Source organism: Lucilia sericata, unplaced genomic scaffold (assembly GCF_015586225.1).
Source record: "Lucilia sericata isolate MDLA Ls3-8-SP2 unplaced genomic scaffold, ASM1558622v1 Contig000419F_arrow, whole genome shotgun sequence".
Classification (NCBI taxonomy): domain Eukaryota; kingdom Metazoa; phylum Arthropoda; class Insecta; order Diptera; family Calliphoridae; genus Lucilia; species Lucilia sericata.
The window spans coordinates 220,996-293,084 of NW_023994436.1; the positions used below are offsets into that span (position 1 = coordinate 220,996).

The 72,089-nt window shown below is 32.7% G+C and overlaps 4 protein-coding genes across 8 annotated transcripts; 1 reads left to right on the forward strand and 3 right to left on the reverse strand.

Annotated features, from left to right (window-relative positions):
- Positions 1–17,759: 17,759 nt before the first annotated feature.
- On the reverse strand, positions 17,760–18,305 carry LOC119604709 (39S ribosomal protein L33, mitochondrial). Its single transcript, XM_037957494.1, has 3 exons — positions 18,135–18,305; positions 17,955–18,058; positions 17,760–17,895 (listed from the first exon to the last, which is right to left on the reverse strand). The coding sequence occupies exons 1-3, from the start codon at positions 18,173–18,175 to the stop codon at positions 17,846–17,848; spliced, it is 195 nt and encodes a 64-aa protein (XP_037813422.1). The 5' UTR covers positions 18,176–18,305; the 3' UTR covers positions 17,760–17,845.
- An 806-nt stretch (positions 18,306–19,111) lies between these two features.
- On the reverse strand, positions 19,112–22,099 carry LOC119604703 (bifunctional lysine-specific demethylase and histidyl-hydroxylase NO66). Of its 3 annotated transcripts, none has more exons than XM_037957484.1 (4): positions 21,964–22,099; positions 20,612–21,897; positions 20,122–20,480; positions 19,112–20,059 (listed from the first exon to the last, which is right to left on the reverse strand). In XM_037957484.1, the coding sequence occupies exons 2-4, from the start codon at positions 21,837–21,839 to the stop codon at positions 19,295–19,297; spliced, it is 2,352 nt and encodes a 783-aa protein (XP_037813412.1). In that variant the 5' UTR covers positions 21,840–21,897; positions 21,964–22,099; the 3' UTR covers positions 19,112–19,294. The 3 variants fall into 3 exon arrangements, with proteins under 3 accessions (XP_037813412.1, XP_037813413.1, XP_037813411.1); XM_037957485.1 differs by having other exon boundaries at positions 19,115–20,059; positions 20,612–21,847; positions 21,964–22,090; XM_037957483.1 differs by lacking the exon at positions 21,964–22,099 and having other exon boundaries at positions 19,115–20,059; positions 20,612–21,956.
- Positions 22,100–22,278: 179 nt separating this feature from the next.
- Positions 22,279–39,883, reverse strand: LOC119604704 (multidrug resistance-associated protein 4-like). Of its 3 annotated transcripts, XM_037957487.1 has the most exons (13): positions 39,714–39,883; positions 34,569–34,997; positions 31,210–31,403; positions 31,013–31,144; positions 30,599–30,938; positions 29,726–30,541; positions 26,527–27,180; positions 26,174–26,467; positions 25,757–26,111; positions 24,824–25,060; positions 24,219–24,754; positions 23,999–24,156; positions 22,279–22,687 (listed from the first exon to the last, which is right to left on the reverse strand). In XM_037957487.1, the coding sequence occupies exons 2-13, from the start codon at positions 34,593–34,595 to the stop codon at positions 22,432–22,434; spliced, it is 3,999 nt and encodes a 1,332-aa protein (XP_037813415.1). In that variant the 5' UTR covers positions 34,596–34,997; positions 39,714–39,883; the 3' UTR covers positions 22,279–22,431. The 3 variants fall into 3 exon arrangements, with proteins under 3 accessions (XP_037813415.1, XP_037813416.1, XP_037813414.1); XM_037957488.1 differs by lacking the exon at positions 34,569–34,997; XM_037957486.1 differs by lacking the exons at positions 34,569–34,997; positions 39,714–39,883 and adding an exon at positions 39,615–39,671.
- Positions 39,884–40,740: 857 nt separating this feature from the next.
- On the forward strand, positions 40,741–45,102 carry LOC119604706 (DNA repair endonuclease XPF). Its single transcript, XM_037957492.1, is given in 9 exon segments — positions 40,741–41,089; positions 41,165–41,326; positions 41,843–42,439; positions 42,499–42,653; positions 42,816–43,690; positions 43,752–44,000; positions 44,301–44,678; positions 44,680–44,814; positions 44,878–45,102. Coding segments are annotated over 9 exon segments (3,006 nt in total). The 5' UTR covers positions 40,741–40,859.
- Positions 45,103–72,089: the final 26,987 nt, after the last annotated feature.

Consider the following 72,089-nt stretch of genomic DNA (forward strand, 5'->3'; position numbering starts at 1 on the left):
TCTAGTTCTGTTCTAGTTCTGTTCTAGTTCTAGTTTGTTCTAGTTCTGTTTCTAAGTTCTGTTCTAGTTCTGTTCTAGTTCTTTCGAGTTCTGTTCTAGTTCTGTTCTAGTTCTTTTCTAGTTCTGTTCTAGTTCTGTCTAGTTCTTTTCTAGTTCTGTTCTAGTCGTTTCTAGTTCTATTCTATTCTGTTCTGTTCTGTTCTAGTTCTGTCCTAGTTCTTCCTAGTTCTGTCCTAGTTCTTTCTAGTTCTGTTCTAGTTCTGTTCTAGTTCTGTTCGCAGTTCTAGTCTGTTCATGTTCTGTTCTAATTCTTTTCTAGTTCTTTTCCAATTCTGTTCTAGTTCAGTTAAGTTAAGTTCAAATTTATTATATTTCGTTCGAGTGAGTAGTCCAGTTAAAGTTTAGTTCTAGTTTATAGCTCAGTTTCTAGTTCAGTTAGAGTCCAGTTTCTAGTTCAGTCCTTGTTCAGTTCTAGTTAATTTATAGTTCGGTTCTATTTTAGATTTGCTTCGGTTCGGATCTACTTTAGCTCTAGTTCAATTTTAGTTCAGTTCTAGTGCAGTTTTAGTACAGTTCTAGTTCAGCTTCATTTCCAGCTCAGCTTCAGTTCCAATTCTGCTTCAGTTCTAGTTCTGTTCATATTCTAGTCTATTTACTAATCTATAGACTAGTCGATAGTCTTGCCTGTGGTCTAGTCTATACTCTAGTTTATAGTCTAGTCTATAGTCTAGTCTATAGTCTAGTCTATAGTCTAGTCTATAGTCTAGTCTATAGTCTAGTCTATAGTCTAGTCTATAGTCTAGTCTATAGTCTAGTCTATAGTCTAGTCTATAGTCTAGTCTATAGTCTAGTCTATAGTCTAGTCTATAGTCTAGTCTATAGTCTAGTCTATAGTCTAGTCTATAGTCTAGTCTATAGTCTAGTCTATAGTCTAGTCTATAGTCTAGTCTATAGTCTAGTCTATATCTAGTCTATAGTCTAGTCTATAGTCTAGTCTATAGTCTAGTCTATAGTCTAGTCTATAGTCTAGTCTATAGTCTAGTCTATAGTCTAGTCTATAGTCTAGTCTATCTAGTCTATAGTCTATCTCTAGTCTAGTCTATAGTCTAGTCTATAGTCTAGTCTATAGTCTAGTCTATAGTCTAGTATAGTCTAGTCTATACTCTAGTCTATAGTCTAGTCTAGTCTAGTCTATAGTCTAGTCTGTAGTCTAGTCTATAGTCTAGTCTATAGTCTAGTCTATAGTCTAGTCTATATTCTAGTCTATAGTCTAGTCTATAGTCTAGTCTATAGTCTAGTCTATAGTCTAGTCTATAGTCTAGTCTTAGTCTAGTCTATAGTCTAGTCTATAGTCTAGTCTATAGTCTAGTCTATAGTCTAGTCTCTAGTCTAGTCTATAGTCTAGTCTATAGTCTAGTCTATAGTCTAGTCTATAGTCTAGTCTATAGTCTAGTCTATAGTCTAGTCTATAGTCTAGTCTATAGTCTAGTCTATAGTCTAGTCTATATTCTAGTCTATGGTCTAGTCTATAGTCGTCTATAGTCTAGTCTATAGTCTAGTCTACAGTCTAGTCTATAGTCTAATCTGTAGTCTAGTCTATAGTCTAGTCTATAGTCTAGCCTATCTAGTCTATAGTCTAGTCTATAGTCTAGTCTATAGTCTAGTCTATAGTCTAGTCTATAGTCTAGTCTGTAGTCTAGTCTATAGTCTAGTCTATAGTCTAGTCTATAGTCTAGTCTATAGTCTAGTCTATAGTCTAGTCTATAGTCTAGTCTATTGTCTAGTCCATAGTCTAGTCTATAGTCTAGTCTATAGTCTAGTCTATAGTCTAGTCTATAGTCTAGTCTATAGTCTAGTCTATAGTCTAGTCTATAGTCTAGTCTATAGTCTAGTCTATACTCTAGTCTATAGTCTAGTCTATAGTCTAGTCTATAGTCTAGTCTATAGTCTAGTCTATAGTCTAGTCTATAGTCTAGTCTATAGTCTAGTCTATAGTCTAGTCTATAGTCTAGTCTATAGTCTAGTCTATAGTCTAGTCTATAGTCTAGTCTATAGTCTAGTCTATATTCTAGTCTATGGTCTAGTCTATAGTCTAGTCTATAGTCTAGTCTATAGTCTAGTCTACAGTCTAGTCTATAGTCTAATCTGTAGTCTAGTCTATAGTCTAGTCTATAGTTTAGTCTATAGTCTAGTCTATAGTCTAGTCTATAGTCTAGTCTATAGTCTAGTCTATAGTCTAGTCTATAGTCTAGTCTATAGTCTAGTCTATAGTCTAGTCTATAGTCTAGTCTATAGTCTAGTCTATATTCTACTCTATGGTCTAGTCTATAGTCTAGTCTATAGTCTAGTTCTAGTTCTGTTCTAGTTCTGTTCTAGTTCTGTTCTAGTTCTGTTCTAGTTCTGTTCTAGTTCTGTTCTAGTTCTGTTCTAGTTCTGTTCTAGTTCGTTCTAGTTCTGTTCTAGTTCTGTTCTAGTTCTGTTCTAGTTCTGTTCTAGTTCTGTTCTAGTTCTGTTCTAGTTCTGTTCTAGTTTCTGTTCTAGTTCTGTTCTAGTTCTGTTCTAGTTCTGTTCTAGTTCTGTTCTAGTTCTGTTCTAGTTCTGTTCTAGTTCTGTTCTAGTTCTGTTCTAGTTCTGTTCTAGTTCTGTTCTAGTTCGTTCTAGTTCTGTTCTAGTTCTGTTCTAGTTCTGTTCTAGTTCTGTTCTAGTTCTGTTCTAATTCTGTTCTAGTTCTGTTCTAGTTCTGTTCTAGTTCTGTTCCAGTTCTGTTCTAGTTCTGTTCTAGTTCTGTTCTAGTTCTGTTCTAGTTCTGTTCTGTTATAGTTCTGTTCTAGTTCTTTTCTAGTTCTGTTCTAGTTCTGTTCTAGTTCTGTTCTAGTTCTGTTCTAGTTCTGTTCTGTTATAGTTCTGTTATAGTTCTGTTCTAGTTCTGTTCTAGTTCTTTCTAGTTCTGTTCTAGTTCTGTTCTAGTTTCTGTTCTAGTTCTGTTCTAGTTCTGTTCTAGTTCTGTTCTAGTTCTGTTCTAGTTCTGTTCTAGTTCTGTTCTAGTTCTGTTCTAGTTCTGTTCTAGTTCTGTTCTAGTTCTGTCTAGTTCTGTTCTAGTTCTGTTCTAGTTCTGTTCTAGTTCTGTTCTAGTTCTGTTCTAGTTCTGTTCTAGTTCTGTTCTAGTTCTGTTCTAGTTCTGTTCTAGTTCTGTTCTAGTTCTGTTCTAGTTCTGTTCTAGTTCTGTTCTAGTTCTGTTCTAGTTCTGTTCTAGTTCTGTTCTAGTTCTGTTCTAGTTCTGTTCTAGTTCTGTTCTAGTTCTGTTCTAGTTCTGTTCTAGTTCTGTTCTAGTTCTGTTCTAGTTCTGTTCTAGTTCTGTTCTAGTTCTGTTCTAGTTCTGTTCTAGTTCTGTTCTAGTTCTGTTCTAGTTCTGTTCTAGTTCTGTTCTAGTTCTGTTCTAGTTCTGTTTAGTTCTGTTCTAGTTCTGTTCTAGTTCTCTTCTAGTTCTGTTCTAGTTCTGTTCCAGTTCTTTTCTAGTTCTGTTCTAGTTCTATTCTAGTTCTGTTCTAGTTCTGTTCTAGTTCTGTCCTAGTTCTGTCCTAGTTCTGTCCTAGTTCTATTCTAGTTCTGTTCTAGTTCTGTTCTAGTTCTGTTCCAGTTCTAGTTCTGTTGTTCATGTTCTGTTCTAATTCTTTTCTAGTTCTTTTCCAATTCTGTTCTAGTTCAGTTAAGTTAAGTTCAAATTTAGTTATATTTCAGTTCTAGTGATAGTCCAGTTAAAGTTTAGTTCTAGTTATAGCTCAGTTCTAGTTCAGTTATAGTCCAGTTCTAGTTCAGTCCTTGTTCAGTTCTAGTTAATTTATAGTTCGGGTTCTATTTTAGATTTGCTTCGGTTCGGAACTACTTTAGCTCTAGTTCAATTTTAGTTCAGTTCTAGTGCAGTTTTAGTACAGTTCTAGTTCAGCTTCATTTCCAGCTCAGCTTCAGTTCCAATTCTGCTTCAGTTCTAGTTCTGTTCATATTCTAGTCTATTTACTAATCTATAGACTAGTCGATAGTCTTGCCTGTGGTCTAGTCTATACTCTAGTTTATAGTCTAGTCTATAGTCTAGTCTATAGTCTAGTCTATAGTCTAGTCTATAGTCTAGTCTATAGTCTAGTCTATAGTCTAGTCTATAGTCTAGTCTATAGTCTAGTCTATAGTCTAGTCTATAGTCTAGTCTATAGTCTAGTCTATAGTCTAGTCTATAGTCTAGTCTATAGTCTAGTCTATAGTCTAGTCTATAGACTAGTCTATAGTCTAGTCTATATCTAGTCTATAGTCTAGTCTATAGTCTAGTCTATAGTCTAGTCTATAGTCTAGTCTATAGTCTAGTCTATAGTCTAGTCTATAGTCTAGTCTATAGTCTAGTCTATAGTCTAGTCTATAGTCTAGTCTATAGTCTAGTCTATAGTCTAGTCTATAGTCTAGTCTATAGTCTATCTAGTCTAGTCTATAGTCTAGTCTATAGTCTAGTCTATAGTCTAGTCTATAGTCTAGTCTATAGTCTAGTCTATAGTCTAGTCTATAGTCTAGTCTATAGTCTAGTCTATAGTCTAGTCTATAGTCTAGTCTATAGTCTAGTCTATAGTCTAGTCTATAGTCTAGTCTATAGTCTAGTCTATAGTCTAGTCTATAGTCTAGTCTATAGTCTAGTCTATAGTCTAGTCTATAGTCTAGTCTATAGTCTAGTCTATAGTCTAGTCTATAGTCTAGTCTATAGTCTAGTCTATAGTCTAGTCTATAGTCTAGTCTATAGTCTAGTCTATAGTCTAGTCTATAGTCTAGTCTATAGTCTAGTCTATAGTCTAGTCTATAGTCTAGTCTATAGTCTAGTCTATAGTCTAGTCTATAGTCTAGTCTATAGTCTAGTCTATAGTCTAGTCTATAGTCTAGTCTATACTCTAGTCTATAGTCTAGTCTATAGTCTAGTCTATAGTCTAGTCTATAGTCTAGTCTATAGTCTAGTCTATAGTCTAGTCTATAGTCTAGTCTATAGTCTAGTCTATAGTCTAGTCTATAGTCTAGTCTATAGTCTAGTCTATAGTCTAGTCTATAGTCTAGTCTATAGTCTAGTCTATAGTCTAGTCTATAGTCTAGTCTATAGTCTAGTCTATAGTCTAGTCTATAGTCTAGTCTATAGTCTAGTCTATAGTCTAGTCTATAGTCTAGTCTATAGTCTAGTCTATAGTCTAGTCTATAGTCTAGTCTATATTCTAGTCTATGGTCTAGTCTATAGTCTAGTCTATAGTCTAGTCTATAGTCTAGTCTACAGTCTAGTCTATAGTCTAATCTGTAGTCTAGTCTATAGTCTATCATAGTCTAGTCTATAGTCTAGTCTATAGTCTAGTCTATAGTCTAGTCTATAGTCTAGTCTATAGTCTAGTCTATAGTCTAGTCTATAGTCTAGTCTATAGTCTAGTCTATAGTCTAGTCTATAGTCTAGTCTATAGTCTAGTCTATAGTCTAGTCTATAGTCTAGTCTATAGTCTAGTCTATAGTCTAGTCTATAGTCTAGTCTATAGTCTAGTCTATAGTCTAGTCTATAGTCTAGTCTATATTCTAGTCTATGGTCTAGTCTATAGTCTAGTCTATAGTCTAGTCTATAGTCTAGTCTACAGTCTAGTCTATAGTCTAATCTGTAGTCTAGTCTATAGTCTAGTCTATAGTCTAGTCTATAGTCTAGTCTATAGTCTAGTCTATAGTCTAGTCTATAGTCTAGTCTATAGTCTAGTCTATAGTCTAGTCTATAGTCTAGTCTGTAGTCTAGTCTAGTCTATAGTCTAGTCTATAGTCTAGTCTATAGTCTAGTCTATAGTCTAGTCTATAGTCTAGTCTATAGTCTAGTCTATATTCTAGTCTATGGTCTAGTCTATAGTCTAGTCTATAGTCTAGTCTATAGTCTAGTCTACAGTCTAGTTTATAGTCTAATCTGTAGTCTAGTCTATAGTCTAGTCTATAGTCTAGTCTATAGTCTAGTCTACAGTCTAGTCTATAGTCTAGTCTGTAGTATAGTCTATAGTCTAGTCTATAGTCTAGTCTATAGTCTAGTCTATAGTCTAGTCTATGTCTAGTCTATAGTCTAGTCTATAGTCTAGTCTATAGTCTAGTCTATAGTCTAGTCTATAGTCTAGTCTATAGTCTAGTCTATAGTCTAGTCTATAGTCTAGTCTATAGTCTAGTCTATAGTCTAGTCTATAGTCTAGTCTATAGTCTAGTCTATTGTCTAGTCTATCATTTAAGTTATTCCCATTTCTTATTTTCTCCACTTGGCATCACCATTTTCCTCCATGTACTTTATTACTCATACGCTCTCTATCATTCTCTCTAGTTATACGGAATTACAAACAGAGAGCGTTAATCCCCTTAAAAACATTATAAAGACAGCTTTTCATGTAACAAAAGCTTTTAGCTTTTTAAATTACATTTTGCCGTTTTATTTTGTTTATATTTCTTTTGTTCTCTTCTTCTACAACGTTTTCTTTTGCACTTTTTAGATATGATTCCTTACAACACACAAAACAATAATGTTTGTAAAATAAAACCAGAGAAGCTAAAGAAAAGTATGATAAAAAAATAACAACAATAGAAAAACGTGACTTTAGTGAAATGTAAATAAATGGGGGAGTGAAGTATGGCGCTGGTGTGTGTATGTATTAATTATGGGTACTCTACTACATTTAATGTTAAGTAGTTGTATAGAACCTGTAAACTGTTATACTCATCACCTCATCAAAGACAACAAAACCAACAAACATTGATGTCTGTTCTTACGTAGTTTGGTACAACAAACCATTGACAAACTTTACATTGACCTTAACAGTTTAGACATGATGTTGCTATTGTTGTTGTATGCTGTTGTTTTTGTTCTTGTGTAGTTTTACATACTTAAGTAGGTTTTTCTTGTTGTTTTTTTTAAGTATACTTATCCTATTTTACTTACAAGCACACTCACTTATAGAATAAACTTTCACCTTTATGTTTTAAAGATTTTAAAAGACAGACCTCCGTCATTATTATTTGTTTTTCTCATTTCCTGTTGACCACACAAACACATCATTATCAATGAAATTATGAGGGAAATTGTTGTTGTTGATACTTAACATTTTTAAGGTTGCCTTTAATGTATTAAGTTCCCTGTTATTGTATTGTTTTTGTTAATTTTAAACGTGTATATTCCAACAGTTGTTATTGGTTTTTCTTATCTATGTTTAATGTGATTATTGATAAGCCTATTTTAATTAATTATTTTAATCCTGTTAATAGAATTTAAGACTTATCATATAACACTTGTTGGGTGTTTGCTATTTAATCATTACTTAGATCTTTCGTTACAAGAATTTGAAACCAATTTTTCTTTTCAAGGATACAAACAATTTTATGTAATCAAAATAATTATAAAACCGCAAGAGATTTGGTTTATGGTATTACAATGAAAAATTAAAATAAAGTTCAAGATTTCATTAAAATAAATTTTGTAAAAAGTTGTTATACGTATTTACTATGTATTAATGTAGCTATAAACTAGACCATGGACTAGACTATAGACTTGACTATAGATTAGACTATAGACTAGACTATAGACTAGACTATAGACTAGACTATAGACTAGACTATAGACTAGACTATAGACTAGGACTATAGACTAGACTATAGACTAGACTATAGACTAGACTATAGACTAGACTATAGACTAGACTATAGACTAGACTATAGACTAGAACTACTAGACTAGACTAAGACTAGACTATAGACTAGACTATAGACTAGACAATAGACTAGACTATAGACTAGACTATAGACTAGACTATAGACTAGACTATAGACTAGACTATAGACTAGACTATAGACTAGACTATAGACTAGACTATAGACTAGACTATAGACTAGACTATAAGTAGTTAAAATATAGACTAAACTATAGACTAAGCTACAGACTTGCTTATAAATTAGTCCAAATTAAATATTAGACTAGACTATAGATTGGATTATAAACTAGACTATAGACTTGACTATGGACTAGCCTATGGACTAGACTACACTGGAACATAACTAGAACAGAACTAGAACATAACTAGAACATAACTAGAACAGAACTAGAACAGAGCTAGAACAGATTTAGAAAAGAACTAGAACAGAACTAGAACAGAATTAGAACAGAACTAGAACAGAACTAGAACAGAACTAGAACAGAACTAGAACAGAACTAGAACAGAACTAGAACAGAACTAGAACAGAACTAGAACAGAACTAGAACAGAACTAGAACAGAACTAGAACAGAACTAGAACAGAACTAGAACAGAAACTAGAACAGAACTAGAACAGAACTAGAACAGAACTAGAACAGAACTAGAACAGAAGCTGAACGGAACTAGAACAGAACCAAACAGAACTAGAACAGAACTAGAACAGAACTAGAACAGAACTAGAACAGAACTAGAACAGAACTAGAACAGAACTAGAACAGAACTAGAACAGAACTAGAACAGAACTAGAACAGAACTAGAACAGAACTAGAACAGAACTAGAACAGAACTTGAACAGAACTGAACAGAACTAGAACATAAGTAGAACACAACTAGAATAGAACTAGAACTAGAACAAACTAGAACAAACTAGAACAAAACTAGAACAGAACTAGAACAGAACTAGAAACAGAACTAGAACAGAACTAGAACAGAACTAGAACAGAACTAGAACAGAATTAGAACAGAACTAGAACAGAACTAGAACAGAACTAGAACAGAACTAGAACAGAACTAGAACAGAACTAGAACAGAACTAGAACAGAACTAGAACAGAACTAGAACAGAACTAGAACAGAACTAGAACAGAACTAGAACAGAACTAGAAAAACTAGAACAGAACTAGAACAGAACTAGAACAGAACTAGAACAGAACTAGAACAGAACTAGAACAGAACTAGAACAGAACTAGAACAGAACTAGAACAGAACTAGAACAGAACTAGAACAGAACTAGAACAGAACTAGAACAGAATTAGAACAGAACTAGAACAGAACTAGAACAGAACTAGAACAGAACTAGAACAGAACTAGAACAGAACTAGAACAGAACTAGAACAGAACTAGAACAGAACTAGAACAGAACTAGAACAGAACTAGAACAGAACTAGAACAGAACTAGAACAGAACTAGAACAGAACTAGAACAGAACTAGAACAGAACTAGAACAGAACTAGAACAGAACTAGAACAGAACTAGAACAGAACTAGAACAGAACTAGAACAGAACTAGAACAGAACTAGAACAGAACTAGAACAGAACTAAACAGAACTAGAACAAAGTAGACACAACTAGAATAGAACTAGAACAGAACTAGAACAAAACTAGAACAAAACTAGAACAAAACTAGAACAGAACTAGAACAGAACTAGAACAGAACTAGAACAGAACTAGAACAGAACTAGAACAGAACTAGAACAGAACTAGAACAGAACTAAACAGAACTAGAACAGAACTAGAACAGAACAAGAACAGAACTAGAACAGAAACTAGAACAGAACTAGAACAGAACTAGAACAGAACTAGAACAGAACTAGAACAGAACTAGAACAGAACTAGAACAGAACTAGAACAGAACTAGAACAGAACTAGAACAGAACTAGAACAGAACTAGAACAGAACTAGAACAGAACTAGAACAGAACTAGAACAGAACTAGAACAGAACTAGAACAGAACTAGAACAGAACTGAACAGAACTAGAACAGAACTAGAACAAAGTAGAACACAACTAGAAAGAACTAGAACAAAACTAGAACAAACTAGAAACAAACTAGAACAAAACTAGAACAGAACTAGAACAGAACTAGAACAGAACTAGAAAGAACTAGAACTAGAACAGAACTAGAACAGAACTAGAACAGAACTAGAACAGAACTAGAACAGAACTAGAACAGAACTAGAACAGAACTAGAACAGAACTAGAACAGAACTAGAACAGAACTAGAACAGAACTAGAACAGAACAGAACTAGAACAGAACTAGAAACAGAACTAGAACAGAACTAGAACAGAACTAGAACAGAACTAGAACAGAACTAGAACAGAACTAGAACAGAACTAGAACAGAACTAGAACAGAACTAGAACAGAACTAGAACAGAACTAGAACAGAACTAGAACAGAACTAGAACAGAACTAGAACAGAACTAGAACAGAACTAGAACAGAACTAGAACAGAACTAGAACAGAACTAGAACAGAACTAGAACAGAACTAGAACAGAACTAGAACAGAAATAGAACAGAACTAGAACAGAACTAGAACAGAACTAGAACAGAACTAGAACAGAACTAGAACAAACTAGAACGAACAGCTAGAACAGAACTAGAACAGAACTAGAACAGAGAACTAGAACAAACTAGAACAGAACTAGAACAGAACTAGAACAGAACTAGAACAGAACTAGAACAGAACTAGAACAGAACTAGAACAGAACTAGAAACAGAACTAAACAGAACTAGAACAGAACTAGAACAGAACTAGAACAGAACTAGAACAGAACTAGAACAGAACTAGAACAGAACTAGAACAGAACTAGAACAGAACTAGAACAGAACTAGAACAGAACTAGAACAGAACTAGAACAGAACTAGAACAGAACTAGAACAGAACTAGAACAGAACTAGAACAGAACTAGAACAGAACTAGAACAGAACTAGAACAGAACTAGAACAGAACTAGAACAGAACTAGAACAGAACTAGAACAGAACTAGAACAGAACTAACAGAAAGAGAAACAGAACTAGAACAGAACTAGAACAGAACTAGAACAGAACTAGAACAGAACTAGAACAGAACTAGAACAGAACTAGAACAGAACTAGAACAGAACTAGAACAGAACTAGAACAGAACTAGAACAGAACTAGAACAAACTAGAACAGAACTAGAACAGAACTAGAACAGAACTAGAACAGAACTAGAACAGAACTAGAACAGAACTAGAACAGAACTAGAACAGAACTAGAACAGAACTAGAACAGAACTAGAACAGAACTAGAACAGAACTAGAACAGAACTGACAGAACTAGACATACTAGAACAAACTAGCACTAGAACTTAGAACATAACTAGAACAGAAGTAGAACAAACTAGAAACTAGAACAGAAACTAGAACAGAAACTAGAACAGAACTAAACAGAACTAGAACAGAACTAGACAGAACTAGAACAGAACTAGAACAGAACTAGAACAGAACTAGAACAGAACTAAACAACTAGAACAGAACTAGAACAGAACTAGAACACGAACTAGAACAGAACTAGAACAGAACTAGAAACAGAACTAGAACAGAACTAGAACAGAACTAGAACAGAACTAGACAGAACTAGACAACTAGAACAGAAACTAGAACAGAACTAGAACAGAACTAGAACAGAACTAGAAACAGAACTAGAACAGAACTAGAACAGAACTCGAACAGAACTAGAACAGAACTAGAACAGAAACTAGAACAGAACTAGAACAGAAGAACTAGAACAGAACTAGAACAGAACTAGAACAGAACTTGAACAGAACTAGAACAGAACTAGAACATAAGTAGAACACAACTAGAATAGAACTAGAACAAACTAGAACACAAACTAGAACAAACTAGAACAAACTAGAACAAATAGAACAGAACTAGAACAGAACTAGAACAGAACTAGAACAGAACTAGAACAGAACTAGAACAGAATAGAACAGAACTAGAACAGAACTAGAACAGAACTAGAACAGAACTAGAACAGAACTAGAACAGAACTAGAACAGAACTAGAACAGAACTAGAACAAAACTAGAACAGAACTAGAACAGAACTAGAACAGAACTAGAACAGAACTAGAACAGAACTAGAACAGAACTAGAACAGAACTAGAACAGAATAGAACAGAACTAGAACAGAACTAGAACAGAACTAGAACAGAACTAGAACAGAACTAGAACAGAACTAGAACAGAACTAGAACAGAACTAGAACAGAACTAGAACAGAACTAGAACAGAACTAGAACAGAACTAGAACAGAACTAGAACAGAACTAGAACAGACTAGAACAGAACTAGAACAGAACTAGAACAGAAACTAGAACAGAACTAGAACGAACTAGAAACAGAACTAGAACAGAACTAGAACAGAACTAGAAGAACTAGAACAGAACTAGAACAGAACTAGAACAGAACTAGACAGAACTAGAACAGAAATAGAAAACAGAAACTAGAACAGAACTAGAACAGCACTCACGTAGACTAGAAAACAGAACTAGAACAGAACTAAACAGAACTAGAACAGAACTAGAACAGAACTGACTAACAGAACTACAACAGAACTAGAACAGAACTACAACAGAACTACAACAGAACTAGAACAGAACTACAACAGAACTACAACAGAACTACAACAGAACTACAACAGAACTACAACAAAACTAGAACAGACTAGAACCAGAACTAGAACAGAACTAGAACAGAACTAGAACAGAACTAGAACAGAAACTAGAACAGAACTAGAACAGAACTAGAACAGAACTAGAACAGAACTAGAACAGAACTAGAACAGAACTAGAACAGACTAGAACAGAACTAGAACAGAACTAGAACAGAACAGAACTAGAACAGAACTAGAACAGAACAGAACAGAACTAGAACAGGAACTAGAACAGAACTAGAACAGAACTAGAACAGGACTAGAACAGAACTAGAACAGAACTAGAACAGAACTAGAACAGAACTAGAACAGAACTAGAACAGAACTAGAACAGAACTAGAACAGAACTAGAACAGAACTAGAACAGAACTAGAACAGAACTAGAACAGAACAGAACTAGAACAGAACTAGAACAGAACTAGAACAGAACTAGAACAGAACTAGAACAGAACTAGAACAGAACTAGAACAGAACTAGAACAGAACTAGAACAGAACTAGAACAGAACTAGAACAGAACTAGAACAGAACTAGAACAGAACTAGAACACAACTAGAACAGAACTAGAAAGAATTACAACAAAGCTAGAACAGAACTAGAACAGAACTGATCTAGAACTGAACAAGAATCAGAACTATAATTGACCTAGATCCGAACTAAGGCTAAAGTAAAATATTATTTTGTTTCTTTAAAAAGCCTCTTTTGAATCAGCTCATGCTTATAATCATTGACGTAAACTATTACAGATACCCTCCTCATAAGTATAATGTTGCAATATTACAACTGAAAATTTTTGAAAAGTTTTTGCATTTTGCTTTTTAATGTTTATATGCCTCCCTTAATACCACATGTTTGATGATGGCAAATGAAGTGTCCATCATAAAGGCCAACAGAAAAAAATCTGAGTCCTCGAACCACTAACGAACTTTACAATAAACGCACTATTGACCGCCAATTTTACAAAACAAATCGAAAAATAAAAACGGAAATGTACTAAAAATTTAGTTGCGCACACATTACACTTACACACACGCATATAAAGGGCGTTGTAGTGGTTAAATGTGGGTGTTAATGTATGTGTTTATTAGAAAGTTACAAGTAGCCTTGTGGTGTTGTGCGCCATTTAAAAGCGTAGTTCCTATTTTTCTCCTGCTATCGTCCTCTCCATTTCTCTTTTACGGTTTTGAACACTGTTGAACGCAGTTCGAAAAGTGGCTAAAAGTTAAACATTTGAAGGTATTGAACAATTTTTACAAAATTTTTTAGATTTTAAAAATCTAATTATTCACGGGTTTTTCTTTAATATTTGTAAATATGTATGCATTTCATTAAAAACTGTTTGGTTACTTCCTTACGTTATGTTCTTTGTTTTTTAGTGTAAATTTAACAAATGTAAGGTTTCAATTGATTTCTGTTTAAATACGTTTGTATTTGTTTGTTTTTTTTTTAACATTGGCCTTGGCATTGTATAAAGAAAGGAAAAGTTTTGAATTATTTGTAAGACTTCCTTTTGTTTAACGTTTTCTTATTGTGATAACTAAATTAGTAACAGACAAAAGTGTTTGAGGTTCTTTTCTCACTTTTTTTTACTTTTTATTTGTTTTCCGTGGATTTTGAAAAACTAACGTTAATTAGATTTAAAAGTTTTCAGTTTGTTCAAGGTTAGAAAATAAATTAATTTTTCTTATCACCACCAATTGTCCTCAATAAATAGCAACTTAAATTGTAGTAGGCGTATGAGTGATATATATTTATAATTTTGTTATAAATACCTTTTATCCTCATATCCTTTTCGCCTTCTCTCTGTGTTGCTATCATTTCTATAGATAATGACACAATGATAAACACAACTTAGATAAGGAGGACTTATGAGTAAAATAAACAAGTTTCTTAAACTTCTCGTTGTTATTGAAATTGATTCAATCCAAGGGGACGTATGAGTATTATTTAGAATGTCATATAATGATCATACGCCTGCTAACAATAAAAACAACTAAAATAGAACTGAATAGACTTGAACTTGAACTGAACGAAAACAAAACTACAACAGAACTAAAACAGAACTACAACAGAACTAAAACAGAACTATAACAGAAGTAGAACAGAACTCGAACAGAACTAAAACAGAAATAGAACAGAACTAGAACAGAACCAGAACAGAACTAGAACAGAACTAGAACAGAACTAGAACAGAACTAGAACAGAACTAGAACAGAACTAGAACAGAACTAGAACAGAACTAGAACAGAACTAGAACAGAACTAGAACAGAACTAGAACAGAACTAGAACAGAACTAGAACAGAACTAGAACAGAACTAGAACAGAACTAGAACAGAACTAGAACAGAACTAGAGCAGAACTAAAACAGAACTAAAATAGAACTATAACAGAAGTAGAACAAAACTCAAACATAACTAGAACAGAACTAGAACAGAACTAGAGCAGAACTAGAACAAAACTAGAACAGAACTAAAACACAATTAGAACAGAACTAGAACAGAACAAGAACAAGAACAGAACTAGAACAGAACTAGAACAGAACTAGAACAGAACTAGAACTAGAACAGAACAAGAACAAGAACAGAACTAGAACAGAACTAGAACAGAACTAGAACAGAACTAGAAGAACTAGAACAGAACTAGAACAGAACTAGAACAGAACTAGAACAGAACTAAAACAGAACTAAAATAGAACAATAAAGAGAAGTAGAACAGAACTCAAACATAACTAGAACAGAACTAGAACAAAACTAGAACAGAACTAGAACAGAACTAGAACAGAACTAGAACAGAACTAGAACAGAACTAGAACAGAATTAGAACAGAACTAGAACAGAACTAGAACAGAACTAGAACAGAACTAGAACAGAACTAGAACAGAACAAGAACAGAACTAGAACAGAACTAGAACAGAACCAGAACTGAACTAGAACTGAACTAGAACTAGAACTGAACTAGAACTGAACTAGAACAGAACTAGAACAGAACTAGAACAGAACTAAAACAGAACTAGAACTGAACTAAAACAGTTCTAGAATTAAACTAAAACAGTACTAGAACAGAACTAGAACAGAACTAAAACAGAACTAAAATAGAACTATAACAGAAGTAGAACAGAACTCAAACATAACTAGAACAGAACTAGAACAAAACTAGAACAGAACTAGAACAGAACTAGAACAGAACTAGAACAGAACTAGAACAGAACTAGAACAGAACTAGAACAGAACTAGAACAGAATTAGAACAGAACTAGAACAGAACTAGAACAGAACAAGAACAGAACTAGAACAGAACTAGAACAGAACTAGAACAGAACTAGAACAGAACTAGAACAGAACTAGAACAGAATTAGAACAGAACTAGAACAGAACTAGAACAGAACTAGAACAGAACTAGAACAGAACTAGAACAGAACAAGAACAGAACTAGAACAGAACTAGAACAGAACCAGAACTGAACTAGAACTGAACTAGAACTAGAACTGAACTAGAACTGAACTAGAACAGAACTAGAACAGAACTAGAACAGAACTAAAACAGAACTAGAACTGAACTAAAACAGTTCTAGAATTAAACTAAAACAGTACTAGAACAGAACTAGAACAGAACTAAAACAGAACTAAAATAGAACTATAACAGAAGTAGAACAGAACTCAAACATAACTAGAACAGAACTAGAACAAAACTAGAACAGAACTAGAACAGAACTAGAACAGAACTAGAACAGAACTAGAACAGAACTAGAACAGAACTAGAACAGAACTAGAACAGAATTAGAACAGAACTAGAACAGAACTAGAACAGAACAAGAACAGAACTAGAACAGAACTAGAACAGAACTAGAACAGAACTAGAACAGAACCAGAACTGAACTAGAACTGAACTAGAACTGAACTAGAACTGAACTAGAACTTGAACTGAACTAGAACAGAACTAGAACAGAACTAGAACAGAACTAGAACAGAACTAGAACAGAACCAGAACTGAACTAGAACTGAACTAGAACTAGAACAGAACTAGTTCTAGAACTGAACTAGAACAGAACTAAAACAGAACTAGAACTGAACTAAAACAGTTCTAGAATTAAACTAAAACAGTACTACAATAGAACTAAAACAGAATTAGAACAGAACTAGAGCAGAACTAAAACAGAACTAGAACAAAACTAAAACTGAACTAGAATAGAACTATAACTGATCTAGAACTGAACTAGAACAGAACTTGAAAAGAACTAGAACAGAACTAGAATAGAACTTGAACAGAACTAGAACTGAACTAGAGCAGAACTAGAACAGAACTAAAATAGTACTAGAATAGAACTTAAATAGAACTAGAATAGAACTATAACAGAATTAGAACAGAACTAGAACAGAACTAGAACTGAACTAGAACAGAACTAGAACAGAACTAGAACAGAACTAAAACAGAACTAAAACAGAACTAGAATAGAAATATAACAGAATTAGTACAGAACTAGAACAGAACTAGAATAGAACTAAAACAGAACTAGAATAGAACTAAAACAGAGCTAGAACAGACTAGAATATACTTGAACAGTACTAATATAGAACTAGAACAGAATTAAAACAGAACCAGAACAAAACTAGAATAGAATTAGAACAGAACTAGAACAAAAATAGAATAGAACCAGAGGAGAACTACAACATAACTAGAACAGAATTAAAACAACACAAGAACTTAACTAGAACAGAACTAGAGAAGAGCTAGAAGGGTATTAGAACAGAACATGAACTGAACTAAAACAGAACTAGAACAGATCTACAGCAGAACTAGAACAGAACTGGAACACATCTACAACAAATATAAAACAGATCTGGAACAGAACTGCAACCAGTAACGAACTAAACAGAACTAGAAATGGACTAGAACTGAATTAGAATCGAACTGGAATAGAACTTAACTAGAATTGAACCAGAACTGAATTAGAATTAAAGGAGAACTGAGCTAGAAGTGAACTTGATCTGAACTAGTACTGAACTATAAATAAGTGATAACTAAAGGCCAGACCACATATTCGACTGTTGAATGGACAAGACCAACGACCACACCTTTGAATAGAGTAAAGGAACTTACTTTGCGGACTAGTTTGGAAAAGTTTGCTTGTTTTTAGAAATAATGCTCTTAGCACTTTCTGTACTTACTATCTTTGTATTATACATCTCTTCGGAATTCTTCAGTTTTTTTGTCATTGCATTAAAATTACATTAACAATTTAAAAAAATTTATTTACTCACTTTTCATTAGACTGGGCGGGAAAATGGGTTTTCTTGTTTCTGGTTTCAAAAAATAATTAATATACTTTTTTCTAGAACTTTTATTTTAAAACACGTAAATATTTAGTTAAACTAATAAACATAATCTGGGCATAATAAAGCAACTAACTTAGGCACTACGAATCCTCTTGCGCTCACGATAAACACAATCCTTTTGAACTAAAAGTTGAAATGAATATATTTAGTTAATAGTAATAAAAATTTCATTTAACACTTACTGTAAGGATCAAAGCGCACCAATTCAATTTTATCCGCTAAACGATCGCGTACGGTGTTGAATTTATGGCCGGTAACCACACTCTCAACCACGACCATGATGCGTCTGTTTTAAAATGCAAAAGAACAATTATATATTTTAGTAAATAGCAGGCATTTTATATTATTTCATTAAAACTTACTTGCTTTTCACTTTTTTCAATAAAATATTTGTAAGACGCATGTTTTTTAATTAAAATTTAACAATTTTTTTGAGAAATTGTAAAATTTCGAGGATTGTTGTGCAAGCAGAATATTTTTTTCGAACAGCTGTTGTTTGTGGCTTCTTGTTAGAAAATAATCACATGGAATTGATAACATAGTTACAGCTGTCAGGGAAATTTATTTGGTTTATACAGTACATTTGTGAAAAATGAAAGAAACGGAAATTATTATTGATATCAAAAGCAGGGATTGACAAACTTTATGAGTAAAATTTTAACGGATTTGTTTAGAGCGAATATTAAGATGGAAGTGCAAGGCGAATTGAATTTAAATCGAGAGAAATCCGTATTTCTCATGTATTTTATAAGATTTTAAATACAATTTTATTCGTTTAACAATTAAAACGCTAAAATATTAACAATTTTCTTAAGAGAATATAAAAAATTTGAAAATTTGGGAAACATTTTCTAAAAATACAGAAAATTTATTTAAAAAGAGAGAAATTTTAAAAAATTTCTAAAAGAAGAAAAAATTTTGAAAAAAAAAATCTGAAAAAAAGAGAAAATTTTGGAAAAAAAACTAAAGAGAGAAAATTTTTAAAAAATTGAAAAAAAGAGAAAATTTAGACAAAATTTTCTAAAAAGAAAATTTTGAAATAACTTTTTTTAAAAAGAAAAATCTTAAAAAAAGAGAAAATTTTTTTAAAAAAGAGAGAAGTTTGAAAAAAATAGAAAAATTTACTAAAAAACAAAAAAAAATTGTTAAAAAGATTGAAAATTTTGAAAAATTTTCAGAAAAAGAGAAAATTTTAAAAAATAGAAAATTTGAAAAATGTTTAAAATTTTTCAAAAAAAAAAAAATTAAAAAAAAATCTAAAAAAAGAAAAAATTTCGAAAAATAACAAAATAAAAAAAATTTTGTTAAAATAAAAAAAAATATATTTTGATTTTTTTAACATCATGCGTTTATTTTCTTTATAGTTTTCTCTTTCAAACAATTAAAATAAAAATCAGTTTAAAACAATAATAATAAAATCAAATATCTTCTCAATTACAAATATTAGGAAAGTACATACATACAAAATTAATCACTCTTGACACTCTTAACTAACAGACTTGTCTTTTGATTTTCTCCACATTTACCTAAAAGGTTTCTCCATCATCAGCAAACCCCTTTCCCATAAGGCGGTGACCAAAGTAATCTTTTGATCATCCGAATGCAAGGGCAATTGTGATACTCCCACATATTGGGGATAAGATTTAATTAATACCTCTACACTGGCCGCCTCCATGGCTTCGATTTCTATAAAGTTGGGCTCGTATTCACAATATTCCTTGGAATTATCCAAATAATAGTAGATGCGTATCTTTTCCTCTTCCTCCACCAAACGCAAGATATTTGCTCTCAGCAAGCGCACATTGGTGCGTTCATCAATATCATAATCACACTCACATTCACCACGTTCATTGGTGCGACTGCGGGAACCAAAAACAGTGCGCAATTTTTCAGCTGGTAAAATTTCTGGAGGCAAGGCCTCATGTTGAAACTTCTTGGCCAATTGATCTATGCCTGCATCCATTATCTCCTGTAAAGGTAGATCACGCAAGCATTTATGCATTAGCTGGGTGACTTTTTTGGTTAAATCCGCGCGTTCCTTAGTATCATTATCACTGTAAGCGATGCCGGCATGTTGCCAGGCATGTAAAGGTAAACCTCTTCTCAAGTCCACACTGGAAGCAATGGCCTTTTGCAGCATAAGTGGTAACATTTTCTCAAACAAATCAGCAAACGACTGTTTCTGATAAACACTCAAGGTTATATGCAAGGAATGGTAGCCAGGTTCAGTGCAAGCTTGATGTATAGTACCACGGGGGAAATACAAAACATCACCGGGTTCCAAAACCTAAAAGTAAAACATTTTCAATTAGTTAAAGAAATGTCAAATCAAAACAGTAATAAACATACTTCCTCTAGCACCGGTTTACCAATCTCCTGTTGTGTGAAATTCTTGGAAGAATAACGTGGCAATATTTCCGAAGTATTGCGTGGTTTATATAGCTTCCAGCGTTTGCGTCCCTCAATTTGTAAAACGAAAGCTTCTATATCATCGTAGTGAGGAGCAAAACCTTGGCTGTTTGGTGGCGTTAGATAAGCATTGGCTCCTACCAAACAGTGGAAGTATTCCTGCATGGTGGTACTCAGTGTGAACAGACCTGGCAAAAAGGTTTGTGGATTAAGTAAACGTATACTGCAGCCTTGACCATAATGATCCCAGACCACAGGAGGCATGGCACGACCCTCGGGGTTTAAAGTTTCACGGACGCCTAGATTATGGAAAAAAGAGAAAATTTCGAAATTTCGAAAAAAGAGAAAATTTTGAAAGAATTTAAAAAAAGAGACAATTTCTAAAAAATCGAAAATTTCCAAAAAGTTTAAAAATTCTTTTTTCTCTCACCATTTTTGTAGGAAGTAACATCTATATTCTTGGTAAATTCCACATGATTTTTCAGCAACATTTGATCGATGGCCTCGAAAGAAATCAAATGACCAAAATAGTTAGACTGTTGACGCTTAATCAAACAGGCCTTCTGTTCCCAATATTTGGCGAAAAAGTCATCTACGGTAACCGGATTTAAAAGCCATTTAAAGGCTCTTTTACCCTCTTCAATACTATTTAGTTTGACTATATTAGCTGGAGGCGATAAAGGTTCCAATTTAACATTGGCCGTGGTGGAGATTTTGCTGTTGGCGGTCTTGGGTGTAGATTTCTTGGAAAAATCATCTATAGAGGCCAAAGAAGAACGTCTACGTTTGGTTTCTTCGTTTATAACTTTATCGGTTTTGGTGGCAGGCAAAGATTTGCGTGCTGCCGGCTTAGTTTCTTCAACTTTCTTGGATTTTTTGGCTTCTATGGACACAGATTTGGTTTTCGATTGAGTGGTTTCTGGACTTTTCCTCTTTTTATTAGCCTTAGCTAGTATAGCTTGGGCTAAAGCTTCGGCAGCTTGATTATCATCTTCATTGGTGCTAGAAGATTCTTGATCAGTATAGGAGGCCGTATTGTCTTCATTTTCACCAGTTTCCTCATCTGTATAACTGCCACTTTCATTTATGGAATATTCATCCGAGTAGACATCTGAATCAGAATAAGAACCTTCTTCCTCGGAACCTTCCTCGTCCTCACTCTCAAAACTATCATCCTCAGCCTCCTCTAAGTTAGCATCATCCATTTCTAATTGATTTACTAAATACTCCTCTAAATCCTTTTTCTTTTTCTGTTCGGCTTTAGTTAGTTTCTTGGCATCATCTGTATAAAGTTGGTCCACCAAATTAACTACTTCAGATCCCTTAAAGTTTGCAGGTTGAGTTTTCTTCCCGGCTGCTGCGGTTTTAGTAGATTTCTTGCCATTTGTTTGTTTATTCTTCGCCGAATTTGAGCTGCTTTTGGTTTTTGTGCTTAAGGTCTTGGCCTGACCACTCATATTTAAAGTTTGCAACTTACCAGCCGCTTTTGTGCCTCCCGTAGCGGGAGCACAAGCCAATTTCTTAACTTTACCCATATAGACCTGTTTAGCTTTCACTGAACCATTTTGTTTTTTATTTGATTTCTTTTTGTTATCAGCCATATCTTTGGCTGCCTTAAAAACACCATAAGCTGAGACCGGCTCTCCTGGCGTGGACATTTTTAGGGCTGTATCAACGATAGGTATAAAAGCTTTAGTAAACTGACCGGCAAATTGACTAAAATTAGACAAATGTTTATTTATATGTTCCATATAGGGATCCATTTTTATAGTTACTACCTACCGCTAGTATGTGGATATATTTTTGACACTGATTGGAAGTATTCTTAACTGTAAATTAAGAAAATTTACAAAAAAAAGAAACTTGGAAAATTAAATTCTAAATCCAGCACGTGCAATTGTTTGTATATTGTTAAAAGTACTGTATAAATATAATTCTGTAGAGACAGAGATGTATTTGACAGCTGTTTGTACAGAAGAAGGTTGCCAGTGTGTATGAGTATGAGAAAAAAAACGCTAGCTTGCCATTTGGTAATTTTATTTACAGACAGCAACTGCAAGCGAAATGAGAAAAATAAATAAAACATATCTCTTACAGTTATTTAAAAGAAATATTTATTAAAAAACGTTTTTTTTTAAGAATTATTACAGATTTTTTTCTTTATATAATGTTTACACATAAATTAATACAACAATAGTTCAACGAATTCAAAAATTTCTCCTCACACTTATTACCTTAAACTTAAAAACTTTACTCTCCATTATAGCATTCCTTGGCCATTTCTATTAGGTTATTGGCCTCCTCCCCCGTAGCTTTTACCATTTGTTGTAGATAACCATTAGGTTTTTGCAGCAATATATGGGGTATACCGAATTCTTTCAGCTCGCCATTATCTAAAACCATTATACGATCTGATTTCATAACGGTTTTTAAGCGATGGGCCACAGTAATTACAGTACAATGGGCGAAATTCTGTTGTATAGTTTGTTGGATTTGTTGGTCGGTGCTGAAGCGAGAAATTTAAGAATTTAATTAAGACGTTAGAATAGTCTAGTCTATACTCTAGCCTATAGTCTATACTCTAGTCTATAGTTTAGTCTACAGTCTAGTCTATAATCTAGTCTATAATCTAGTCTATAATCTAGTCTATAATCTAGTCTATAATCTAGTCTATAATCTAGTCTATAGTCTACTCTATAGTCAAGCCTATAGTCCAGTCTATAGTCTAGCCTATAGTCCAGTCTATAGTCTAGCCTATAGTCCAGTCTATAGTCTAGCCTATAGTCCAGTCTATAGTCTAGCCTATAGTCCAGTCTATAGTCTAGCCTATAGTCCAGTCTATAGTCTAGCCTATATTCCAGTCTATAGTCCAGTCTATAGTCTAGCCTATAGTCCAGTCTATAGTCCAGTCTATAGTCTAGCCTATAGTCCAGTCTATAGTCTAGCCTAGTCTACAGTCTAGTCTGTAATCTAGTCTATAATCTAGTCTATAATCTAGTCTATAATCTAGTCTATAGTCTACTCTATAGTCTAGCCTATAGTCCAGTCTATAGTCTAGCCTATAGTCCAGAGTATAGTCTGGTACTGTATAAATATAGTTCAGTCTGTAGTCTAGTCTACAGTCTAACCTATAGTCCAGAGTATAGTCTGGACTATAGTTCAGACTATAGTTTAGACTAAATTTCAGTCTATAGTCTAGACTATAGTGCTGAAGCGGGAAAATATAAAATTAATAAAATAAACAGTAAATTGTTTATACTATAAACTAGAATTTAGTTAGGACGTTAGAATAGTCTAGTCTATACTCTAGTCTATAGTCTAGTCTATAGTCTAGTCTATAGTCTAGTCTATAGTCTAGTCTATAGTCTAGTCTATAGTCTAGTCTATAGTCTAGTCTACAGTCTAGTCTATAATCTAGTCTATAGTCTAGTCTACAGTCTAGTCTATAGTCTAGTCTAAAGTGTAGTCTATAGTCTAGTCTATAATCTAGTCTATAGTCTGTCTATAGTCTAGCCTATAGTCCAGTCTATAGTCTAGCCTATAGTCCAGTCTATAGTCCAGCCTATAGTCCAGTCTATAGTCTAGCCTATAGTCCAGTCTATAGTTTAGCCTATAGTCCAGTCTGTAGTCTAGCCTATAGTCCAGTCTATAGTCTAGCCTGTAGTACAGTCTATAGTCTAGCCTATAGTCCAGTCTATAGTCTTGCCTATAGTCCAGTCTATAGTCTAGCCTATAGTCCAGTCTATAGTCTATGGTCTAGCCCATAGTCCAGAGTATAGTCTGGAGTCAGTAGTTTTATTATTACATTTGCACTCACTTTTGATCAACATTTGCGGTGGCCTCATCCATAACCAAAATAGAGTTATGACCCAATAAAGCTCTTGCCAAACAGATCAATTGCCGTTGACCAATACTAAGATTACTGCCATATTCAGTAACCTCAAAATCCAAAGGCAAATCACGACCCAATTGAACCTGTCAAAAAATTCAAGTTAATATATCCTATAACTGATATATAACCTTAATTAAAGTCTTACATTTCTCAAAGCCTCCCACATTTCATTATCTTTGTATTTATTAAATGGATCCAGATTATAACGTATAGTACCCTTAAAGAGTACCGGTTCCTGTGGTATAATCGAAAGACTAGAACGTAACATGGTTAAGTCAACATCACTTGTATCCCGACCATCTATGATAATGCTACCCGTAATGCAATCCGATAAACGGAATAGTGAGGATATCAATGAAGTTTTACCCGCTCCCGTACGACCCACTATACCAATTTTCCAACCAGAATCTATGGCAAAATTAAGATCTTTCAACACCAATTGACCATTCTCATGGTAACGTACATTCACTTCATTATATTTGATAACTCCGGCATTGGGCCATTTTTCGGCAGGTTTTTGTCCACTTGTTTTTTCCTGTTGCAATTTCGTATATTCCAAAATACGTTCCACACTGGTCATTTGTTGAAAGGCTTCGCCTAGTTGACGCAAACCATATTGAACCATACCCGTTAGCATCATAGCTTGGGTAATAGCCAGACCAACATTACCGCTATAGGTACCTAAGATTCGAAGAATTCAAATTAGGTACAAATTAATGGGGAAAGTTATCTCTATTCTCTCAGACTTACCATTATCATTGAGTAGTATAAAGGAAAATGTTACCGAATTGAGTAGTATAGAGACATTGGCACAGTCCAGCCACAGACCCAAGGCAGTGTTTGATGTCAATGTTAGATGATAGGCAGCGCTGTGTATGTCCTGTAGATTGTCGAATTCGGCAATCATATTATTTTGACGTTTGCGGGAACGTATCGTGGACAAACCACTTAAAGTGGCTGAGACATGCGAAAAGACAGGACTGCGACCTAAAGGATAATTATAGATTATTATTTAAAAAGACCACAGGCAAGGCTATAGACCAGATGAAAGAACGAACTATAGTCTCGATTATAGTGCAGATTATAGACGAGACTAGAGACTAGGCTAGACTATATAGACTAGACTATATAGACTAGACTATATAGACTAGACTATATATAGACTAGACTATAAATAGTCTAGACTAGATTATAGAATAGACTTAAGACTAGACTATACAATATACTTGGCTATAGACTAGAATATAGACTAGACTATTGAGCGGACTATAGACCAGACTATCGACTATACTATAGACTATATACTAGATAATAGACTAGGCTTTAGACTAGACTATAGACTGGTTTATAGTCGATATTTTGAACTCTAATACAGTCTGGACTACAGTATAGTCTGGACTATAGAATAGTCGATAGTCTAGTTTATAGTCTGAACTATAATCTAGTCTATAGTCTGGTTGATATTATGGGCTATAATTTAGACTAAAGTTTTTTCTATAGTTGAGACTAGACTATAGTCTATAGCTCAGTCTTTAGTCGAGTCTATAGTCTAGTCCTTCGTTGAGTCTATAATCTGCAGTCTAGTCTGGTCTGGTCTAGAATGTATAATGTTGTCTATAGTCCAGTATATAGTCTAGTATATGGTCAAGTCTAATAAATTACTATATGTATATTTTAACTTACGTATTCCTTCCAAACGTTTAAGATCCTGCGAAGAACGCAAATACAACTTAATAATCACAAAATCCACCAGACCCACTGCAACCACTGCCACCAAAAGTAAAGGATTAACAATGCAGATCACTACCAAAACACCCAACATCACCAATGCCAAATGAGTAAATTCAGACATAAAACGTGGTAAACTTTCATCAATGGCACCCATATCCTTAGAGAAACGATTTAAAATGCGGCCCGAGGGATTAGTATCGAAGAACCGCATGGTGGCCTTTAGTATACAACCAAACATGCGATCGTGCAGGACTTTGGAGGCATGCATGCAGGTTTTCAAAAACAAATAACAGCGAAAAATGATCATCTGCGGGTAAAAAAAGATTTTATTATAAAATTCGTACGATTTTGAAGTAAAAAGGGACTTACAAATATAGCTGCCACTATGAGTATACTATAAATGATCAAGCACAATTCCTCCGATATTAAAGCATCCTGATTATGACTATCCATGAAAACAATTTTTGTATAAATATTAACAAAATAATCGGCACCACTGCAGACGGCTTGAGAAATGATTAAAACAAATGTTATAAATATCAGACCACAAACACTATTGCCAGCATGAAAATAAGCCCACCAAACACTGGCCTTAACACAGCCATTACCCTGATCTTCGGATACTACTTGTTCTTTATCATTTGCCAGTTCCTTATCATTTAACTTGAACAGGAAATACAAATTTTAGTTACTTCTTTATTTGAAATTATATAAAATAATACCTTGCCATTTAGCAAAGCATCCGATTCTTTAGGTTCCTCCTCTTCACGTTCCACTTTTGCTTCTCCATTTGCCATCTGTTTCTGCATTTCATTTTCAATTTTCTTGTCATCCCTTAATACTTGTGATGCTATAATTTCATGCATGTCTGCAAAATTGCCGCTTCTAATACCGCCCTCTTCGACCCAAACTATTAGATCAGCTTCCTCGGTTATATATTGTGTTTGATGGGTAACCAATATTCTAGTTTTGTCTTGTAATAGACCTCTTGGTCCTATCACCTGTTCATATAGATTACGACCTACATTGGCATCTACCGCACTTAAGGGATCATCAAAAAGATAGGTGGATGATTGATTATAAACAGCACGTGCCAAATTAATACGAGCTTTCTGGCCGCCCGACAATGCTGCTCCCCGCTCCCCCACTAGGGTATTATCTTTATAGTGTAATTGTCCGAAATCTGGTATAAGTGAACATTTTTCGACGACTTCTTTGTAATGGTTTTCTTTATATGGTGCTGTGAATAGAATATTTTTCTTGATGGTTCCACTAAACAGCCAAGGTTCTTGAGAGGCATAGGAAATGTCATCCTCAACTTTAATAGAACCCTGATCGGCATTAAGTTCACCCAAAATTAGTTGTAGCAGGGAGCTCTAAAGATAATTTGGAAGAGAAAATTTGCTAAAACTAGGGACAAAACTCTATAAAGAAAATCTGTCTGACTAGACTAGACTATAGTGTAGACTATAGACGAGCCTAATGACTAGACTATAGACAAGCCTATAGACTAGACTATAGACTAGACTATAGACTAGACTATAGACTAGACTATAGACTAGACTATAGACTAGACTATAGACTAGACCATAGACTAGACTATAGACTAGACAATAGACTAGACTATAGACTAGACTATAGACTAGACTATAGACTAGACTATAGACTAACTATGACTAGACTATAGACTAAACTATTGACTAGACTAGACTAGACTATAGACTAGACTATAGACTAGACTATAGACTAGACTATAGACTAGACTATAGACTAGACTATAGACTAGACTATAGACTAGACTATAGACTAGACTATAGACTAGACTATAGACTAGACTATAGAGCTAAACTATAGACTATAACTATAGACTAACTATAGACAAACTAGAGACTAGACTATAGACTAGACTATAGACTAGACTATAGACTAGACTATAGACTAGCTATAGACTAGACTATAGACTAGGACTATAGACTAGACTATAGACTAGACTATAGACTAGGACTATAGGACTAGACATATAGACTAGACTATAGACTAGACTATAGACTAGACTATAGACGAGACTATAGACTAGACTATAGACTAGACTATAGACTAGACTATAGACTAGACTATAGACTAGACTATAGACTAGACTATAGACTGACTATAGACTAGACTATAGACTAGACTATAGACTAGACTATACTATAGACTAGACTATAGACTAGACTATAGACTAGACTATAGACAAGACTATAGACAGACTATAGACAAGACTATATACTGGACTATACGACTATAGACTAGACTATAGACTAGACTATAGACTAGACTATAGACTAGACTAGACTAGACTATAGACTAGACTATAGACTAGACTAGACTATAGACTAGACTATAGACTAGACTATAGACTAGACTATAGACTAGACTATAGACTAGACTATAGACTAGACTATAGACTAGACTATAGACTAGACTATAGACTAGACTATAGACTAGACTATAGACTAGACTATAGACTAGACTATAGACTAGACTATAGACTAGACTATAGACTAGACTATAGACTAGACTATAGACTAGACTATAGACTAGACTATAGACTAGACTATAGACTAGACTATAGACTAGACTATAGACTAGACTAGACTATAGACTAGACTATAGACTAGACTATAGACTAGACTATAGACTAGACTATAGACTAGACTATAGACTAGACTATAGACTAGACTATAGACTAGACTATAGACTAGACTATAGACTAGACTATAGACTAGACTATAGACTAGACTATACAGAATAGAATATGGACTAGACTATAGACTAGACTGAAGACTAGACTATAGACAAGACTATAGACAAGACTATAGACAAGACTATATACTGGACTATAGACTAGACTATAGACTAGACTATAGACTAGACTATAGACTAGACTATAGACTAGACTATAGACTAGACTATAGACTAGACTATAGACTAGACTATAGACTAGACTATAGACTAGACTATAGACTAGACTATAGACTAGACTATAGACTAGACTATAGACTAGACTATACTATAGACTAGACTATAGACTAGACTATAGACTAGACTATAGACTGACTATAGACTAGACTATAGACTAGACTATAGACAAGGACTATAGACAAGACTATAGACAAGACTATAGACTAGACTATAGACAAGACTATAGACTAGACTATAGGCTTGACCATAGACTAGACTATAGACTAGACTATAGACTAGACTATAGACTGACTATAGACTGACTATAGACTAGACTATAGACTAGACTATAGACAAGACTATGGACAAGACTATAGACAAGACTATAGACTGGACTAAAGACTAGACTATAGACTAGACTATAGACTAGACTATAGACTGGACTAAAGACTAGACTATAGACTAGACTATAGACTAGACTATAGACTAGACTATAGACTAGACTATAGACTAGACTATAGACTAGACTATAGACTAGACTATAGACTAGACTATAGACTAGACTATAGACTAGACAATAGACTATACTATAGACTAGACTATAGACTAGACTATAGACTAGACTATAGACTTAGACTAGACTATAGACTAGACTATAGACTAGACTATAGACTAGACTATAGACTAGACTATAGACTAGACTATAGACTAGACTATAGACTAGACTATAGACTAGACTAGAGACTAGACTATGACTAGACTATAGACTAGACTATAGACTAGACTATAGACTAGACTATAGACTAGACTATAGACTAGGCTATAGACTAGACTATAGACTAGACTATAGACTAGACTATAGACTAGACTATAGACTAGACTATAGACTAGACTATAGACTAGACTATAGACTAGACTATAGATTAGACTATAGACTATGCCGGACTCCGATCAATTATTAATAATCCTTTAACTTACCTTTCCTGATCCTACGGGTCCTGCTATAACACACAATTTTCCCTTGGGCACTACCAAACTAATATTTCTGAGCGTTGGCTTGCTGGCATCCCAGGAAGCGGTAACATTTTCAATTTCAACTGCATTATTGGAGTGTGGCAAACGTCTCGGAATACTTTCTATTTCAGGCTTTTTCAAAAATTCCTCCACACGCGCTATCGAAACAAAAGCTTCCGAGGCAAACGATATAGCCATAGGACAAAATATGCCCGCCACAAGTTGAAAAACATGATAAAGATTGGCTATAGAAAATATGGCATCGGCTGAGATAATCGTGCCTATTTGAACAGCCGCTACAATGGTAATAAACAATGTCAAACGTTCGGGTAAAATCATGCTGCTCAAGTAAAAACTTTTCATATAGGCAGCTTTACGAGTTTCACGTATTTCCAGGCGCCTAGATTCTTTGACCACCTTTTGAAAACAGATTTCCCAGGCGTACATTTTAATGACTTGTATGCCGCGTATAAGTTCGTTCATTATACCAATTCGGGCATCGGTACGATTGGCAGTACTATTACGCAATTTGGCGGTCCAAGTGCTTAAATAGATTTGTACCGGTATAGTTTGTAAGAGCAGGGCTACAACGCCGATTATGGCGGCATAACCCAAACGCAACCAAATGAGATAGACAATCAATACAGTTTGAATGGGCAGTATCCAGAGATAATGGGCAAAAACAAAACCAATATCCAAACGATTAACATCGTTGGATATAAGATTGACTATATGACCCACTGAAATATCACCGGCAGTTTTCAAAGATAATTTAGTGGACTGTGGAAAAAGAAAAGTGTAAACAAATAATTAAGAGAGTTTTCTATTGTGGCTCACCTTTCTCAGTATAAGAGAACAACAGGCAATTCTCATTTTGGCTCCCATGCGCTTTTGTCTCTGATCCACATGATGATTAATAAAACAACCTATAAAGGTAGAGCCCACCAATATCGCACCCAACACATAAATATCATGCCAAAACCAAAACCAATTTTCACTCTCTTGAGCATCAATTAACTGAGTATTTTGATTACTTATTTTGAGATTACTTTTATTATCATCTTGTATGGTTTTATTGAGATCATCTGTAGTACTCAAGTGATTAAGGGAGTCTAGGCTAGTTTGTGTATTTTGCAATTCTATAAGTAATTGAGCCAGTGATAGAGGTATTAAAGATCTGTTTTGGGTGAGAAAATAATACGATATCATTAGAATTGTTTGATTTGTTTAGGTTTTTTTTAATTAAATTACTTTAACATTATATAGAAGAGACATATAGAACCATCAATCACCGCCGAAGGCCAAATGGTTTTCCAGAGAGCACGTCTTAAGCTAGGTTTACGGCCTGACATTTCGTGAGTCAGTAATTCTTGGCGCCAGTGTCTAAGTAGATTAGAAAAAGAAAAATATTAATAAATTCTAAATCTGACATAATAAGAGTTTATTACCTTTCCAATTTATCACCCAATACTTTACTCTCATCATCAGGCAAACATTTTGGCAGATCTTCTTCTCTGAGCCCCTGCTTAGATCCTTTATATAGCAGGGGTATAATCCAGGCAAATATAAGTTGTGAGAATATATTTGCTTTTTGGCGGGGATTAATTTTGGTGGGCAATATGTCGTCGTACATAGTGTCCGACTAAAAATAGCAATACAGGATGTTAAACTTTAGATTCAACCATATTTTCTCAGTAATTTCCTTTAAGAAAACTTAACAGATTCTGATAAACTTGTAATAAAGAATATCTAACAGATTCCAATGAATATTCTATAAAAAATCTTACAAATCGGACAGACAATTTTGCTGGAAAGAAAATCAGTCAGATTCAGACAAAATTTTTAAAAGGAAATCGGACCGACTCTGAAAAATTTTTATAAAGAATATTGACGGATGTGACGGGTTCTATTCTCCCAGAGACACACGAAAAGGTCGCAGGTCCGATGAAGGCCTAGGTGTATTTCTTTGAATTTGATGTAACATACATCCAAGTAACTAACTTACTAACTAACTAACTAACTAACTAACTAACTACTAACTAACTAACTACTAACTAACTAACTAACTAACTAACTAACTAACTACTAACTAACTAACTAACTAACTAACTAACTAACTAACTAACTAACTAACTAACTAACTAACTAACTAACTAACTACTAACTAACTAACTAACTAACTAACTAACTAACTAACTAACTAACTAACTAACTAACTAACTAACTAACTACTAACTAACTACTAACTAACTAACTAACTAACTAACTAACTAACTAACTACTAACTAACTAACTAACTAACTAACTACTAACTAACTAACTAACTAACTAACTACTAACTAACTAACTAACTAACTACTAACTAACTAACTAACTAACTAACTAACTAACTAACTAACTAACTAACTAACTAACTAACTAACTAACTAACTACTAACTAACTAACTAACTAACTAACTAACTAACTAACTACTAACTAACTACTAACTAACTAACTAACTAACTAACTAACTAACTAACTAACTAACTAACTAACTACTAACTAACTAACTAACTAACTAACTAACTAACTAACTAACTAACTAACTAACTAACTAACTAACTAACTAACTAACTAACTAACTAACTAACTAACTAACTAACTAACTAACTAACTAACTAACTAACTACTAACTAACTAACTAACTAACTAACTAACTAACTAACTAACTAACTAACTAACTAACTAACTAACTAACTAACTAACTAACTAACTAACTAACTAACTACTAACTAACTAACTAACTAACTAACTACTAACTAACTAACTAACTAACTAACTAACTAACTAACTAACTAACTAACTAACTAACTACTACTAACTAACTAACTAACTAACTACTAACTAACTAACTACTAACTAACTAACTACTAACTAACTAACTAACTAACTAACTAACTAACTACTAACTAACTAACTAACTAACTAACTAACTAACTAACTAACTACTAACTAACTAACTAACTAACTAACTACTACTAACTAACTAACTAACTAACTAACTAACTAACTAACTAACTAACTAACTAACTAACTAACTAACTAACTAACTAACTACTAACTAACTAACTAACTAACTAACTAACTAACTAACTAACTAACTACTAACTAACTAACTAACTAACTAACTAACTAACTAACTAACTAACTAACTACTAACTAACTAACTAACTAACTAACTAACTAACTAACTAACTAACTAACTAACTAACTAACTAACTAACTACTAACTAACTAACTAACTAACTAACTAACTAACTAACTAACTAACTAACTAACTAACTAACTAACTAACTAACTAACTAACTAACTAACTAACTAACTAACTAACTAACTAACTAACTAACTAACTAACTAACTAACTAACTAACTAACTAACTAACTAACTAACTAACTAACTACTAACTAACTAACTTACTTACTTACTTAACTTACTTACTTACTTACTTACTTACTTACTTACTTACTTACTTACTTACTTACTTACTTACTACTTACTTACTTACTTACTTACTTACTTACTTACTTACTTACTTACTTACTTACTTACTTACTTACTTACTTACTTACTTACTTACTTACTTACTTACTTACTTACTTACTTACTTACTTACTTACTTACTTACTTACTTACTTACTTACTTACTTACTTACTTACTTACTTACTTACTTACTTACTTACTTACTTACTTACTTACTTACTTACTTACTTACTTACTTACTTACTTACTTACTTACTTACTTACTTACTTACTTACTTACTTACTTACTTACTTACTTACTTACTTTACTTACTTACTTACTTACTTACTTACTTACTTACTTACTTACTTACTTACTTACTTACTTACTTACTTACTTACTTACTTACTTACTTACTTACTTACTTACTTACTTACTTACTTACTTACTTACTTACTTACTTACTTACTTACTTACTTACTTACTTACTTACTACTTACTTACTTACTTACTTACTTACTTACTTACTTACTTACTTACTTACTTACTTACTTACTTACTTACTTACTTACTTACTTACTACTTACTTACTTACTTACTTACTTACTTACTTACTTACTTACTTACTTACTTACTTACTTACTTACTTACTTACTTACTTACTTACTTACTTACTTACTTACTTACTTACTAACTAACTTACTAACTAACTAAGAAATTCATCAAATTCTGACAGGTTTCCAGTTGCGAAATTTTTTCATATTCTTTCTTTTTAAATTTTATTTATTAATCACGGAAACAGTGTAATTCCTTTTGTTTTAATTTACTTTGTATGTAAATTTTTAATTCAAATTGTTTTTCCCCATTTATTTTTACTAACTTAGACCGTCTTGGCATAAATTGTAACAGACGTTGATCGAGTAATTATGAAATTTGAGGGGATATTTCAGATAAGAGTTAACTTCGGTTGGGGGAGAAATCAAGAAAAAAAAAATTTAAATGACTATTGCATTTATTTATCTTGTGGTTTGGAATTGCATTTATCATTATAATAAAGGGTTTGCATACTCCTACAAAATGGGTATTATAAATAATCCATTTTTCACTATTAAGTAGTTGCACAATGGGGTGATAAAGATGAAAAATTGTAAAATAATTATCGAAATTTTGGTTTTTTGCAATAAATATTTTTTAAATATATCGAAAAATTTCTTATTTTCAAAAAGTTCTTAAACATTTTTTATTTATTTTATATTTTCTATAAAGGCCTTAGTGTTTTATTTAATTAAATATAATTTAATTTACCTCTGATTCTTTTTCTAATGCCGCCATTTAAGAGTATATATGTTTAGAGAACACGAGCGCAAGATCTATTACAATCAGTGGCGAAATGTTTACTATCACTTTGATCACTAAAACGTTTTTATCTCTTAATCTAGTAGATTTTCAACAAAAACTACTCAATAAGTAAATAGAATTGTAATTTCTAACGCCAACTACACCACCAGACACTAGTACCAATGGCACTTTTATTATTATAATAATAAATTATATTCTTATTCTCTTTATCACAAAACATTTATATAGTTTTATTTTCTCAGAAATTTTGTTTAATTAAATTAAATAAAAAAACATCTCGTTTTTTTGGTCTCTTTTAAAGATTCAAAAAATTTTCACTTATTTACAATCACTACGATCCTTTAAGATCTTTACTCGCTCAACGAAACCGCTAGACTGAGTAGAATCCACATATAAACAATTTTTATATAGTAAAAAATCATGAAAACCGGTAATTTCCCAATCGTTACACTAATACACATTTTCATACATTTACAATTAGTAATGTCAACTTTTTACAAACAATATCAGCACGATAACTCACTTTATAATTAATCAATATATTTAGAGAAGAATAAAATTATTAACAAATTAGGCAAGTGCTGACTTTTACATGGTCTGAAGAGAATTGTAATATCACATTTTTATCAGTTAAAAGATTTTTTAAGCACCAAATTAGCACCACTGTTTATGGATAATATTTTTTAGCATATAGTCTATTTTATAGTCTAGTCTGTAGTCTAGTCTATAGTCTAGTCTATAGTCTAGTCTACAGTCTAGTCTATAGTCTAGTCTATAGTCTAGTCTAGTCTAGTCTATAGTCTAGTCTATAGTCTAGTCTATAGTCAAGTCTATAGTCTAGTCTGTAGTCTAGTCTATAGTCTAGTCTATAGTCTAGTCTATAGTCTAGTCTATAGTCTAGTCTATAGTCTAGTCTATAGTCTAGTCTATAGTCTAGTCTATAGTCTAGTCTATAGTCTAGTCTATAGTCTAGTCTGTAGTCTAGTCTATAGTCTAGTCTGTAATCTAGTCTATAGTCCTAGTCTATAGTCTAGTCATAGTTAGTCTATAGTCTAGTCTATAGTCCTAGTCTATAGTCTAGTCTATAGTCTAGTCTATAGTCCTAGTCTATAGTCAAGTCTATAGTCTAGTCTATAGTCTAGTCTATAGTGTAGACTATAGTCTAGTCTATAATCCCAGTCTATAGTCTAGTCTATAGTCTAGTCATAGTCAAGTCTATAGTCTAGTCTATAGTCTAGTCTATAGTCTAGTCTATAGTGTAGACTATAGTCTAGTCTATAGTCTAGTCTATAGTGTTAGACTATAGTCTAGTCTATAATCCAGTCTATAGTCTAGTCTATAGTCTAGTCTATAGTCTAGTCTATAGTCTAGTCTATAGTCTAGTCTATAGTCTAGTCTATAGTCTAGTCTATAGTCTAGTCTATAGTCTAGTCTATAGTCTAGTCTATAGTCTAGTCTATAGTCTAGTCTATAGTCTAGTCTATAGTCTAGTCTATAGTCTAGTCTATAGTCTAGTCTATAGTCTAGTCTATAGTCTAGTCTGTAGTCTAGTCTATAGTCTAGTCTATAGTCTAGTCTATAGTCTAGTCTATAGTCTAGTCTATAGTCTAGTCTATAGTCTAGTCTATAGTCTAGTCTATAGTCTAGTCTATAGTCTAGTCTATAGTCTAGTCTATAGTCTAGTCTATAGTCTAGTCTATAGTCTAGTCTATAGTCTAGTCTATAGTCTAGTCTATAGTCTAGTCTATAGTCTAGTCTATGGTCTAGTCTATAGTCTAGTCTATAGTCTAGTCTATAGTCTAGTCTATAGTCTAGTCTATAGTCTAGTCTATAGTCTAGTCTATAGTCTAGTCTATAGTCTAGTCTATAGTCTAGTCTATAGTCTAGAATATAGACTAGTCTATAGTCTAGTCTATAGTCTAGTCTATAGTCTAGTCTATAGTCTAGTCTATAGTCTAGTCTATAGTCTAGTCTAGTCTATAGTCTAGTCTATAGTCTAGTCTATAGTCTAGTCTATAGTCTAGTCTATAGTCTAGTCTATAGTCTAGTCTATAGTCTAGTCTATAGTCTAGTCTATAGTCTAGTCTATAGTCTAGTCTATAGTCTAGTCTATAGTCTAGTCTATAGTCTAGTCTATAGTCTAGTCTATAGTCTAGTCTATAGTCTAGTCTATAGTCTAGTCTATAGTCTAGTCTATAGTCTAGTCTATAGTCTAGTCTATAGTCTAGTCTATAGTCTAGTCTATAGTCTAGTCTATAGTCTAGTCTATAGTCTAGTCTATAGTCTAGTCTATAGTCTAGTCTATAGTCTAGTCTATAGTCTAGTCTATAGTCTAGTCTATAGTCTAGTCTATAGTCTAGTCTATAGTCTAGTCTATAGTCTAGTCTATAGTCTAGTCTATAGTCTAGTCTATAGTCTAGTCTATAGTCTAGTCTATAGTCTAGTCTATAGTCTAGTCTATAGTCTAGTCTATAGTCTAGTCTATAGTCTAGTCTATAGTCTAGTCTATAGTCTAGTCTATAGTCTAGTCTATAGTCTAGTCTATAGTCTAGTCTATAATCTTGTCTATAGTCTTGTCTATAGTCTGGTCTTTAGTCTAGTCTTTAGTCTAGTCTTTAGTCTAGTCTTTAGTCTAGTCTAGTCTATAGTGTAGTCTATAGTCTAGTCTATGTTCTAGTCCATGTTCTAGTCTATAGTCTAATCTATAGCCTAGTCTATAGTCTAGTCTATAGTCTACTATAGCCTAGTCTATAGTCTAGTCCATACTTTAGTCTATAGTTGTGGTAAAAATGTTCCCCTTTAATAAAATTTTAAGCAAAATATTTCTTTTTTTATCTGGCGTTTTTCTCTATCGAAGAATGATGCACGAAATGGTTAAACTGAGACGTTTGTTGTGGGCAGAGTAATTCTTCTCACTTTCGTCAAAAGAGTGGGTCCAAGAGATGGGTGATTCTTAGAAAAACCTAAACTAAACCTATTCACATACCATGTTCTTTCTTTTATATGCTATGAAGATATTATATGAAATCTACATATATAACTGATAGGGTAGTCCCCCAGAGTACAATGTTTGATGTGATATCATCCCTTGAAATATAATTATTTTAAATTGGAGCAATGAAATCAAGAAGACAATATTTAAAAGAACCATTAACAAAGCAGGAACCATTTAAAATTATATATATTTCCAATGTGAAAGTTTATAATCTGCAGATTTGTTTTTTTTAAATTTGCAATGAAGAATTGAGATTTGCAATATATTATTTTATAAGGCTTATTGCTCAGCTAACCCTGTAAAGATCTTATTGAAATTTTCCTTATCATGTTGAACTATATAATCGTTTATTGGTTACTTGTTACAAAATATTATTTGATAATAAATTTTAACGATAAAAACAAAATTTTGTTTTACATACATATTTATCTTTCTATACTATACTATAGACTAGACTATAGACAAGACTATAGACAAGACTATAGACTAGACTATAGACTAAACTATAGACTAGACTATAGACTAGACTATGGACTAGACTATAGACTAGACTATAGACTAGACTATAGACTAGACTAGACTAGACTATAGACTAGACTAGACTAGACTATAGACTAGACTAGACTATAGACTAGACTAGACTATAGACTAGACTAGACTATAGACTAGACTAGACTAGACTATAGACTAGACTAGACTAGACTAGACTATAGACTATAGACTAGACTAGACTATAGACTAGACTAGACTATAGACTAGACTAGACTATAGACTAGACTATAGACTAGACTATAGACTAGACTATAGACTAGACTATAGACTAGACTATAGACTAGACTATAGACTAGACTATAGACTAGACTATAGACTAGACTATAGACTAGACTATAGACTAGACTATAGACTAGACTATAGACTAGACTATAGACTAGACTATAGACTAGACTATAGACTAGACTATAGACTAGACTATAGACTAGAGACTATAGAGCTAGACTATAGACTAGACTATAGACTAGACTATAGACTAGACTATAGACTAGACTATAGACTAGACTATAGACAAGACTATAGGCTAGACTATAGACTAGACTATAGACAAGACTATAGGCTAGACTATATACTAGACTATAGACTCGACTATAGACAAGACTATAGACTAGACTAGACTAGACTATAGACTAGACTATAGACTAGACTATAGACTAGACTATAGACTAGACTATAGACTAGACTATAGACTAGACTATTGACTAGACTATAGACTAGACTATAGACTAGACTATAGAGTAGACTATAGACTAGACATAGACTAGACTATAGAGTAGACTATAGACTAGACTATAGACTAGACTATAGAGTAGACTATAGACTAGACTATAGAGTAGACTATAGACTAGACTAGAGACGACTAGACTATAGACTAGACTATAGACTAGACTATTGACTAGACTATAGACTAGACTATAGACTAGACTATAGACTAGACTATAGACTAGACTATATACTAGACTATAGACTAGACTATAGACTAGACTATAGACTAGACTATAGACTAGACTATAGACTAGACTATAGACTAGACTATAAACTAGACTATAGACTAGACTATAGACTAGACTATAGACTAGACTATAGACTAGACTATAGACTAGAATATAGACTTTAACCAAACTATATTCAAACTATAGATTATAGTATAGACTACAGTGTAGACTACAGAGTAGACTAGATTATAGATTGGACTATAGATAAGACTATAGACTAGACTATTGACTAGACTATCTACTAGACTATAGACTAGAATATAGACTTTAACCAAACTATAGTCTAAACTAACGATTATAGATTGTACTACAGACTTAACTATGCACTGTACTAGTAGCTTACTCTTTTTTAAAGTTTCTAAATTGCATATAAATAAATCTAACCTATTTTTATTTTCATCCGTACCACTGTTACATTTCAGTTTAACAGGCGTAAAATTGATGACTAACCATTTGAATTTTTGTTATTTTTTTAAAAGAGTTAAATAGCATTTTTTCTTGCTGCGTATAATTTGTACAATATATGTATTTGTTTAATATATTTCTTACTTTCCCCTATGTTTCACTTGATAAAATATTGCGGGGATTCCCCTTTTAAAGAAGTAATTGTGGATAAATTTAATATATTTTCTTTTTTAATTAATAGATTTTAACTTTCAAAAATTGAACTAAACTTAGATCTTGTTGCACTAGGTTCGCTAAGTTTTTCTAATTTTTTTGATTTGTTGTTTAGAAAGATTAGAAATTGAATTATCAGAAGATAGGAAAAAACTAAGCTAGACTAAATGAATCAAACATTTGTATAAATATATATAGCAATAGGTTTGTAAAAATTGATTTTTATAATTACACGAGTATAAAATTTCTTCAATACTTTTTCCCGTACAAACTAAACGAACGATTAGGAGGCACAGTGGGGAAGATTACTAAATAATTGCTAAACTTTAGGTTTGGTTACTTTACAATTTTGAACGTTTGGAGAAGCATATACTAGATTATAGACTAAACTAGAGTCTAGACTATATACTGAACTACAGACTCGACTGTAGAATAGACTAAAAACTAGGCTATAGACTAGACTATATACCAGCCACTAATCTATAGACTAGACTAGTCTATAGTTTTGTTTTAAATTCTTTAAAAATATCGTACATGTTAATTTATGTTTGGCTATTCCACTGTGCTATTTAATCAAAAATTACTCATTTATATAAAAAAATTAAATAATTTATTTTTCTTTGTTTAATAAATTTGAAGCTAAATTTTTAAAGATAATACTTTTTTATTTTGGTATTTAATACCAAAACGTCCCAAGAATATTCTTTAAATTAAACATTTAGTTATTTAAAATTTTATTAAATCATTATATTTCATAACAAAATTCTTATAGTTTATAAAATATTAATTTTTTACCATTTTTTTTTTAATATCCAACAATATACCTTAAAATTTTATTAAATAATAATTACTCCTACTACAACTCTAGCAAAATACAACCCTAAGCAAAGACACCAACCACATACAAATCAAAATGTCAACAAACAATTTATTTATACAGTACTTATCAACAAAAACACAACCCCTCTAAACAGCTGTTCGAAAAAAAGTAAACAAAACAAAATTTTTGCCGGTTTTCACAAACAAACAAGAAATTTGCCACAAAAAAAGTATTAAATTATAAAAATCATACAATAAATGGAAAATTTAGATAATTCATCATTACCCACAAATACTAATGCAGAAGATGAACAACCTTCCTGCAGTAAACAAGCCGCTGAAGCTAGAGAAAAGCAAGAAGATCAGGATTTGGCTAATATTGTTACCGCCGAGGAATATTTAATGCGCAAGGATGTTGTTTTACTGGATTATGAGAAACAAATGTTCTTGGATATGGTACATGCAGATGCTCTGATGGTGTGTGCCAAGTAGGTTTTTGTGGAAAAGTTGAGATTTTTGTTATTGAAAATTTGCAATTATTCTTGTGATATCTATTCCTTTAGGGGCCTAAGTTATGAGCGTGTGGTGTTGAATATATTAAAAGTTTACAGCGATGCTGGTAATCTAATATTGGTTATAAATAATTCCGATTGGGAAGAAGAGTATTATAAGAATAGGTTGGAAAAGAAATATTTGCATGAAGTGGCCAATACCGCAACAGAAAGGTGAGTTAACTCTAGATTAGTCTGTAGAAGATTAGTTTATACTCTAGTCTATACTCTGGACTATGGAATAGTTTATACTCTGAACTATAGAATAGTCTATACTCTAGACTATAGAATAGTCTATACTTCGGGCTATACTATAAACGAAACTCAGGACTATAGACTGGTCTAAACTCTGAACTATATTCTAGTCTATACTCTGGTCAATAGATAAGTCTATACTCTGGACTAAAGACTACTCTATACTCTGGACTATAGAATGGACTATAGACTAGTCAATACTCTGGACTATAGAATAGTCTATACTTTGGACTATAGAATAGTTTATACTCTGGACTATAGACTAGTCTATACTCAGGGAAAAAAGGCTACTCTATAATCTGTATAGAATAGTCTATACTGGACTATAAACTGACTAGTCTATACTATGGACTATAGACAACTCTATTTATATATTTTAATCCAGAGTATTTTCTGGACTAATCTTAACCTTAATTATAATTTTTTTATTCCCAGAGAACGTGTCTACCTCGAAGGCGGCATACAATTCATTACCACACGTATTTTAGTAGTTGATCTCTTAAAAAATCGTATACCAATAGAACTTATAACCGGTATTATTGTATTGCGAGCTCATACCATTATTGAATCGTGTCAGGAAGCCTTCGCCTTACGTCTCTACCGACAACGCAATAAAACTGGTTTCATTAAAGCTTTCTCTAGTAGCGCCGAAGCCTTTACTATTGGCTACGGACACATTGAACGTGTTATGCGCAATTTATTTGTTAAAGAACTATTTATATGGCCTAGATTTCATGCTACCATACAGGCTTCATTAAAACCCTACGAAGCACAAACCATAGAGTTACATGTACCGTTAACGGAAAAAATGAAATTAATACAATCACATATATTGGATATTATGAACTATTTGGTGCGTGAAATAAAACGTATTAATCGTACAGTGGATATGGAAGAGATAACAGTGGAAAATTGTGTTACGAAAAAATTTCATAAGATTTTGCAAGCGCAATTGGATTGTATATGGCATCAGTTGAATTCGCAAACAAAATTGATAGTAGCCGATTTGAAGATTTTAAGAAATTTAATGATGTAAGTAAAATAGTATTTGGGAATAACTAATTTAAAGTATATATTGATTTCATTTTTAGATCCACTATGTATAATGATGCTGTGAGTGCTTATGCTTTAATGAAACGCTATCGCACTACCGAATATGCTCTAAGCAATTCAGGTTGGACTTTATTGGATTCAGCTGAACAGATTTTTAAACTATCCAAGGAAAGAGTATACAATGGACAAGGTGGTAAGTAGAGTTACTAATTTTTCCAATTCTCTTTTAGGTTTGACAACCACAATTAATTTTTGTACTCAATAAAGTAGCCGTTCTGTTCAGGCAGTTTTTCAATAATATTTGAAATTCTTGGAAGTATTTGGTGCTTTTTTTTAAACATTTTCTTTTCTTTAGAATTTGAACCTGAACCCTGTCCTAAATGGAAGTATTTAAGTGAAATCCTTAAAGTGGAAATACCCGGTGACATGAAACGTACCAAGCCAGATTGTTATGATCCACCTAAAGTTTTGATATTGTGCCAAGACACCAGGTCGTGTTATCAACTCAAACAGTTTTTAACACAAAGTGGAGAACGTTTTCTACTCTATACCGCTATGCGTCAACAAATTCCCATAGGAAAATTGGGTAAAACATTTGAAAAAATACAAACGGGCAAAGAATTGGAAATGACCTTAACGCAACATCAAATGAAAAGTTCACAAAAATCCGGTAAATCAGATAAATCATCTGAAATGGATGATCCAGAAAATCCCCAGCAAATCGATGAACTAACTCAACTTTTAACTCAGGATATGGATGATGCAGAAGCTAATTATTTTCAAGAAAGTTATATGCTCACCATGACCCAAACACAATTTGATGATACGGATTTATCGCTGTTAAATGACAGTGGTAATGGAGCCGATGCCACTGTGGATAATTCCATATTTGAACCTTTTCCCGAAATGGAAAATCTAGATATAACAGCTGCCATAACAGCACGCAAACAACCTTTAATATGTTTACAAACTTTCAAGACCGAAAAGGAGGGGTCAATGGCTTTGGAGAGAATTTTAGATGAGATTACTCCTCAGTATGTGATAATGTATCATTGTAATGTGACTGCCATCCGACAATTGGAAATCTATGAAGCTCGCCAACGTCGTGCCGCTAAGGATCGTATGAAGGTGTTCTTTTTAATACATGCCCGCACGGTCGAGGAACAATCGTATCTAACGAGTTTGAGAAGAGAAAAGCAGGCTTTTGAGCTGATTATTGATACTAAAAGTGTAAGTTTAAGAGCGATAATATATTTGTAATTTATTACATGTTTTTTTGATCGTTTTATAGAAAATGGTTATACCCGAGTATCAGGATGGCAAAACCGATGAGGCTTTTATATTATTTAAATCATATAAAGACCCAGAGGCTATTGAAACTGCTAATGCCCAAAGTCGTAAGGCTGGCGGTCAGGAAACTTGCAAACAAGCTGAAGCTGAAGTTAATCCTCGGGTTATTGTGGACATGCGTGAATTTCGTTCCGATTTGCCCTGTCTTATACATAAAAGGGGTATAGAAGTGGTTCCCGTAACGATATCGGTAAGTCCAAAGTTTTTTTTTTTCGATTTCGACAATCGAGTAGTCTAATGTCTGGAATATCGACTAGTCTATAATCTGGACTATCGACTGGTCTAAAGTCTGAACTATTGACCAATATATAGTCTGGATTGTCGACTAGTCTGGACTATCGACAAGTTTATAATCAGGTCTATCGGCTAGTCTTTAGTCCGAACAATTGTCTAGTCTATAGTATTGACTATCGAGTAGTCTATATTCTTGATTATTGACTAGACTAAAGTTATATATAAATTGTTTAACTCTGTTCAATTTATCTTTCAGATCGGTGATTATATTTTAACTCCCGAAATCTGTGTCGAACGTAAATCCATTTCCGATTTAATCGGTTCTCTTAACTCGGGCCGCCTATACAATCAATGCATACAAATGCAACGTTATTATGCCAAACCCATACTTCTCATTGAATTCGATCAGAATAAACCCTTTCATTTGCAGGGTAAATATATGCTCTCACAGAACACCAGCTCCACCAATGCCGATATAGTACAAAAATTACAACTTTTAACGTTACATTTTCCAAAACTGCGGCTCATTTGGTCGCCCAGTCCTTATGCAACGGCTCAGTTATTTGAAGAGCTGAAATTAGGTAAACCTGAACCGGATCCAAAACAGGCAGCTGCTTTGGGTGGTGATGATTCGGGGGGCCTATGATGAATTGAAATTTAATGCTAATATTTATGATTTCCTCTTACGTCTACCGGGTGTTAATACGCGTAATGTTCATAAACTAATGAGGCATGGTGGTAATTTAAAGGAGTTGTTAAAGAAAACTCAGGTATGTGGTTCCGGTTTTTGGTTTAATTTATTGTTGATTTTGTTTTAAATTCTCTCTTTAAAGGCTGAACTTTCCACTTTGCTGGACTCCCAAGAAAATGGCAAATTATTGTGGGATATTTTACATGTGGCTCACTTACCCGAAAAGGATGAGATATCTGGTTCTGCTGCCATGTTGGCTGCTGGCAAACAATTTGGCACACATTCACGTTTTCGTCGTGGAGCGGCAGCTGCTGCTACTTCCTCTCTAGCGGGCCGGGGAGGTGCTCTGCGTAAATTTAGAAATTAAAATAAAAATTTATTATCAAAATCTAAAATTAGTTTTTATTTGGACTTTAAAAAAGGAAATAAAGGTTTTGTTGTTGCTAGTATATGCTGTAGATTCTTCCCCTCCCCTCTCCAATTGAAAATAATCATTTAAAACCACAAAATGAAATCCCACAAAATCACAACTACAAAACAAATTAGAATTTTAATTGAGTCATTTATTTAAAACCAGGGGCTATTTTTGGGGAGATGGTGGTTTGTAAATCAGGAAGAAATAAAGGACCCGAGCATTACAACCAAGAACATTTCTTCCATCTTCATTAAGTTGATCTTCCATAAGTTTAATTTAAAAACTTGTTTCTCTCTCTCCCAATTTTTCCTATTTTCTACAGTTAAACTCTCCAAACATATACACCTTCAAACTTAATTTTGAAATTAACTCTTAAAACATACCTCTGGGGGAGCATGTGGGCAAACTATAACAAAAACTTCTTTTCCGCCTTACAACAACACATATACTCCCTACTGTACATGAAGTTCGAAACTAATTTTAAATACTTTTGCAAACAAAGTGAAAGCAACAACAAAAGAGTATTACAAAACAAGTACATTTAACATTGTTTTAGTGGAAAACTAAATAAATTCCTTTTCGGTCCCCAAATGAAAATCAAATGTAATTTGTATTACACACACACAAACGAAGTGAGTGAAAGATTGGGAGATAGACAGGGAAAGGTAAACGGTATGAAGACATGCGAAATATGTATTTAAGTTAATTGCAGCAAATGAAAGCAAAGGGTTTCAGAAATTTTTATAAAAAGAGAAGGCAAATGAAATGAATAAAACTTCTGGAATAATTTAGCTATTACCGTAATTTTAGATGAGCTTAGGCAGCATAATCTGGTCTATAGTCTAGGCTAAAGTTTGAACTATAAGCCAGTTTATAGTCTGGACTAAAGTATAAAGAATTTATAGCCTAGCCTACAGTATTAGCTATAGTCTAGTTAATAATCTATAGACTAGTCTCTAGTCTAGTTTATAGTCTAGTTTTTAGTCTAGCCCATAGTCTAGTCTATAGTCTAGTCTATTGTCTAGTCTATAGTCTAGTCTATAGTCTAGTCCATAGTCTAGTCTATAGTCTAGTCCATAGTCTAGTCCATAGTCTAGTCTATAGTCTAGTTTATAGTCTAGTATATAGTCTAGTATATAGTCTAGTCTATAGTCTAGTCTATAGTCTAGTCTATAGTCTAGTCTATAGTCTAGTCTATAGTCTAGTCTATAGTCTAGTCTATAGTCTAGTCTATAGTCTAGTCTATAGTCTAGTCTATAGTCTAGTCTATACTCTAGTCTATAGTCTAGTCTATAGTCTAGTCTATAGTCTAGTCTATAGTATAGTCTATAGACTAGTCTATAGTCTAGTCTATAGTCTAGTCTATAGTCTAGTCTATAGTCTAGTCTAAAGTCTAGTCTATAGTCTAGTCTATAGGCTAGTCTATAGTATATAGTCTAGTCTATAGTCTATAGTCTAGTGTATAGTCTAGTGTATAGTCTAGTCTATAGTCTAGTCTATAGTCTAGTCTCTAGTCTATAGTCTAGTCTAGTCTAGTCTATAGTCTAGTCCATAGTCTAGTCTATAGTCTAGTCTATAGTCTAGTCTATAGTCTAGTCTATAGTCTAGTCTATAGTCTAGTCTATAGTCTAGTCTATAGTCTAGTCTATAGTCTAGTCTATAGTCTAGTCTATAGTCTAGTCTAGTCTAGTCTAGTCTAGTCTATAGTCTAGTCCATAGTCTAGTCCATAGTCTAGTCTATAGTCTAGTCTATAGTCTTATAGTCTAGTCTATAGTCTAGTCTATAGTCTAGTCTATAGTCTAGTCTATAGTCTAGTCTATAGTCTAGTCTATAGTCTAGTCTATAGTCTAGTCTATAGTCTAGTCTATAGTCTAGTCTATAGTCTAGTCCATAGTCTATTCTATAGTCTAGTCTATAGTCTAGTCTATAGTCTAGTCTATAGTCTAGTCTATAGTCTAGTCTATAGTCTAGTCTATAGTCTAGTCTATAGTCTAGTCTATAGTCTAGTCTAGTCTAGTCTAGTCTAGTCTAGTCTAGTCTAGTCTAGTCTAGTCTAGTCTATAGTCTAGTCCATAGTCTAGTCCATAGTCTAGTCTATAGTCTAGTCTATAGTCTAGTCTATAGTCTAGTCTATAGTCTAGTTTATAGTCTAGTCTATAGTCTAGTCTACAGTCTAGTCTAGTATATAGTCTAGTCTAGTCTATAGTCTAGTCCAGTCTATAGTCTATAGTCTATAGTCTAATCTAGTCTATAGTCTAGTCTAGTCTAGTCTAGTCTAGTCTAGTCTAGTCTAGTCTATAGTCTAGTCTATAGTCTAGTCTAGTCTAGTCTAGTCTAGTCTAGTCTAGTCTAGTCTAGTCTATAGTCTAATCTAGTCTATAGTCTAGTCTAGTCTAGTCTAGTCTAGTCTAGTCTAGTCTAGTCTAGTCTAGTCTAGTCTAGTCTAGTCTAGTCTAGTCTAGTCTAGTCTAGTCTCGTCTGCTAGTCTAGTCTAGTCTAGTCTAGTCTAGTCTATCTAGTCTAGTCTATAGTCAGTCTAGTCTATAGTCTAGTCTAGTCTATAGTCTAGTCTATAGTCTGGTCTATAGTCTAGTCTATAGTCTAGTCTATAGTCTAGTCTATAGTCTAGTCTATAGTCTAGTCTATAGGCTGGTCTATAGTCTAGTCTATAGTCTAGTCTATAGTCTAGTCTATACTCTAGTCTAGTCTATAGTCTAGTCTATAGTCTAGTCTATATCTGTCTAGTCTAGTCTAGTCTATAGTAGCTATAGCTAGTCTATAGTCTAGTCTTAGTCTAGTCTATAGTCCTAGTCTATAGTCTAGTCTATAGGTCTAGTCTATATTCTAGTCTATAGTCTAGTTCTATATAGTCTTAGTCTAGTCTTAGTCAGTCATAGTCTATCTATAGTCTAGCTATAGTCTAGTCTATAGTCTAGTCTATAGTCTAGTCTATAGTCTAGTCTATAGTTCTAGTCTATAGTCTAGTTCTATAGTCTAGTCATAGTCTAGTTATAGTCTAGTCTATAAGTCTAGTCTATAGTCTAGTCTATAGTCTAGTCTAGTCTATAGTCTAGTCTATAGTCTAGTCTATAGTCTAGTCTATAGTCTAGTCTATAGTCTAGTCTATAGTCTAGTCTATAGTCTAGTCTATAGTCTAGTCTATAGTCTAGTCTATAGTCTAGTCTATAGTCTAGTCTATAGTCTAGTCTATAGTCTAGTCTATAGTCTAGTCTATAGTAAGTCTATTGTCTAGTCTATAGTCTAGTCTATAGTCTAGTCTATAGTCTAGTCTATAGTCTAGTCTATAGTCTAGTCTATAGTCTAGTCTATAGTCTAGTCTATAGTCTAGTCTATAGTCTAGTCTATAGTCTAGTCTATAGTCTAGTCTATAGTCTAGTCTATAGTCTAGTCTATAGTCTAGTCTATAGTCTAGTCTATAGTCTAGTCTATAGTCTAGTCTATAGTCTAGTCTATAGTCTAGTCTATAGTCTAGTCTATAGTCTAGTCTATAGTCTAGTCTATAGTCTAGTCTGTAGTCTAGTCTATAGTCTAGTCTATAGTCTAGTCTATAGTCTAGTCTATAGTCTAGTCTATAGTCTAGTCTATAGTCTAGTCTATAGTCTAGTCTGTAGTCTAGTCTATAGTCTAGTCTATAGTCTAGTCTATAGTCTAGTCTATAGTCTAGTCTGTAGTCTAGTCTATAGTCTAGTCTATAGTCTAGTCTATAGTCTAGTCTATAGTCTAGTCTGTAGTCTAGTCTATAGTCTAGTCTATAGTCTAGTCTATAGTCTAGTCTATAGTCTAGTCTATAGTCTAGTCTATAGTCTAGTCTGTAGTCTAGTCTATAGTCTAGTCTATAGTCTAGTCTATAGTCTAGTCTATAGTCTAGTCTGTAGTCTAGTCTATAGTCTAGTCTATAGTCTAGTCTATAGTCTAGTCTATAGTCTAGTCTATAGTCTCTATAGTCTAGTCTAGTCTAGTCTATAGTCTAGTCTATAGTCTAGTCTATAGTCTAGTCTATAGTCTAGTCTATAGTCTAGTCTATAGTCTAGTCTATAGTCTAGTCTATAGTCTAGTCTATAGTCTAGTCTATAGTCTAGTCTATAGTCTAGTCTATAGTCTAGTCTATAGTCTAGTCTATAGTCTAGTCTATAGTCTAGTCTATAATCTAGTCTATAGTCTAGTCTATAGTCTAGTCTATAGTCTAGTCTATAGTCTAGTCTATAGTCGTATAGTCTAGTCTATAGTCTAGTCTAGTGTATAGTCTAGTCTATAGTCTAGTCTATAGTCTAGTCTATAGTCTAGTCTATAGTGTAGTCGATAGTCTAGTCTATAGTGTAGTCTATAGTCTAGTCTATAGTCTAGTCTATAGTCTAGTCTATAGTCTAGTCTATAGTCTAGTCTATAGTCTAGTCTATAGTCTAGTCTATAGTCTAGTCTATAGTCTAGTCTATAGTCTAGTCTATAGTCTAGTCCATAGTCTGGTCTATAGTCCAGTCTATAGTCTAGTCTATAGTCTAGTCTATAGTCTAGTCTATAGTCTAGTCTATAGTCTAGTCTATAGTCTAGTCATAGTCTAGTCTATAGTCTAGTCTATAGTCTAGTCTATAGTCTAGTCTATAGTCTAGTCTATAGTCTAGTCTATAGTCTAGTCTATAGTCTAGTCTATAGTCTAGTCTATAGTCTAGTCTATAGTCTAGTCTATAGTCTAGTCTAGTCTCTAGTCTATAGTCTAGTCTATAGTCTAGTCTATAGTCTAGTCTATAGTCTAGTCTATAGTCTAGTCTATAGTCTAGTCTATAGTCTAGTCTATAGTCTAGTCTATAGTCTAGTCTATAGTCTAGTCTATAGTCTAGTCTATAGTCTAGTCTATAGTCTAGTCTATAGTCTAGTCTATAGTCTAGTCTATAGTCTAGTCTATAGTCTAGTCTATAGTCTAGTCTATAGTCTAGTCTATAGTCTAGTCTATAGTCTAGTCTATAGTCTAGTCTATAGTCTAGTCTATAGTCTAGTCTATAGTCTAGTCTATAGTCTAGTCTATAGTCTAGTCTATAGTCTAGTCTATAGTCTAGTCTATAGTCTAGTCTATAGTCTAGTCTATAGTCTAGTCTATAGTCTAGTCTATAGTCTAGTCTATAGTCTAGTCTATAGTCTAGTCTATAGTCTAGTCTATAGTCTAGTCTATAGTCTAGTCTATAGTCTAGTCTATAGTCTAGTCTATAGTCTAGTCTATAGTCTAGTCTATAGTCTAGTCTATAGTCTAGTCTATAGTCTAGTCTATAGTCTAGTCTATAGTCTAGTCTATAGTCTAGTCTATAGTCTAGTCTATAGTCTAGTCTATAGTCTAGTCTATAGTCTAGTCTATAGTCTAGTCTATAGTCTAGTCTATAGTCTAGTCTATAGTCTAGTCTATAGTCTAGTCTATAGTCTAGTCTATAGTCTAGTCTATAGTCTAGTCTATAGTCTAGTCTATAGTCTAGTCTATAGTCTAGTCTATAGTCTAGTCTATAGTCTAGTCTATAGTCTAGTCTATAGTCTAGTCTATAGTCTAGTCTGTAGGCTAGTCTATACTATATATAGTCTAGTCTATAGTCTAGTCTATAGTCTAGTCTATAGTCTAGTCTATAGTCTATAGTCTATAGTCTATAGTCTAGTCTAGTCTAGTCTAGTCTAGTCTAGTCTAGTCTAGTCTATAGTCTAGTCTATAGTCTAGTCTATAGTCTAGTCTATAGTCTAGTCTATAGTCTAGTCTAGTCTAGTCTAGTCTAGTCTAGTCTATAGTCTAGTCTATAGTCTAGTCTATAGTCTAGTCTATAGTCTAGTCTATAGTCTAGTCCATAGTCTAGTCTATAGTCTAGTCTATAGTCTAGTCTATAGTCTAGTCTATAGTCTAGTCTATAGTCTAGTCTATAGTCTAGTCTATAGTCTAGTCTATAGTCTAGTCTATAGTCTAGTCTATAGTCTAGTCTATAGTCTAGTCTATAGTCTAGTCTATAGTCTAGTCTATAGTCTAGTCTATAGTCTAGTCTATAGTCTAGTCTATAGTCTAGTCTATAGTCTAGTCTATAGTCTAGTCTATAGTCTAGTCTATAGTCTAGTCTATAGTCTAGTCTATAGTCTAGTCTATAGTCTAGTCTATAGTCTAGTCTAGTCTAGTCTATAGTCTAGTCTATAGTCTAGTCTATAGTCTAGTCTATAGTCTAGTCTATAGTCTAGTCTATAGTCTAGTCTATAGTCTAGTCTATAGTCTAGTCTATAGTCTAGTCTATAGTCTAGTCTAGTCTAGTCTATAGTCTAGTCTATAGTCTAGTCTATAGTCTAGTCTATAGTCTAGTCTATAGTCTAGTCTATAGTCTCTCTAGTCTAGTCTATAGTCTAGTCTATGGTCTAGTCTATAGTCTAGTCTATAGTCTAGTCTATAGTCTAGTCTATAGTCTAGTCTATAGTCTAGTCTATAGTCTAGTCTATAGTCTAATCTATAGTCTAGTCTATAGTCTAGTCTATAGTCTAGTCTATAGTCTAGTCTATAGTCTAGTCTATAGTCTAGTCTATAGTCTAGTCTATAGTCTAGTCTATAGTCTATTCTATAGTCTAGTCTAGTCTATAGTCTAGTCTAGTCTATAGTCTAGTCTAGTCTATAGTCTAGTATAGTCTAGTCTAGTCTAGTCTAGTCTAGTCTAGTCTAGTCTAGTCTAGTCTAGTCTAGTCTAGTCTAGTCTAGTCTAGTCTAGTCTAGTCTAGTCTAGTCTATAGTCTAGTCTAGTCTAGTCTATAGTCTAGTCTATAGTCTAGTCTATAGTCTAGTCTATAGTCTAGTCTATAGTCTAGTCTATAGTCTAGTCTATAGTCTAGTCTATAGTCTAGTCTATAGTCTAGTCTATAGTCTAGTCTATAGTCTAGTCTATAGTCTAGTCTATAGTCTAGTCTATAGTCTAGTCTATAGTCTAGTCTATAGTCTAGTCTATAGTCTAGTCTATAGTCTAGTCTATAGTCTAGTCTAGTCTAGTCTATAGTCTAGTCTATAGTCTAGTCTATAGTCTAGTCTATAGTCTAGTCTATAGTCTAGTCTATAGTCTAGTCTATAGTCTAGTCTATAGTCTATCTATAGTCTAGTCTATAGTCTAGTCTATAGTCTAGTCTATAGTCTAGTCTATAGTCTAGTCTATAGTCTAGTCTATAGTCTAGTCTATAGTCTAGTCTATAGTCTAGTCTATAGTCTAGTCTATAGTCTAGTCTATAGTCTAGTCTATAGTCTAGTCTATAGTCTAGTCTATAGTCTAGTCTATAGTCTAGTCTATAGTCTAGTCTATAGTCTAGTCTATAGTCTAGTCTATAGTCTAGTCTATAGTCTAGTCTAGAGTCTAGTCTATAGTCTAGTCATAGTCTAGTCTATAGTCTAGTCTAAAGTCTAGTCTATAGTCTAGTCTATAGTCTAGTCTATAGTCTAGTCTATAGTCTAGTCTATAGTCTAGTCTATAGTCTAGTCTATAGTCTAGTCTATAGTCTAGTCTATAGTCTATCTATAGTCTAGTCTATAGTCTAGTCTATAGTCTAGTCTATAGTCTAGTCTATAGTATAGTCTATAGACTAGTCTATAGTCTAGTCTATAGTCTCGTCTATAGTCTAGTCTATAGTCTAGTCAATAGTCTAGTCTATAGTCTAGTATATAGTCTAGTCTATAGTCTAGTCTATAGTCTAGTCTATAGTCTAGTGTATAGTCTAGTCTATAGTCTAGTGTATAGTCTAGTCTAGTCTATAGTCTAGTCTCTAGTCTAGTCTATAGGCTAGTCTATGGTATATAGTCTAGTCTATAGTCTAGTCTATAGTCTAGTCTATAGTCTAGTCTATAGTCTAGTCTATAGTCTAGTCTATAGTCTAGTCTATAGTCTAGTCTATAGTCTAGTCTATAGTCTAGTCTATAGTCTATAGTCTATCTATAGTCTAGTATATAGTCTAGTCTATAGTCTAGTCTATAGTCTAGTCTATAGTCTAGTCTTAGTCTAGTCTATAGTCTAGTCTATAGTCTAGTCTATAGTCTAGTCTATAGTCTAGTCTATAGTCTAGTCTTAGTCTAGTCTATAGTCTAGTCTATAGTCTAGTCTATAGTCTAGTCTATAGTCTAGTCTATCTAGTCTATAGTCTAGTCTATAGTCTAGTCTATAGTCTAGTCTATAGTCTAGTCTATAGTCTAGTCTATAGTCTAGTCTATAGTCTAGTATAGTCTAGTCTATAGTCTAGTCTATAGTCTAGTCTATAGTCTAGTCTATAGTCTAGTCTATAGTCTAGTCTATAGTCTAGTCTATAGTCTAGTCTATAGTCTAGTCTATAGTCTAGTCTATAGTCTAGTCTATAGTCTAGTCTATAGTCTAGTCTATAGTCTAGTCTATAGTCTAGTCTATAGTCTAGTCTATAGTCTAGTCTATAGTCTAGTCTATAGTCTAGTCTATAGTCTAGTCTATAGTCTAGTCTATAGTCTAGTCTATAGTGTAGTCTATAGTCTAGTCTATAGTCTAGTCTATAGTCTAGTCTATAGTCTAGTCTATAGTCTAGTCTATAGTCTATTAGTCTATAGTCTAGTCTATAGTCTATTCTATAGTCTAGTCTATAGTCTAGTCTATAGTCTAGTCTATAGTCTAGTCTATAGTCTAGTCTATAGTCTAGTCTATAGTCTAGTCTATAGTCTAGTCTATAGTCTAGTCTATAGTCTAGTCTATAGTCTAGTCTATAGTCTAGTCTATAGTCTAGTCTTAGTCTATATTCTAGTCTATAGTCTATTCTATAGTCCTATATAGTCTAGTCTATAGTCTAGTCTATAGTCTAGTCTATAGTCTAGTCTATAGTCTAGTCTATAGTCTAGTTTAAAGTCTAGTCTATAGTCTAGTCTATAGGCTAGTCTATAGTCTAGTCCATAGTCTAGTCCAGTGATGCCAGGAGATTTTTTTCAGAAATCCCTACGCTTATGAGAAAAAATCCCTTTTTTCCCTACACCCACTTTTTATTTCCCTACATTTTTCCCTACACTACTTTTTTTCCATTTTTTCCAAGTTTTCTTAAAAAATACAACAAATAACATAAAAAACTAAAATATTAGCTGTTTTATAATATACATATATATATGTTTTTTTTTTTTTGTTAATTTTTAATGAAGTTTCTAGAATTTAAATTTTTACTTTCAATTTTACATCATACAAATCTTCCAACCCTGACTCTCAGTTAAGATTAAAAAAAACAAGACAATTGAAGATTTATGGCAGTATCACGATTCGATGTTAAAAATTTATTTTATCTCCCCCAACAAAAAATTTCATAAAATTTAAATAATTATTTTAAATAAGGTTTACTTTTGCGTTTACTTTTTGCGGTTTACTTTTATAAATTTTCAGAACATGAAATTATTTTTTCAATCCTGAGTTACTGCATTAAGCCCCCGACTACTCTATCTATAAGGAGTCAGAATATATCGCCCTACAGGATTGGCATAATCCAAAAAAGTAGTTTCAAGAAAAAGGGTAAGAATATTTAATGACATTTAACTATTTTCTTTGATAACTTTTAAACAAATCAAGGGATTTTAAAAATCCAAATTCAGATAGTTGAGTTAATATGTTTCTCATCTAAATTGAAATTCAATTTTTAGTTATCTAATATTTACGAAAACGTGGGTTTTAGTTTTTACGTTTACAAAAAATCGTTTTCACATCGAAAATAATAGACATATTAGAAATTTGATAAATCTATATGAAAGATTTTAGTATGTCGCATGTTTTTAGACCTCAGTTCAAGAAACCCGAATTTTGGATTATGCCAGGCTTGTAGCGATATGTACATAGGTACACATATTGTAGAAATTACAAGCGGAATTTTTACTAATGATACACTTAAAATTGATTTCATTTTTAATTTTAAAGTTTAATACATGAAAGAGTAATTTTTAGTTGATAAAAACTATGAAATTGAAAAAATCCCTACAACTTGACAATAGTAAGAAATCTTTCCCTTTTTCCCTACACGTGAAATTTTTTAAAAAAATCCCTACAAAAAGGGAAAAATCCCTACACTTGGCATCACTGGTCTAGTCTATAGTCTAGTCTAGTCTATAGTCTATAGTCTGGTCTATGGTCTAGTCTATAGTCTAGTCTATAGTCTAGTCTATAGTCTAGTCTATAGTCTAGTCTATAGTCTAGTCTATAGTCTAGTCTATAGTCTAGTTTATAGTCTAGTCTATAGTCTAGTCTATAGTCTAGTCTATAGTCTAGTCTATAGTCTAGTCTATAGTCTAGTCTATAGTCTAGTCTATAGTCTAGTCTATAGTCTAGTCTATAGTCTAGTCTATAGTCTAGTCTATAGTCTAGTCTATAGTCTAGTCTATAGTCTAGTCTATAGTCTAGTCTATAGTCTAGTCTATAGTCTAGTCTATAGTCTAGTCTATAGTCTAGTCTATAGTCTAGTCTATAGTCTAGTCTATAGTCTAGTCTATAGTCTAGTCTATAGTCTAGTCTATAGTCTAGTCTATAGTCTAGTCTATAGTCTAGTCTATAGTGTAGTCTATAGTCTAGTCTATAGTCTAGTCTATAGTCTAGTCTATAGTCTAGTCTAGTCTGGAATATACTCTGAACTATAGTCTGGAATATAATCTAGGCTATTTTGCATTCTATAAATTGGAATAGAGTTTGATCTATAGTGTGGGCTCTGCTTTGGACCATAGTCATTAGTCTGACCCACATTCTAGCGATAATATGGACTATAGTCTGGTCTATAGAATGAACTATAGTCCAGTATGTGGTATAGACTGTAGTCGTTAACTATGGTCCAAATAAGATACACTTAGAACTATAGTCTATTCTAAAGTTTTTTGTTAATTTATGAATAATTGGAATTTACCAACTAAGTGGCAATTAATAAATTTGTCTGTTTTAACTGAATAATCGTTATTTGTGAGTTTTGTTTAGGTCTTTAAAAACATTTTAGAATTAGCTACATACATACATACATACATATATTTTAAAGAATATTGGTTTGTATTTTTTTGGAAGTTCTAATTAAAATCGCTTTTTTTTTTTGAAAATTTCCATTTAAAAGTATTTTCATGCTAAAATGATTTTAATTGATTTTCCATTTAAATTACTAGTTTTTTCCCCTTTCATAATAACATTCACTCCTTAAATGTTTAAGAATGCAAATGACTTCTTAAGTGAGTTAATATTTCATAATAAGTTGTTTTCAAATAAACTCTTTTACCCCTCCCTCGCCACTAAATAAAATCTCTGCATTTAAGTCCTTTTAATAAAGCTCTTCAATTTGTTTATAATGCAGTTTTTTTTCTTAACATTATAGGGGGTAAAAGAAGAAGTTCAGTTTAATATTATTTTTTATTGAAAAAAATGAAAGAAATAACATGTGAACAACAAAAATTTATTAAAAAATATAAAGAAAACCCAAAAAAAAAGTAGCGGAAAATATATACAAAAGCATAAGAAAAAGAAAAAGTGAATTGAAGTAGATATTTCGAAATTGTCAAGGAGTAAATGAGTGTATGAGAAAGGATGTGTTGCCGTTTATACACATAAATACAAGGATGTTTGAATACACAGCTTATATGAAAAGGATATTTATGTATGTATGCAATGTGTATCTATAGTATTCACATATAGTGAAAATATAATTTAAACTTATAATGTCACTCACACTGCTTCAAACTGTGACTCGCTTACACCCAGTTGAAAGTTCCAACTTTAAGAACGGAAGCATGTTTAGAGTGGATATTTGATTTGAATAATGAAACGGTTTTGCGTACATTTTCTTCTTCTTCTTCTTTAACTCTTTTATTTTTTCATATTTCAGCAAACTTTCAACATAAATGGGAATTAACTTTTCTTAAGTTGGCTAAAATGAAGTCATCATAGTGCTGCTAAAAAGGAAATATTTGTTTCTTAAAGCTTCAGTAGTTACGTATTCATAATGAAATTAACACAAATTGAAATTTGATGAATGGGTAAGTGTTGTAATGGATAATTGAAAAGATAAATTAATAGAGATAAATTACAAATAAGAAAAGATAAATGTGAATGAATAATAGAAAGTGAAAAATAAAAGGAAATACAAAAAGTTTCAATTTAAAGAAAATGTTCAAAAGAAAGATTTTGCTACAAATTCCAAAACTACTACACTACATCAAGGATAGGGGTATACTATAGAGTAGACATTAGACTAAACTATAGACTAAACTATAGACTAGATTATAGATTAGACTATAGACTAGATTATAGATTAGACTATAGACAAGACTATAGACTAGACTATAGACTAGACTATAGACTAGACTATGGACTAAACTATAGACTAGACTATAGACTAGACTATAGACTAGACTATAGACTAGACTATAGACTAGACTATAGACTAGATTATAGATTAGATTATAGATTAGACTATAGACTAGAATATAGACTAGACTATAGACTAGACTAGACTAGAATAGAATAGAGTAGAATAGAATAGAATAGAATAGAATAGAATAGAATAGAATAGAATAGAATAGAATAGAATAGAATAGACTAACTAGACTAGAGTAGACTAGACTAGACTAGACTATAGACTAGACTATAGACTAGACTATAGACTAGACTATAGACTAGACTATAGACTAGACTATAGACTAGACTATAGACTAGACTATAGACTAGACTATAGACTAGACTATAGACTAGACTATAGACTAGACTATAGACTAGACTATAGACTAGACTATAGACTAGACTATAGACTAGACTATAGACTAGACTATAGACTAGACTATAGACTAGACTATAGACTAGACTATAGACTAGACTATAGACTAGACTATAGACTAGACTATAGACTAGACTATAGACTAGACTATAGACTAGACTATAGACTAGACTATAGACTAGACTATAGACTAGACTATAAGACTATAGACTAGACTATAAGACTAGACTATAAGACTATAGACTAGACTATAAGACTAGACTATAGACTAGACTATAGACTAGACTATAAGACTAGACTATAGACTAGACTATAAGACTAGACTATAGACTAGACTATAGACTAGACTATAAGACTAGACTCTAGACTAGACTATAGACTAGACTATAGACTAGACTATAGACTAGACTATAGACTAGACTATAGACTAGACTACAGACTAGACTATAGACTAGACTATAGACTAGACTATAAGCAAGACTATAAGCAAGACTATAGACTAGACTATAGACTAGACTATAGACTAGACTATAGACTAGACTATAGACTAGACTATAGACTAGACTATAGACTAGACTATAGACTAGACTATAGACTAGACTATAGACTAGACTATAGACTAGACTATAGACTAGACTATAGACTAGACTATAGACTAGACTATAGACTAGACTATAGACTAGACTATAGACTAGACTATAGACTAGACTATAGACTAGACTATAGACTAGACTATAGACTAGACTATAGACTAGACTAGACTAGACTATAGACTAGACTATAGACTAGACTATAGACTAGACTATAGACTAGACTATAGACTAGACTATAGACTAGACTATAGACTAGACTATAGACTAGACTATAGACTAGACTATAGACTAGACTATAGACTAGACTAGACTAGACTATAGACTAGACTATAGACTAGACTATAGACTAGACTATAGACTAGACTACAAACTAGACTGTAGACTAGACTATAGACTGGAATATAGACTAGACTATAGACTAGACTATAGACTAGACTATAGACTGGAATATAGACTAGACTATAGACTAGACTATAGACTAGACTATAGACTAGACTATAGACTAGACTATAGACTAGACTATAGACTAGACTATAGACTAGACTATAGACTAGACTATAGACTAGACTATAGACTAGACTATAGACTAGACTATAGACTAGACTATAGACTAGACTATAGACTAGACTATAGACTAGACTATAGACTAGACTATAGACTAGACTATAGACTAGACTATAGACTAGACTATAGACTAGACTATAGACTAGACTATAGACTAGACTATAGACTAGACTATAGACTAGACTATAGACTAGACTATAGACTAGAATATAGGCTAGACTAGATTATGGACTAGACTTTAGACTAGACTAGACTATAGAATGTGCGAAAGTCTCGACTATAGACTGTTATTGAGTTAAAACTGTTTTATAGTTAAGAATATAGACTGTTCAATAGTCAAGACAATAGACTGTTCTACATTCAAGACTATAGACTGTTTTATAGTCAGGACTATGGACTATTCTATAGGCAATACTATAGAGTGTTATACAGTCAAGACTATAGACTTTTCTTTAGTCAAGACTATAGACTGTTCTATAGCCAGGACTATAGACTATTCTATAGTCAAGACTCTAAACTAGTCTATAGGCAAGACTATAGACTGTTCTTATTCAAAACTATAGACTGTTCTATAGTCAAGCCTATAGACTGTTCTACAGTCAGGACTACAGACTGTTCTATAGGCCAGACTATAGACTATTCTATAGTCAAGCCTATAGACTGTTTTACAGTCACAACTACAGACTGTTCTATATTTTAGACTATATACTATTCTATAATCAAGACTATGAACTATTCTATAGGCAAGACTAGACTGTTCTGCATGCAAACTATAGACTGATCTATAGTCAAGACTATAGACTTTTCATTAGTCAATACTATTGTCTGCTCTATTGTCAAGACTATAAAGCAGACTTAATTAAATAACATGGCATAATGATTTACAGGTAGTCCCAATTCTACAACAAATACAACTAAGCAAAAACAACATTGAATTTGTTTTTGTAAAAATATTTTCTAACTGTCAAATGGAAAAATAAATAAAATAAAAAATAATTTTTTTTCAATATTTAAATGAAAATAATGAAATTTGCATGTAATTGCAAATACAAAATGTATGTTTCGGTCATTAGTAGGTCGCCTATGGAATGATGACGTTCTTTGGTGTTTGCACAAACATTCCTTGCTGAAGCTCTTTTAGGTTCAAGAGGGTGAGCGGATAGCTTCATAGGGAGTCATATAGCAAGTTCGCATGGCCATCGGCTCAGTTGAAGCAAGTTCGAGGTACTTGAGAACTCGAGAAGCATTACGGATTTACATTGATCTTTTAATATTCGTGAAGATATTGGGGGATAATCCATAATGGATGAGGTTAATTTCTTAAAGAATTGCGCAGCCAACCTTTTATAGATTAATAACAATTATTTAAATTCTGATAATTTTAGTTTTTGAGGTTGCGATTGAGTTGCGTTCCTTGCCTGCACGCCTTGAACCACGTACTAAAGTTTTCTCTGCATCTTAATTTTGTTCGAGGTTTTCTGTGCCGATTTTTCGATTTTTTTGGTCCCGAGGATTTTGAAGAGCTGCGACAAGGAGTATTTGTACAATTATCTACACTTTAGTAATTGTTTTTACACATTTTAATATATAAAACGAATGTGGTGTAAAAAACACACATTTTTTTAAATTTTTATTTGTAAATAAAACCGAAAAATAAAAAAAATAACAAATGTAAATAAACTTTGACAGTTAGGAAATATAAAACAAATCGAACAAAAAATTATCAGCTGTCTTATTGACTTCACCTGTAAATTAATACATCTTGATTAAATAATATGGACTGCTCTTTAGTCTAGATTATTGTCAAATTTGATATAAGAAAGTAAAAAAATTTATAAAGAAACAAAAACAAATTATACTAGTTATTTGAAATCACTAACCTTTTTCTTTTGTTGTTCGAATGATGATATTCTCGCGAGTTTTTTTGCAACACATGTGGACAAAATTTGTTTGAAAAAAGTGTGAGGGGAAAAGGTGTGAAAAGAAATGAAAAAAAAAAAACAAATTGAAGAAAAAGTGTTGGTGGATATATGTATATGTAAATATGTCCATCTGTGTTGCAAAATGTATCCATTTTTAAAATACTGTTTTTGTATGCAAAAAAATACAAACGGGAGAATATCATCAACATTTGAACAACAAAAGAAAATGGTGAGTGATTTCAAATAACTAGTATAATTTGTTTTTTTTCTTTATAAAATTTATTATTTTCTTATATTAAATTTGACAAAAATCTGCTCTATAGTCTTGACTATAGAGAAGTCAATAGTATTAACTAATGAAAAATCTATAGTCTTGCATATAGAATAGTCCATTGTCTTGACTATAGAACAGTCTGTAGTCTTGATTGTAGAACAGTCTACAGCCACGACTATAGAACAGTCTTGAATATAGAATAGACTATAGTCTTGACTAAAAAATTGTCTATAGGGGGAATCCATATCAAAACGGACAGAAAACAGCAATTTTCGGATTTACCATCTCCGATTTTAATGAAATTTCCCACATATTATGGTTTGAAAGTGTTCTAAATCAATGACTTTTTGATCGGATCCCGTTCCAGACCAAAAATATCGCGCTTTGAAAATTTAAAAATATGTTAAAATTGTCTAAAAGTATATACATATAATTGCCCATAACTTTGAAATTCCTTTAAGTACAGGATAATTTTTGATTTCGTTATAAAGCCAAAGATATTGTCTTTAAAATCGTGTAAATAAAATATTTTACTTCCAAAAGGTTAAGGGTCAATTTTTATAGTGTATTTTCATTCCAAATATATCAGACAGCCCGTATTAAAAATTATAAAGGACATGGTATGAGGATACCTATACTCTCTTCTATATTTTAGTGAAATTTTTTCGATGGAGACTCGTGTAGTTCAGGAGTTATTAACCAAAACGTATTTAAAGCAAGTTTTTTATACAAAATCGTATGAAAAATTAAACAAACAGAAAAAAATACAAAGTGGAATCAATTCAATTTATATGGAAAATGCTATGTATCTCTTAAACTGCAGGACCAATTTAAATAAATATACAAGAAAATTATTAAGAACGATTTAACCTTACTGAAAATTACCTTGTTACCGCCCTGTTAAAATACAAGGTGAGGTATGGTGTTAAATGAGAGTACTTCGATTATAAAAAATATTAAAGCTTCACAAATCTGCAAATAAGGACCGATTTGGCTGAAGTTAATTTTTCTTATAGTAGACATACGGGTATTATAAAACTTAATGGTAGTACTAAGTTATAAGTAAAATTGAAAAATTATTTTTTAGTTTAATTTTTAACTTTTGTACTACTTTATTTAAATTATATCTCTTAAACCCTTAAATTTAATTAGTATTGCAATATGGATCTAGCTTTACTGTGTTGTATAGATTACGAAAAGTTTATGATCAGTTAAATTTGATCTCATTTATAGATGATAGAAGCTTTAAAATAATTTTTGAAGTCGAAGAGTTAACTTCTTAAACGCTGTTTTCCACCTTTTATTTTAATATTGTGATGACAAAGGATACCTCCAGTAAGGCCTGATCGTCCTTCATAATTTTCTTGCACATTTCATTTAAATCGGACCAGTGGTTTATGAGATACAATGTAATTTACCATATAAATTGAAATTGATTCTAATCTGTATTTTTTCTGTTTGTTTAATTTTTCATACGATCTTGTATAAAAAACTGGTTTTAAATTATTTTGGTTAATAACTCCTGAACTACACGAGTCTCCATCGAAAAGTTTTCACTTAAATAAGAAGAGAGTTTATATATATATATATATAGTCTTCACAATAGAACAGACTATAGTCTTGACTATAACACAATCTTGACTAAAGAACAGTCTATAGTCTTGAGTATGGAACAGTCTAAAGTATTGCCTATAGAACAATCTTTAGTCTATAGTCTAGTCTATAGCCTAGTTTATAGTCTAGTCTATAGTATAGTCTATAGTATAGTCTATAGTATAGTCTATAGTATAGTCTATAGTCTAGTCTATAGTCTAGTCTATAGTCTAGTCTATGGTATAGTCTATAGTCTAGTCTACGGTCTAGTCTAAAGCCTAGTCCATGGTCTAGTCTATAGTCTAGCCCATGGTCTAGTCTATAGTCTAGTCCATGGTCTAGTCCATGGTCTAGTCTATAGTCTAGTCTATAGTCTAGTCTATAGTCTAGTCTATAGTCTAGTCTATAGTCTAGTCTATAGTCTAGTCTATAGTCTAGTCTATAGTCTAGTCTATAGTCTAGTCTATAGTCTAGTCTATAGTCTAGTCTATAGTCTAGTCTATAGTCTAGTCTATAGTCTAGTCTATAGTCTAGTCTATAGTCTAGTCTATAGTCTAGTCTATAGTCTAGTCTATAGTCTAGTCTATAGTCTAGTCTATAGTCTAGTCTATAGTCTAGTCTATAGTCTAGTCTATAGTCTAGTCTATAGTCTAGTCTATAGTCTAGTCTATAGTCTAGTCTATAGTCTAGTCTATAGTCTAGTCTATAGTCTAGTCTATAGTCTAGTCTATAGTCTAATCTATAGTCTAGTCTATAGTCTAGTCTATAGTCTAGTCTATAGTCTAGTCTATAGTCTAGTCTATAGTCTAGTCTATAGTCTAGTCTATAGTCTAGTCTATAGTCTAGTCTATAGTCTAGTCTATAGTCTAGTCTATAGTCTAGTCTATAGTATAGTCTATAGTCTAGTCTATAGTCTAGTCTATAGTCTAGTCTATAGTCTAGTCTATAGTCTAGTCTATAGTCTAGTCTATAGTCTAGTCTATAGTCTAGTCTATAGTCTAGTCTATAGTCTAGTATCAGTATAGTCTAGTCTATAGTCTATGTAGTCTATAGTCTAGTCTATAGTCTAGTCTATAGTCTAGTCTATAGTCTAGTCTATAGTCTAGTCTATAGTCTAGTCTATAGTCTAGTCTATAGTCTAGTCTATAGTCTAGTCTATAGTCTAGTCTATAGTCTAGTCTATAGTCTAGTCTATAGTCTAGTCTATAGTCTAGTCTATAGTCTAGTCTATAGTCTAGTCTATAGTCTAGTCTATAGTCTAGTCTATAGTCTAGTCTATAGTCTAGTCTATAGTCTAGTCTATAGTCTAGTCTATAGTCTAGTCTATAGTCTAGTCTATAGCCTAGTCTATAGTCTAGTTTATAGTCTAGTCTATAGTCTAGTCTATAGTCTAGTCTATAGTCTAGTCTATAGTCTAGTCTATAGTCTAGTCTATAGTCTAGTCTATAGTCTAGTCTATAGTCTAGTCTATAGTCTAGTCTATAGTCTAGTCTATAGTCTAGTCTATGTCTAGTCTATAGTCTAGTCTATAGTCTAGTCTATAGTCTAGTCTATAGTCTAGTCTATAGTCTAGTCTATAGTCTAGTCTATAGTCTAGTCTATAGTCTAGTCTATAGTCTAGTCTATAGTCTAGTCTATAGTCTAGTCTATAGTCTAGTCTATAGTCTAGTCTAGTCTATAGTCTAGTCTAGTCTATAGTCTAGTCTAGTCTATAGTCTATAGTCTAGTCTAGTCTATTCTAGTCTATAGTCTAGTCTATAGTCTAGTCTATAGTCTAGTCTATAGTCTAGTCTATAGTCTAGTCTATAGTCTAGTCTATAGTCTAGTCTATAGTCTAGTCTATAGTCTAGTCTATAGTCTAGTCTATAGTCTAGTCTATAGTCTAGTCTATAGTCTAGTCTATAGTCTAGTCTATAGTCTAGTCTATAGTCTAGTCTATAGTCTAGTCTATAGTCTAGTCTATAGTCTAGTCTATAGTCTAGTCTATAGTCTAGTCTATAGTCTAGTCTAGTCTAGTCTGGTCTAGTCTAGTCTAGTCTAGTCTAGTCTAGTCTAGTCTAGTCTAGTCTAGTCTAGTCTAGTCTAGTCTAGTCTAGTCTAGTCTATAGTCTAGTCTATAGTCTAGTCTATAGTCTAGTCTATAGTCTAGTCTATAGTCTAGTCTATAGTCTAGTCTATAGTCTAGTCTATAGTCTAGTCTATAGTCTAGTCTATAGTATAGTCTATAGTCTAGTCTATAGTCTAGTCTATAGTCTAGTCTATAGTCTAGTCTAAGTCTAGTCTATAGTCTAGTCTATAGTCTAGTCTAAGTCTAGTCTATAGTCTAGTCTATAGTCTAGTCTATAGTCTAGTCTATAGTCTAGTCTATAGTGTAATCTATCGTCTAGTCTATAGTCTAGTCTATAGTCTAGTCTATAGTCTAGTCTATAGTCTAGTCTATAGTCTAGTCTATAGTCTAGTCTATAGTCTAGTCTATAGTCTAGTCTATAGTCTAGTCTATAGTCTAGTCTATAGTCTAGTCTATAGTCTAGTCTATAGTCTAGTCTATAGTCTAGTCTATAGTCTAGTCTATAGTCTAGTCTATAGTCTAGTCTATAGTCTAGTCTATAGTCTAGTCTATAGTCTAGTCTATAGTCTAGTCTATAGTCTAGTCTATAGTCTAGTCTATAGTCTAGTCTATAGTCTAGTCTATAGTCTAGTCTATAGTCTAGTCTATAGTCTAGTCTATAGTCTAGTCTATAGTCTAGTCTATAGTCTAGTCTATAGTCTAGTCTATAGTCTAGTCTATAGTCTAGTCTATAGTCTAGTCTATAGTCTAGTCTATAGTCTAGTCTATAGTCTAGTCTATAGTCTAGTCTATAGTCTAGTCTATAGTCTAGTCTATAGTCTAGTCTATAGTCTAGTCTATAGTCTAGTCTATAGTCTAGTCTATAGTCTAGTCTATAGTCTAGTCTATAGTCTAGTCTATAGTCTAGTCTATAGTCTAGTCTATAGTCTAGTCTATAGTCTAGTCTATAGTCTAGTCTATAGTCTAGTCTATAGTCTAGTCTATAGTCTAGTCTATAGTCTAGTCTATAGTCTAGTCTATAGTCTAGTCTATAGTCTAGTCTATAGTCTAGTCTATAGTTTAGTCTATAGTCTAGTCTATAGTCTAGTCTATAGTCTAGTCTATAGTCTAGTCTATAGTCTAGTCTATAGTCTAGTCTATAGTCTAGTCTATAGTCTAGTCTATAGTCTAGTCTATAGTCTAGTCTATAGTCTAGTCTATAGTCTAGTCTATAGTCTAGTCTATAGTCTAGTCTATAGTCTAGTCTATAGTCTAGTCTATAGTCTAGTCTATAGTCTAGTCTATAGTCTAGTCTATAGTCTAGTCTATAGTCTAGTCTATAGACTAGTCTATAGTCTAGTCTATAGACTAGTCTATAGTCTAGTCTATAGTCTAGTCTATAGTCTAGTCTATAGTCTAGTCTAGTCTATAGTCTAGTCTATAGTCTAGTCTATAGTCTAGTCTATAGTCTAGTCTATAGTCTAGTCTATAGTCTAGTCTATAGTCTAGTCTATAGTCTAGTCTATAGTCTAGTCTATAGTCTAGTCTATAGTCTAGTCTATAGTCTAGTCTATAGTCTAGTCTATAGTCTAGTCTATAGTCTAGTCTATAGTCTAGTCTATAGTCTAGTCTATAGTCTAGTCTATAGTCTAGTCTATAGTCTAGTCTATAGTCTAGTCTATAGTCTAGTCTATAGTCTAGTCTATAGTCTAGTCTATAGTCTAGTCTATAGTCTAGTCTCTAGTCTAGTCTATAGTCTAGTCTCTAGTCTAGTCTATAGTCTAGTCTATAGTCTAGTCTCTAGTCTAGTCTATAGTCTAGTCTATAGTCTAGTTTATAGTCTAGTCTAAAGTCTAGTCAATAGTCTAGTCTGTAGTCGAGTCAGTAGTCGAGTCTGTAGTCGAGTCTATAGTTTAGCCTTTAGTCTAGTCTATAGTCTAGTCTATAGTCTATTCTATAGTCTAGTCTATAGTCTAGTTTATAGTCTAGTCTATAGTATAGTCTATAGTATAGTCTATAGTATAGTCTATAGTATAGTCTATAGTCTAGTCTATGGTATAGTCTATAGTCTAGTCTACGGTCTAGTCTAAAACCTAGTCCATGGTCTAGTCTATAGTCTAGTCCATGGTCTAGTCTATAGTCTAGTCTATAGTCTAGTCTATAGTCTAGATAGTCTAGTCTATAGTCTAGTCTATAGTCTAGTCTATAGTCTAGTCTATAGTCTAGTCTATAGTCTAGTCTATAGTCTAGTCTATAGTCTAGTCTATAGTCTAGTCTATAGTCTAGTCTATAGTCTAGTCTATAGTCTAGTCTATAGTCTAGTCTATAGTCTAGTCTATAGTCTAGTCTATAGTCTAGTCTATAGTCTAGTCTATAATCTAGTCTATAGTATAGTCTATAGTCTAGTCTATAGTATAGTCTATAGTCTAGTCTCTAGTCTAGTCTATAGTCTAGTCTATAGTCTAGTCTATAGTCTAGTCTATAGTCTAGTCTATAGTCTAGTCTATAGTCTAGTCTATAGTCTAGTCTATAGTCTAGTCTATAGTCTAGTCTATAGTCTAGTCTATAGTCTAGTCTATAGTCTAGTCTATAGTCTAGTCGATAGTCTAGTCTATAGTCTAGTCTATAGTCTAGTTTATAGTCTAGTCTATAGTCTAGTCTATAGTCTAGTCTATAGTCTAGTCTATAGTCTAGTCTATAGTCTAGTCTATAGTCTAGTCTATAGTCTAGTCTATAGTCTAGTCTATAGTCTAGTCTATAGTCTAGTCTATAGTCTAGTCTATAGTCTAGTCTATAGTCTAGTCTATAGTCTAGTCTATAGTCTAGTCTATAGTCTAGTCTATAGTCTAGTCTATAGTCTAGTCTAGTCTAGTCTATAGTCTAGTCTATAGTCTAGTCTATAGTCTAGTCTATAGTCTAGTCTATAGTCTAGTCTATAGTCTAGTCTATAGTCTAGTCTATAGTCTAGTCTATAGTCTAGTCTATAGTCTAGTCTAGTCTATAGTCTAGTCTATAGTCTAGTGTATACTATAGTCTATAGTCTAGTCTGTAGTTCAGACTGTAGACTAGGCTATAGATCAGACAATAGTCTAGTCCTTACTATATATTACGCTGTATTCCAGACTTTAGTTCACACTATAGACTTCACTTTAGTCCAGATTATCGAATAAACTATCTTTTAGACTGTATTACAGAGTGTCGACACTTATGTCGAGACTATAGACTAAACTATATTTCAGATTGTAAACTACAATGCAGACCATAGAATAGGCTGGTCCTAGACTACCTGGTACTGTATTCTTGACTATTAACTAGACTTTAATCCAGAATAAGCTTTATTTCTGACTATATTGATTAGACTTTAGTCAAGATTGAGGGAAATTTACATTAAATACTATTTTTTTAAGAAAATTTGTTATAAATAGCCATTTAAAAAAATTCATTTATCCTTTAACCTTTAATTAAATGCCAGAGCAACAGCCTTTAAATAAAAACACATTTCGTGTTTTGGTTGCATGCCGCAAAAAAAGGTTTTAATTAAAACTACAATAAAAAACAAACGTTAATACGACAAGATTATTATGGCTGTAATTAATAAAGACTATAAATGATGCGAAAATCGCCCAAACTCCAAGCTGACTCCTAAAAGTTTAATGGACAACAACAACTGCGAATAATAATAAAATAACAACAAACGAAAAACAAAACTTCCACGAGCAAAACAACAACACAAAAAAATTTTTAATAATTAAATAAACCGACATTTAATTACTGGCTTAAGAAAAAAAATTTACGACAATAATATTTAATAGGACAACAACAACAAGACTGTTAAACAGCAGCAGTAGCAGTAGGAAAAGTAATAAAAATTCAGACGAAAGCCAAAAACTGTTTAAAGGCGTTAAACCGGAAACCGGAAGTTGTAGAAATATAAACACACAACAGAACATACAAACAGAAAAAAATTACAGAAAATAAACTTTTGGCCCCTTGCTATTGAAAATGTTATTTAATGCTACGAATGCTTAATGGTTTGACTGCTCAAGGTGTCTTTAAATTAAAACAATTCTACTCTTTTAGTTGTATATAATTTAAATAATAAAACTTTATAAAGAGAACAACTTCACAAACAAATGCTGTTATAGTAAATGTATAACACACTCTCACTATCGCATTTTTCATTTTTAGGAAACGGAAGTTGTTTATTATAGTTCTATTTTGTTGGCAGTTGGTAAGTTTTTCGTTTAGCATCTGAGAGGGAGCCGTAGCTCAGTTTCTTTGCCTTGTAGTGTTTAAATGGTTTTTGATTTTTTTTTTTGTAGTTTTTCATTTTCTCTATTTGTTTTCTCTCCCCTCATATTTATTTTGTATTATAACACATTCTATCTATTACAAAAATTTATATATTTTGCCAAAGAAACAAAAAGAAAAATAAAATGAAAAACATTTGTTGACGATGATTTCAGCACTAACGACTATAAGGAAAGAAATTGCAATGGAACCAACTATTTTAGAAACTCGATGTTTACGGCATTTAGCATGGAGTCTAGTCTATAATCTGAACTACTGTCCGGGCTATTCTCTCGACTATAGACAAGTCTAAGTCTGAAATTTTATGTAGTCAAACGTCTCTCTTATAGTCTAGTATATAGTCTGCACTACAATCTAGTTTATACTTAGTATGGACTATAATCTAGTTTAATTTCTGGACTATAGACAAGCCTATAGAAAGGACTAAAGTATATTCTATAGTCTAGTCTAGTCTATAGTCTATAGTCTAGTCTAGTCTATAGTCCAGTCTATAGTCTAGTCTATAGTCTGGTCTATAGTCTAGTCTATAGCCTAGTCTATAGTCTAGTCTATAGTCTAGTCTATAGTCTAGTCTATAATCTAGCCTATAGTCTAGCCTATAGTCTAGTCTATAGTCTAGTCTATAGTCTAGTCTATAGTCTAGTCTATAGTCTAGTCTATAGTCTAGTCTATAGTCTAGTCTATAGTCAAGTCTATAGTCTAGTCTATAGTCTAGTCTATAGTCTGGTCTACATTCTAGTCTATAGTCTAGTCTATAGTCTAGTCTATAGTCTAGTCTATAGTCTAGTCTATAGTCTAGTCTATAGTCTAGTCTATAGTCTAGTCTATAGTCTAGTCTATAGTCTAGTCTATAGTCTAGTCTATAGTCTAGTCTATAGTCTAGTCTATAGTCTAGTCTATAGTCTAGTCTATAGTCTAGTCTATAGTCTAGTCTATAGTCTAGTCTATAGTCTAGTCTACAGTCTAGTCTATAGTCTAGTCTATAGTCTAGTCTATAGTCTAGTCTATAGTCTAGTCTATAGTCTAGTCTATAGTCTAGTCTATAGTCTAGTCTATAGTCTAGTCTATAGTCTAGTCTATAGTCTAGTCTACAGTCTAGTCTAGTCTAATCTATAGTCTAGTCTATAGTCTAGTCTATAGTCTAGTCTATAGTCTAGTCTATAGTCTAGTCTATAGTCTAGTCTATAGTCCAGTCTATAGTCTAGTCTATTGTCTAGTCTATAGTCTAGTCTATAGTCCAGTCTATAGTCTTGTCTATAGTCTGGTCTATAGTCTAGTCTATAGTCTAGTCTATAGTCTAGTCTATAGTCTAGTCTATAGTCTAGTCTATAGTCTAGTCTATAGTCTAGTCTATAGTCTAGTCTATAGTCTAGTCTATAGTCTAGTCTATAGTCTAGTCTATAGTCTAGTCTATAGTCTAGTCTATAGTCTAGTCTATAGTCTAGTCTATAGTCTAGTCTATAGTCTAGTCTATAGTCTAGTCTATAGTCTAGTCTATAGTCTAGTCTATAGTCTAGTCTATAGTCTAGTCTATAGTCTAGTCTATAGTCTAGTCTATAGTCTAGTCTATAGTCTAGTCTATAGTCCAGTCTATAGTCTAGTCTATAGTCTAGTCTATAGTCTAGTCTATAGTCGTCTATAGTCTAGTCTATAGTCTAGTCTATAGTCTAGTCTATAGTCTAGTCTATAGTCTAGTCTATAGTCTAGTCTATAGTCTAGTCTATAGTCTAGTCTATAGTCTAGTCTATAGTCTAGTCTATAGTCTAGTCTATAGTCTAGTCTATAGTCTAGTCTATAGTCTAGTCTATAGTCTAGTCTATAGTCTAGTCTATAGTCTAGTCTATAGTCTAGTCTATAGTCTAGTCTATAGTCTAGTCTATAGTTTAATCTATAGTCTAGTCTATAGTCTAGTCTATAGTCTAGTCTATAGTCTAGTCTATAGTCTAGTCTATAGTCTAGTCTATATTCTAGTCTATAGTATAGTCTATAGTTTAATCTATAGTTTAATCTATAGTCTAGTCTATATTCTAGTCTATAGTCTAGTCTATAGTCTAGTCTATAGTCTAGTCTATAGTCTAGTCTATAGTCTAGTCTATAGTCTAGTCTATAGTCTAGTCTATAGTCTAGTCTATAGTCTAGTCTATTTTCTAGTCTATAGTCTAGTCTATAGTCTAGTCTATAGTCTAGTCTATAGTCTAGTCTATAGTCTAGTCTATAGTCTATTCTATAGTCTAGTCTATAGTCTAGTCTATAGTCTAGTCTATAGTCTAGTCTATAGTCTAGTATATAGTCTAGTCTATAGTCTAGTCTATAGTCTAGTCTATAGTCTAGTCTATAGTCTAGTCTATAGTCTAGTCTATAGTCTAGTCTATAGTCTAGTATATAGTCTAGTATATAGTCTAGTATATAGTCTAGTCTATAGTCAAGTCTATAGTCTAGTCTACAGTCTAGTCTATAGTCTGGTCTATAGTCTAGTCTATAGTCTAGTCTATAGTCTAGTCTATAGTCTAGTCTATAGTCTAGTCTATAGTCTAGTCTATAGTCTAGTCTATAGTCTAGTCTATAGTCTACTCTATAGTCTAGTCTATAGTCTAGTCTATAGTCTAGTCTATAGTCTAGTCTATAGTCTAGTCTATAGTCTAATCTATAGTCTAGTCTACAGTCTAGTCTATATTTTAGTCTATAGTCTAGTTTATAGTCTCTTTTATAGTGTAGTCTATAGTCTAGTCCATAGTCTAGTCTGTAGTCTAGTCTATAGCCTAGTCTATAGTCTAGACTATAGTCTAGTCTATAGTCTAGTCTACACTAGACTATAGTCTAGTCTATGGTCTAGTCTATAGTCTAGTCTATAGCCTAGTCTATAGTCTAGTCTATAGTCTAGTCTATAGTGTATTCTAAAGTGCAG

Excerpts from the sequence above, each read along its gene's own strand:
- LOC119604703 (XM_037957483.1), bottom strand. The coding sequence starts at position 21,944 with ATGGATCCCTATATGGAACATATAAATAAACATTTGTCTAATTTTAGT. Across the intron at positions 20,481-20,611 it reads TGTTACTTCCTACAAAAATG|GCGTCCGTGAAACTTTAAAC; the intron begins GTGAGAGAAAAA and ends TCCATAATCTAG. Across the intron at positions 20,060-20,121 it reads GTAAACCGGTGCTAGAGGAA|GTTTTGGAACCCGGTGATGT; the intron begins GTATGTTTATTA and ends TTTTACTTTTAG.
- LOC119604704 (XM_037957486.1), bottom strand. The coding sequence starts at position 39,656 with ATGCTATTTAACTCTTTTAAAAAAATAACAAAAATTCAAATG. Across the intron at positions 30,542-30,598 it reads GTTCTCTTATACTGAGAAAG|TCCACTAAATTATCTTTGAA; the intron begins GTGAGCCACAAT and ends CTTTTTCCACAG. Across the intron at positions 24,157-24,218 it reads TGTGGGAGGCTTTGAGAAAT|GTTCAATTGGGTCGTGATTT; the intron begins GTAAGACTTTAA and ends ATTTTTTGACAG.
- LOC119604709 (XM_037957494.1), bottom strand. The coding sequence starts at position 18,175 with ATGCGTCTTACAAATATTTTATTGAAAAAAGTGAAAAGCAA. Across the intron at positions 18,059-18,134 it reads TTGAAAAAAGTGAAAAGCAA|ACGCATCATGGTCGTGGTTG; the intron begins GTAAGTTTTAAT and ends ATTTTAAAACAG. Across the intron at positions 17,896-17,954 it reads GGTGCGCTTTGATCCTTACA|TTCAAAAGGATTGTGTTTAT; the intron begins GTAAGTGTTAAA and ends TTCAACTTTTAG.